We start from the raw sequence: 72,089 nt of genomic DNA, 5'->3' as shown, positions 1-72,089 counted from the left end.
AGAAGGCTAGGTGGCTTACCCTTTCACCATAGTAGTTGCAGTTTTGCTCATTTGTTTATTGCCTTTTGGTTTATGCATTTGATTGCTGCTTATATTTGTTGGGCCGTTATACTTTGATAATTTTATTTATCTATAGCAGTTAATGCTCTTTTCTTTCCGGACTGTTCTATCATGACTTTCTCGCTTTTGGTATTCGTGTTATCATATTGTTTTCGATATGCTTGGCCCTATCTGACCTTTTGTCTTGTTTTCCTCTTGTCTTCCTCTGTCTTCCTCTCTTGCCGAGGTCTTACGGAAGCTTGACCGCCTTACCTTTCAAGGTGGGGGTTAGGTCTGCGTACTCCCTCCCTCGGTTACCCCACATGGTGGGATTATACTGGGCTTGTTATTGTTGTTGTTGTGTATTTCAACCTTATAAAATTGAGATAATATAATAACATAATGTTTTGAAAGAATTAAATTCAAGATTTACTCAATTTTTTTTACTTACATTAGCAATTTATTCTTATCCTTACGTTTTCTTCAATGAAGTGTGGATATCTCAAGAGTCGAGAGTAGGTTGTACCTTACGCGTCTTACGCGGATTATTTCTTCAAAATAATACGTTTTTTCTTTCATCGTCTTTCTTTGTTTCTCTTTAAAAACCTTTTTACAAGTAAGGTAAACTCAGAAATTTATGAAATGCATGCTTCTAAGTTTATAAGTTTTTAAAATATTTTTTGTTCGTTGTTCAATGTATCACATATGGATCGAGATCTTGTATATTATTTTATCAGGATCAAATCATGGTTTTACATATTTTTAATGTTTTTTATTCATTGTTAATATTATCAAGATTAGATCTAACCTTGCCAAACGTAGCAGTAAAGGTGGGGTTTAACACTTAAATTAATATAGAGTTACTGTTAACAAGTAATCTCGGGAGTGATATTAGATAAACCTGTTAAAAATTGAAATGCCTCGATTGACAATGTACGGGGTTTTACGGTTTATTGACGCGAATGCGTATAATTAAATAAGATGACATATTTTATGTAATTAACTTAACTACATAATAGACGAATAAAGACACGATGAAAACAATTTTCAAAATTTGAACTAAAAGTGTCTAATTGGAATACTTTATTAGGAGTGGAAGTGTTCAATTGGAACCGGACTTTGTTCAAGTGTCTAAATTGAGTATTCTAACAAATTTAAATGGCTACCTCAGTATTAAGTCTTAATAGTCGAACGCTCCCCTTAAGGCGTAAATTATATTATTTTTCTTTAAAAAAAGTCTTAATAGTCGGTAGAATAATTGTTAGCGGGTACATCAATTAAATGAACCCTTACAATAAGGACCCTCATCATAGATTTCTTCTAGCAACTAATTAATAAGTACTTATAGCTCTGGAACTAAGAAAATTCTAAGAACTAATTTCATCATTAAATGGTATTTGCCTCCTAAAATCAAAATAAGATCATAACTAAATGTATTTTCATGATTGGGTTCAGGATTCGTTAATTATACTTTCTTAATAGTGGTCTTTATATATTTGCCTTCTTTTGACTGAATTCAATATTGGGAAAAATAAATACTACAAGAACAAATGATATTTGACAAGTATATTGATAGAAATTAAGAGTCCACCAAAAAACAGATAAGGGACCAGGTCTCTCAAGCAAAAAATAGAAAGTAAATGAGATAATATTTATGTGAAAAACTCCTTGCGTTAAAAACCAAAACCTACACCAGTAGGATTTTCAACTTCACTAATTGAGTAACGTTTTCAGATTACAAGCCTTTTGCAACCAAGGAATTAGCCCACAAATCCCTCCCCTTACAATAACTCTATTGCAAGCACTCTTTTAACTAACTCTAGCCAAGAACTAACTGATTCAACTAACTCTAGCTGAACTTCAACTCTCCATAACTAACTATAGTTAGGCATTTACACAAAAAGCTTAATAAACCAAACACCTACAAAAGCCCTTCTTAAAAGAAGTGTCGGCTTACAATATTTAGACCAAAAAGACAAAGACTAAACAACCTAGGACGTAAGGCATCTTCAGTCTTGGGATCTGGTCCTTGGAGTTATTTAGTCTTGATCTTGAAAGCTTAGAGAAAATAGTGGCGGCTGCTCTTTTCAACAATGAGAAGAATATAATTTCAAGTGCTAGGTCAAACAAATGTCAACATGTTGTTTATATAGGGAACTAATGAGAGCATGTGAGGATCATTTGAGTGGCATGTGATATAGATAGAGATGTTGCAATGATACTTGTCTTTTACCCGACATGCAGCTACTGTTCCGCTGTGGCTCTACAAGTCGGAACAGTGCCACAGCTTTACAGCTGTCACGTTCGTACAGTGCCCAGGGGACCTGATCAAGGACCTAGTCCTTGGTGTATATGTCGATCATCAAAACTATGAAATGTCATAACTCATCAATTTCCCCCTTTTTGATGATGACAAACTCGTAAGTAATGTTCCCTCTGAGAACCAGGTTCCCCCTGCATATGTGACCTCAACAACATGTAGCATATAGTATTGTCATTTTCATTCAAGAGAACCGGGTTCCTCTTGCGAATCTTGAAAGAACATGCTAACATTTTCATTCTTACACACACAACAACTTGTTAAAAAAAAAAAAACACACACTACACAAACTTCCCCCTTTTGGCATCATTGAAAAGAGACATTAGTTGGCACAAGCTTTAAGAAGTTCAGAAACATTAACTCAAGCCACTTGGGCAGCTCAGCACAAGTACCAATAGAAACAACAAAGCAACATGAAGTAAAACATATGCAGAAATCAGAGAAATTGCCAATCATAACAATATTTTAGTACAAAAACATAGTAATCAATCCAACACAAACATACAAAATTAATTGTCAAAATGCCAATATCACCAATACAGAGAACAATAAAGAAAAGAACTAAGGATAGGTTTCAAGAATTTGGCTAAAAGGAAGGTCAGGGTTTGGCAGGATTGGATGGGTTGACAGGGTTAAAAGCTTTGAACATCATGTCCAGTCTAGCGTATGCAACTTTGTGATTAGCCAAGATTTGCTCGTGGAGCTCTGCAATTTTCTGTGTGAGACTAGAATTCTCCTCTCTCAACTCTACAATTTCTTTCGCTGTATCACCACTGGGACCAGGTCCCTCCGCTTTCAGTCTAGTGATTTTAGACTCAGCAAGGTGTTCTCAACCTGCAACCTCTCAACATCAGCTAAGATTTTCTCATTTGCCTCAATCAGACCCGAGATAGTGGATGTGGTTCCTGCTCCTCCCTTCTTTGGAACAAATTCACACTCTTCCAGTGTGGACATAGAGAACATTTGCTTCTTGGTCCCTTTGGAGGCTTTTCCAGTAGGTACTTTGAAATGCTCAAACACTTTGGTAAGGAGAAAGCCATAGGGAAGACCATGCTTACCATCCTTGACATCCACCACCTTTATTGTGTGTTGCAACATTATCCCAGGCAGACTGATCAAGTGGCCACCATCCAGAATTTCCATAAGGACCACGTACATCTTGGAAATACACCTTTTCTCAATCCGAGGAAGCATGACTTTGTTCACAAACTCAAAGAGCAACTGGTACTGAGACTTCATTTGTTTCTTACAGATAGTTTCAGTGATCACTTGCTCTCCCCTTTTGACTATGTGAAGCTTGAAGTCCGCAGTAGCCTTGTCTCCTTCCTCTAGTCTATTTGCTTCATCAGTTGGAACACCAAAAATTTTTCCCAGTTGCTCTTCATCGAAGTTGAACTCCATTGTACCAACATTGAAAACTAATGAGTAATCATCAGTGTACCTAAGGTTGACAAAGAAGTCTGCTATTTCTTTTTCATAAGCCATTGCAGGACCTTCTATCAAGTACTCCCATTTTTTAGATTTGAGCACTTCCATTAATTCTTCTAACGTTTTGCGCCCAACAATCTTTAGGTCAATCACTCTACCCAATAAAACTTTCTGCCCTTTTAGATTGTTTTGTCTTTCCTCCTCCAATTCTTGCTTTCCTTTCTTTGAGGAACCAGGTCCCTCTGTACTAACTCTTCTTCTCTTGAAGGAACCTGCCTCCTCACTAATAGCAATTTTTCTTTTCTTAGGGGATTTTGACACCTTCTTCCCCTTTTCCACTGCTTCTTCCTTTTCACTCTCTTCATCATTTTCACCATCACCTCCTTCATTCACAATTCTCTCCTCAAAAACCACAGATTTTCTTCTTTTTTTGGAATTTTTCCTGACCAAGGTGGCTTGCTCCTCCTCTTCTTCTTTATCAGACACAACAATCACCTCTTTCTCTTCATCTCTCAACTTACTCAAATTTGCCAAATTTACTTGCCTCCGCATCTTACCAGTAGTCTTTTCTTTGTTAATATGTAAGGCAGAGTCTAATCTTTCCTGAGACTCTGCCTAGTGGTAGGAGGTCTCTTTCTTTGTTTATGAGCAGGTTTCCTATTTGTAAAATGTTTTCTCCTGCTTTCCTCCTTTTTCATCTTATTAGCACCCCCAGACCTCTGCCTATATATAGTTCTCAATATAACATCATCATCGGAGTTTATCTCATTACCTTCAGAGTTAACCATCTCAGAGTGGCTAGAGGAACTAGGTTCCTCCTCTGAAGAGGCTTTCCTTTCAGGTGAAGGTTCTTTCCAAGGAACTGCGATTGTAGACACTGATTTTGAGGCAGACGCTAGCTCAGAGGGACCAGGTCTCTCTGTCACCACAGTATGACCTAAACTACCTTGTCCCCCCTGAGTTGGAGCACCCACTTCCTCAGTCTCCATCTCCCCATTGTTACCAGGAATAGTATCAACAACATCATCTACCCTATCCTTATCAGTTTCATCACCCGTTACCACACCTTTACCCAAATCACCAAAAACATCCATATTTGCAAGAGAAGTTGGGTTACCTGAGCTTTGAGGAACTTCCCTTAAGTTTCACCTTTCGTTACTGCATAGTCTCGTTTTCACTCCTTGACTTATCACTTCTATACCGTCATCCTTTTCAGAAATTTTCGCAGACTTAAGATATTGAGAAGTTGTCATAGTATGAGTGCTTCCTTCCGAATTGGGTTTCTCAGAGAAAGTGGAAGTAGGCACGAACTTCTTTAAGATTTGGCTTTTACGAGTTCTAGAGGAACTAACAGGTTTTGTTGAGGACATTTTAGGGTTTTGGTCTTTTGGAAAGGAAACTGTTGGAGATGATGAACTTGTTTGTGGGTTGGTTGAAAAAAATCTTTTGGGAGAGGAATGAGAGGGATTGGCTTCTGAGGCACTAGGGGATGAAGCTTCTTTGTTTGACATGATCGATTTTGGAGTGAGAAGATATGAACGATGAAGGCTTGACTGTTGAGAGTAAAGTAAGAGAGAGAGAATTTTATGTTGAGTTTTTAAAAGTGGGTGAGAGAGATAACAAAACGTTTCATTTAAGTTTTGGGTTTTAAAAATTGTAATGATTCGACTTTGGATTTTGAAGGAACAAATGATGACATGGCACTTTGACAATTCAAAAGTATATAAGTACTGAATTAACTACTAACCTGAGTCAGAGGGACCAGGTCCCTTGACTATTTTTTTTTATAAAGCTTAGGCAATAGCTCTGAAATATGCAATGTCTTCAGTGCTTGTGTTGTCCTGAGAGTGCCATGTGTGCATACCTGTAACAATAAAAGAGTGAGTTAGATGTCTCCAAAAAATACTTTAAGCATTGTACCTTTTCTCTTGACATAGCCAATCATTGAGGGACAATTAGTTGAGCTTGATCAAGCCCAACTCCAGACAATTCCTTTCAAAATGCTCTCTGCTCAGTGCCTTGGTGAAGATATCTACAATCTGATCTTCTGTGTTGCAGAACTTCATGCAGATCAAACCCTTCTCCACATTATCCCTTAGGAAATGATGTCTCACATCAATGTGCTTAGTTCTTTTGTGGTGCACTGGATTTTTTGCCATATTAAGTGCACTGGTATTGTCACACATTAGAGGCACACAATCAGTGAAGACACCAAAATCCTCAAGTTGTTGTTTGATCCACAATAATTGAGCACAACAAGAGGCAGCAACCACATACTCAACATCAGCAGTAGAGAGAGCCACAGAGTTCTGTTTCCTTGTACCCCATGAGATCAAGCATGAGCCCAGAAAATGTGCCATACTATAGGTACTCTTTCTATCCACCAAGTAACCAGCATAATCAGTATCAGCATAACCAACCAAGTTAAAATTGTCTCCAGGGGGATAGAAGAGGACCAGGTCTTGTGAACCTTTAAAATACCTCAATATTCTTTTAGCAGCTTTCAAGTGAGACTCTTTTGGACTTAATTGGAACCTAGCACAAGCTAATCTACATTAACGAACACAATATCGGGCACTGCTAGCGATTAGGTATAGAAGTGACCCAATGATACCTCTATACATGGTTTCATTCACAGAAGGATCGGGTTCATCCATATCCATCTTAGTAGCAGTTCCTATAGAGGTATTAATAGACTTTGCATTTTCCATTTCAAATCTTTTACGCAGCTCCTTGATGTACTTTTGTTGACTAATCATGGTGCCCTTTTCAGATTGCTTGACTTGCAGTCCCAAGAAGAAGTTTAGCTCACCCATTATGCTCATTTCAAATTCACTTCTCATGAGCTTAGCAAACTCTTCACATAGGGAATCAAGAGTAGCACCAAAGATGATGTCATCAACATATACTTGCACAATCAGCAGATTCTTCCCTCTTTTCTTTAGAAACAGAGTGTTGTCAATTCTACCTCTTGTAAACCCATTTTCCAGAAGAAACTTTGACAATCTTTCATACCATGCTCGAGGAGCCTGCTTTAAGCCATAGAGAGCTTTGTCAAGCTTGAAAACATGCTCAGGATGATCATGACTTTCAAAGCCAGGAGGTTGCTTGACAAAGACCTCTTCTTTCAAGTATCCATTGAGAAATGCACTTTTGACATCCATTTGGAACAATTTGAATTCCATATGGGATGCAAAAGCAATTAGAATCCTGATTGCCTCTGTCTTTGCCACTAGTGTAAAAGTCTCGTCATAGTCAATACCCTCTTCTTGATTATACCCTTGAACTCCCAGTCTTGCCTTATTTCTTGTAGTGTTTCCAAACTCATCAAGTTTATTACAAAACACCTACCTAGTCCCAATCACTATTATGTCTGCTGGTCTAGGGACCAGGTGCCACACCTTGTTCCTTTCAAATTGATGAAGCTCTTCTTGCATAGTACTAATCCAGTGAACATCTTTCGATGCCTCCTTGGTATTCTTGGGCTCAATTTGAGAAATGAACGTAGGGTAGGCAAACATGTTTCTTACCTTAGACTTGGTTTGGATGCCAGAGTCTAAGGGAGTGATTACATTTTCAAGAGGGTGAGACCTTTTGTGCTTCCAGTTGGATACTTGAACTTCAGTGCTTGAGGGACCAGGTGCCTCCGTGTTTGATCCATCATTCGCATCTACAGATGCATGATCTCCACTTTTTTTAATCAGCACTAGGAGTTCCTGACACAGCATCAACTACTCTATCTTCAGCTTCAAGTGGAGTGATCAAGGGACTACGTACCTCGGCATCATCTGGATATTTTGTTGCATCTTCTTCATTTCTTGCCTCAACTTGATTCATCATTTTAGCTTTTCCATTTGTGATTTCTAGGACCTCATTAGGAATTGAGAGGTCTCCATTGTCTGCTTCACCACTTTGTGTCCCTTTGCTTCCCAACTCATCTGTCTTATCAAAGATCACATGCACACTTTCTTCCACAATTTGAGTTCTCTTGTTGAAGACTTTACATGCCTTGCAATGAGAAGAGTACCCATGAAAGATTCCTTCATCACTTTTAGCATCAAATTTTCCTCAGGCCTCCTTACTATTTTTTAGAATAAAGCATTTGTATCCAAAAGCCTTAAGGTAAGTTAGCTTGGGTTTCTTTCCATTTAGCAGCTCATAGGTTATCTTCTCAAGGAAGGATTTGATCATACACATGTTGATCAAATGATAAGCAGTGTTAACAGCCTCTGCCCAGAAGCTTTTGGCCACATCACTTGCAATCACCATTGTTCTTGCCATGTCTTCAAGTGTCCTGTTTTTTCTTTTCACAACACCGTTTTGCTGAGGTATTCTAGGAGCAGAGAAGTTGTGACTAATCTTATTTTCGGCACAGAATTCATTAAAGTTTGCATTGTCAAATTCAGTGCCATGATCAAATCTTATATTTGCAGCTTGGTGTCCCAACTTTACTTGAATCTGTTTCACAAAGGCTACAAACACAGGGAATGTTTCATCCTTGGTTCTTAGAATAGAGTCCAAGTAAATCTTGAAAAGTCATCAACAGTCACAAAGATGTACTTTCTTTCCCCCTCTACTTTGAATCCTCATAAGCCCACAAAGATCCATATGAAGAAGCTCAAGTGGCCTAGAGGTGCTTACTTCCTTCTTTGGTTTAAAAGAGGTCCTGGCTTGCTTCCCCTTTATGTATGCATCACGCACCTTGTGATCTTTGAACTTGACATTTGGTAGCCCACGGACCAGGTCCTTTGCCACCAGTTTGTTCAGTAGAGTGAAGCTTGCATGTTCGAGTCTCTTGTGCCACAGCTTAGCATTATCATCCACAGCACTGAGACAAGTCAAGTCACTATCATCAGATGAGCCAAAATCTGCTGCATAGATGTTCTAGTATCTTTTTGCAGTTAGTACCATTTTTCCAGTCTTGATATTGGTGATAGTGCACACATGAGACAAGAACTCCACTTTATTCCCTTTGTCGTAGATTTGTGACATACTTAGCAGACTGTAACTTAAACCTTTCACATAGTAAACATTTTCAATAGCATGGGAGAGTGTCTTGCCAATTTTGCCAATATGAAGAATATATCCTTTCTTCCCATTACCAAAGGACACACTCCCACCTTTCAAGGCCTTGAGTGAGAGAAATTTTTTCATCCTTCTAGTCATGTGCTTTGAGCAGCCACTATCCACAAACCATTTTTGACTGCTCCCTCTCACTCTAGCCTGCAAACAAAGTTATTTGTTAGACTTAGGAACCTAAGACAACTTGGGTCCCTTGTAATCATAGAATAGGTGAATAAGAGATCTATTCGCCCGTGCAAGTAACAAAGATTTCATCTTTTGGGGACCAGGTCCCCATTCTTGGGTTTATTTTCAACATAAGCTCTGTTTCTATGCATTCGAAATCTTGCTTTGCAGGAGTCTTTGTAATGACTAGTGTTGCCACAGTGGGTGCAAAGCCAATTATCAATCACAGAAACATACTTGTTGTAAGGATTGAACGGGATCTTAGCCTTCTTATAACCAATGCCCTGTCTACCATCATTGCCCTTGCACATAGCAGCAACCTTATCAGAGGAACAGGTCCAACGAAGAGACTTATCAAGCTCAGTTTTCACACGTCTTAGATCCTTTTGAAGTTGCTTATTTTTTTCTAGCTCAGCAGAGAGATTCATTTTAGCCTTTTTGAGTTCACTTTCAAGCTCAAAATGAGTCTCACTACCCACTTGTTTTCCTTTAGAGGGGGTGTTCACCCATTTGTTCATCTGACTAATCAACAGAGCATTATCCTTAGTTAACTCTTCAACTTGTTCGTTCAGATCAACAATATTAACTACCATATCATCCCTTACTTGTTCTAACCCTTCAATCTCTTCATTTAAAACATTTTTCTTATTAATAAGGCTATGATAGGTATCAATCAGCACATTTGCAAGAGATATTAATTTCTTTTGAGAATAGTATTTCAAATTTTTCTGAACGTCAAAAAAATTTACCTCTTGATTCTCATTGTCACCTTCATCTTCCGACTTGGCCATAAGTGTAAAGATGGACTTATACTTCGCAGGTTCATCTTCAACGACCATCATGGAGGTGTCCCCTGTTTCTTCATCTCCAGACTCACTAGAGGAGTATCCCCAAGCAACTAGTGCCTGCTTTACCAAGTTATCTGCCACATCTCTTCTTTTGAACTTCTTATCTGGGACTTGGTTCCTCTTCACTCCCTTGTCAGCATTTTTGTAGTGATCTTTCTTGTGAAAAGGACATTCCTTAATGTAGTGACCAGGCTTCCCACATTTGTGACATAAGTCATTCTGTTTGAAGTTCTTGCTGGAGCTTCCTATCTTGGAGAACCCACCATTTTTACGAATCATCTTATGGAACCTTTTTGTAATGTAGGCCATATCAGATTCATCACCACTTGAGTCACTTTTAGCTGCTTTAAGGACCAGGTTCTTGTCTTTCCTTGGCTCCCATCTTTCAAGCTCCTTCTTTTTCTTCACCTCATAGGTTTTGAGATTTCCAATCAAATCATCAAATGCCAACTTGTTATTTATATAGGGAACCAATGAGAGCATGTGAGGATCATGTGAGTGGCATGTGATATAGATAGAGACATTGCAATGATCCTTGTCTTTTACCCAACATGCAACTCTTTGTTCCACCGTGGCTCTGCAAGTCGGAACAGTGCCACAACTCTACAACTGTCACGTTCGTCCAGTACCCAGGGAACCTGATCAAGGACCTGGTCCTTGGTGTATATGTCGATCATCAAAACTATGAAATGTCATAACTCATCATATATCTACCAACAAGAGTATGGCAAAGCAAAAAATAAACGTCCGCAAGAGATACCGAGGTTTACACGCGGAACACCGAACCCACAAAGCTCCACTAAATCAATCAACAAAAGTTATTAAAGTTCTCTAAAAATTGGCCTCAAAACAAGTGTCAATTCAACAGTATCGATGGAAATAAAGATTGCACAAAAATTAGAGAAGAAATGAGAGAAATCATCATTTACACGAGCTACTGTTCACGTCCAGAGATTAAAAAATGAGGTTGAGAACATGATGTTGAGAATCCGTAAATCAAATTCGAGCACAATCCAACGGTTAATCCCTTGTAGTTTGTAAAAATTGAAGACCACATAATACAATCTTCACTATTCAAATTCAGAACATGATATTGAGAATTCGTAACTCAAATTCAACCGCAATCCAACGGTTAACAGGTTGAAGAGGAGTATTTGAACAATATTTTCCCGGAGCAAAATAAAACATTTTCTTTCACTAAGGCCCCGTTTTTCCATAGATACCAAAAAAATTCATTTTTTTTTTTTTTTTGGAATTTTGCAGTTGGAGTTGTGTTTGGCCATAGGTTTTGAAATTGTAGTTTTTGGTGAAGTGTAGTTGTAAAAAAGTGAATTTTTTTTGAAAAACAAGTTTTTTGAGTTTTGGGGATTCCGGAATACAACTTCAAGTTGTATTCGGAATTTTCATGGCCAAACGCTGATTCCGAAAAAAAGTGAAAAAAAATTCCAAAATAAAGTGAATAATTTTTATGGCCAAACGGGGGCTAAAACCCTCAATACGGCTACAACTATTTTCTTTCTCTTTTGTACGTTTTCAAACCTACGCTAATTACAAGGTCATATTTAACTTTTTTATATTAGTGGATTTTAGCGCATAAGTGGACTAGTTCCAAAGAAGACACCTTTTATCCTTAAAAAAAAAAAATGAAAACCCCAAGATATTTGTACAGTGGGTTAAGAGGATCATTTTGAAGGAATAATTTTGTAAGGATTGCTTCAGATCTAAAATATTAGTATCTGCAACCTATGTTAGGTTAAGGATCATTTTAAAACCTATGTACAGTAACGGATTCAGAATTCAGTGTTCATCTTAAAATCAACAAAAAATAAATTGCTTTTAGTAGGATTTCTAACTCCACTCTTTCATGACTTAGCCTAGAGACTACCACCTTTTAACTAAAGCATCTAAATCTGTTATTACTTCCTGGGTGCTACTTAATTTTTTTAATCAAAATTTTAATATTTTCTATATGTCTACGTAAAGCATTCACCGCGGTTAATGAGTGCTCGAGGACCAAATATTAGTACATGATTCTGCCCCTGCCTATGTATATCAATTTCAAATATTGTATATAATTAAACTTTAAATTAGATACTCGGGATTATTTCGGAGACCCATTCTCTAATTTGATTTCATTAACATTTATCTTTTTTGTGGATATATTACTCTTAAAGGCTAGAGGTAAAAAAAAAATGAGAAACACTTAAAAAGTAAACCAACAATATATTTTTTTTTGCTAACAGTAAACCAACAATTAATATTCATATGGATACATATGAATATTACAAATTCCATACATCTCTTTTCTTACTACTAATTCCAGTCATGCATTTTCTTTAGTTGATTGAGTTGAGAGCCATAATAAAAGCCATCTTCTTGTACTTTCCAAATACATAAGAAAATAGGAGGGTCACGTGAGCAGCTATATATCAAGTCATAATTAAAAATTTCAAATGCTGCTTCTTTTCTACCCCACCAAAAATGACAGAAGAACATGGTTTTTTTAATAATACTACTGTGGAAACTAAAATGGAAATCATCGCCTACTTTAGGATATTGCCATCCAAGATCGTTGTCTTTAGATGCACAATGAAACTTTAATGGTATATCATTATTTGGGAGCGAATCAAGAATATGAACCTGGAAACGACCATACTCAGTAGCTATGACTTGATAAACGTTGATAATATACCAAGTAATGAGTAAAATGAAAAAGCTTCTATTCATGATGTTGGAACTTATTGTTGATTTTTTGCAATTGTAGCAAATTCTCTTCTTTAGCTAGTTTTTATAGCTCAATTGTTCAAGTTAAGTGACTTAAAAGGGAACAATTAATTAAATGGTTTTTGCCTTTGTAAGGTTGAGATAAGACCATAATTTAATGTTTTGAAAGAACTGAATTCAGCATTAACTCATTTTACTTGTATTAACAATTGTTCATATCTTAACATACTTCTCAACGAAATGTGGATATTTGAAGAGTGAGCTATGAATGATGCAACTAATTCTTTTTCTTGATCCTTTATTTTCTTTATTTTGTTTTTTTGTATTTTTCTGTTTTATAATTTGAGTGAGGTAAATTAAAGCGGGCCACGTTCATTCACTTCGAAACAACTTCAAATATATGGTTTAGGTTGCATATGACTGAAGTTCAATAATTTTGGCTTGAACTTTCTTATGTGCCTAAACTTGAGGAAAAATGACTGAGCTTCAGTCATATGTGTCTGAAATTCAGTCATAATTCAGACACCGCATGTCTGAAGTTATTTCGAAGTGGGTAGACTTATAACTTTTTATGTATTGCGAATATGACTTAAATGGTAATCCCAAAATGTAGTATATGTGTATTTCGACCTTATAAAATTGAGATTATATAAAACGTAATGTTTTGAAAGAATTAAATTCAAGATTTACTCAATTTTTTTACTTACATTAGCAATTTATTCTTATCCTTACATTTTCTTTAATGAAGTGTGGATATCTCGAGAGTCGAGAGTCGAGAGTCGTTGTACCTTATGCGTCTTATGCTTTATGTTTTTCTTTCACGTTTGGGATAAGGCACTATTACCCCCTTGAATTATACCCCAAGTTGCTACGACACACCTTACCTTTTCCTGGGTCCTATTACCCCCCTAAACTTATTTAAAACGGAATAATTACCCCCTAAACGCTGACGTGGCAAGGAGAGTGTGTTTCACTCTCTTTGAGAGAGTGAGAAACATAAAAAACGGAAAAACTTAATTTTTTTCTTAAAAATCTGTATTTTCTTAAAATATGAAAATAAATCTAGTTTTCCAAATTTAGTTTTAAAAAACGGGTTTTCCACATTTTAAAAAAATAATTAATTTTTCCAAAATTTTATAAAAATTCAGTTTTTTCACATTTTGACAAGAAAAACACTTTTTCAGGATTTTATTTGAAAAATAAAAGTGTCCTAAGAAAATGAAATCATGAAAATCAAGATTTTTTAAGACATTTTAAAAAAAATAATCAAGTTTTCCATATTTTTAACAAATCCATTTTTTCATATTTTAAAAAAATTCATGTTTTTAGTTTTGTTTTGAAAAAAAAACAGGTTTTCAAAAAAAATCAAATTTTCAAATTTTCATTTTTTTTTTTTTAAAGGGTTTTAAAAATCTTTTTTTTTAAAGAAAATTTAGTTTTTTAATCCATGTTTTCAGTTTTTTTTTTTAAATGGGTTTTAAAAAAAATGTCAATTTTTGTTAAAAAACTGCTTTTAAAAATCATTTTTTAAAAAAAAAATCAATTTTTTATCTTTTTTAAAACAAATTGACATGTAAGCTGAAAAAAAACTCTAAAACAAATAAATACATATGTGGCAAGGAGAGTGTATGTCACTCTCCCATATGAGAGTGGGCATCAGTGTTTAGGGGGGTAATTATTCCGTTTTAAATAAGTTTAGGGGGTTAATAGGACCCAAGGAAAGGTAAGGTGTATCGTAGCAACTTGAGCGTAATAATGCCTTATCCCTTCATCTTTCTTTATTTCTCTTTAAAAACCTTTATACGAGTAAGGTGAACTCAGAAAGTAAGATTTTTTTTGTAAAATAAAAGTAAGATTAATTTCACGATGATCATTTTATTTTATTTTTTAATACCAAAACAACACAATAATATTCAAATTTTAACTAAATATCACGATAATTATTTTTTTTAAAATTGTGATAAAAAGGAAATTCACTCAACTTTTATTTAACTGCGAGTATTTTTTTTCATACCACATATGTAAGGATCGATTTGATTTAACATAATGGTTAAGGATTGTTTAAGATGTAAAATAAAGTAAGCATCGGGGGAGAGAGTTATATCATATTAACTTTTCGCTCAATAATTGCGTAGGTCAAAGTCAATCTTTTTTAATTATTTCAATCATCTCTTTTGTTTATCAATTCAATCGATTAATTTTCTATACAAGATATTAAATAATACTATTACACAATTTTCATTTGTTACATAGAAATATCAAACTTCTATATAACATTAAAAAACATAAACAGTAAATCTCCAACAATCTTCTTGTTTATTTTCTTTAATTACTTCATTTATTGTTCAAGCTACCAATGAACTGATGCAAAATATAGATATATTATATTTTTTTACTATTAAAAAATCATCAGAAACAACATACTTTATTCTCAGAGCCTCCATAGTCGGTTAGGTGAGGTCTAACCATAGTCTTTTGACTTTTTTCTCAATTAAAAAGCAATACTCTTGATAATAGATATTTAAAATAATTACTCTCTGTAAAATAATCTTGATAGTAAACGTTCATTGATAATTGTCTTTTCCCGTAGTTTAACACTCAAAAACATTTTTTTATAGTACTTACTTTTTACAAATAAAAATCATTCAATACATAAGCAAAACAAGAGTTTCATCCAACACTTTAATCATAGAATATTTTCATAAACAAGATTCAAGTGAAGAAAATAAATACTACACAATTAGATATTCATTACAAAGCAAGGAATCAAAGAATGAAGAAAAGTTTAAGAAAGTTCCCAACTCAATCTTCAAATCTTAAACCCCAAAGTGTGGTGCAAAAACTCTAAGCTCTCCAAGACTTGTATGAAATGGCCAAAGATGAGTTTTACAAAACCCTAAAAGAGTATTTATAACATTCCAAAACAGGAACAAATTGTGGACAAAAATACCCTGCGTGCACAACATGCTACTCGCATCTGGTGTCGCATGTGCAACATGCCAGTCGCATGTTGCACCAAACTATAGCATGTTGTGCAAACATCTCTGTCAGCACATGTTGCAGCAAGTGCTGCTCGCATGCACAACATGCTACTCGCATGTCTTTGCTAGCATGTGGCGCATTTCAACTATTTTTGCTCCATTGCTCCGTTATGTTCTCCGGACATCTTATCCTACAAAACGACATAAATACACGAAAAATAACACCAAAAGTGCTTGAAGAGTCACAAAAGCTTAAGGAATTAGCATCGAATATCCCGTAATTTCACGGCACATCATACGTCACGAGGAAACTGAACTGAGGTCGTGGGTTCTCCTGAAAGATCACCTCCTTCATTAATCTCTTCAGTAGAAGCTTTTATTGTATCCCCACTCTCGTTGCCATTAAGGACTCCAATACCTGGCACATCACCCTCTTCCAACTCAACTCCCTTAAAAATATTTAAATTAAAAAAAATAGTAAAATACATGAATTAGTTACTTAAAATAAACCAAAATACAAATAAATCAATAAAACAGTAACATTATAATTGAAATCTACCCAAATACATCAAATATATTAAACCCAGTTATATACCCAAAAATACACGAACCCAATTCATCCAAAAATACATATAAATACATGACCCCAGAGATTTGAAAATAAAGAAATACATATTATTTGTGACTCAGATAGACACCCAACATACATGATACTTACCAAATGTTAAATACAGAAAAATACAGAAAAATACATGATACAGTAAATTTTATGAGTAAAAGTGTAAAAATCAGTAAGTAAAAGAAATATACCTCTGTTGAATCTACATGACTTGTATCAAGTATCCCATTTGAATGCTGTATATGTATTGATTTTTTTTTTTAATCTTTTCAAAAGTTTGACCATGGTCCATGTAGTCGTCCGATTGCGAAGATCCTTGATGTATGTCACCGTCATAAAATGCTTATTAAGATGAATCGGAGCCTAACAAATCGCACCCTAAAAACAAATTGTATTTGTTAAATACAAGTATGCATTGTGTGCATACACTGAAAAATATTTGTATATGTATTGATTTTTTTTTTAATCTTTTCAAAAGTTTGATTCCCTTTGATAAGGTCAAAAACATTTGCGAAGTTGTCATCAATGACTTTGCGAAGATCCTTGAATTCAGCAAAAACCTAAAATTACAACCAAGAAATTCATAAAATGCATTCCTTATTAAAACTTAAATAAATAACATAAGTAACAAATCAGACTTACATTCTTCTTAAACTCATTAAGTTCCTGCCTCAAAGTTTTGATGTCATACGATTTAGTTTTGGTAGATGGGACGTCAAAAATAGAACACGGGAGGGGGGGCTTGGACATGATTTTTCCTTTTCCTTTGTTGGAACATACTTATTTGATACCAAAGCAGGACGTTTGGTCAATTGTCCACCCCTAGGATGAGTAACAAAACTTGGAATTGGAGTTGTTGTCTTCTCCACGGGCGATGGTACCGTTAGCATCTGTCTCAGGCTCTCAGCTTCTTGTGCAGTGGAGATTTTGATGCATCCTTTTTTTTAGATTGTTTAACCACAGCTAAATGGGGTGGTGTGAAACTAAAATCAGCATATTCTCCTCCAATCTGTTGTATGTGAAGTGGTGATGCAAGTCTACTGATGAGATATGGACGCAATCCAAGAGTCTCAACCTCGGTGATGGTCGGCACAATATTTTTATAAGTAAGACGATCCTGCAAAAGGAAAATATGTGACTTGACCGTTACATATATTTGTTTAAATACATTTTTAAGTTCAAATATATATATATATATGTGTGTGTGTGTGTGTGTGTGTGTGTGTGTGTGTGTGTGTGTGTGTGTGAAAACATGTATTTGAATGTATGTGTAGTTGAAGACAATTCTATAATAGAATCAAATACATGCATAAATACAAGTATATTTAAGCATAAATACAAATACATGATTAATCAATGGTTCAAACACATGTATTTATCGTAAAAATGAGCATCTATGCTAATACCATTCAAATACATGTACACCTATGTCATATATCACCTAAAAATACATGCGCAATACCTGTATTTATTTTATGATAGAAAATTACCTGAGAGACGTCATCCTTGAACATGCCAGTCATCAGGTAGTTAATGGTGGCATTGGTTCTACTGTCTTTCAGTTGAAAATCCTAGGAATTCGGTTTCCATTTTTTACAGCTAAATTTGAGTCCACATTGGAGCAGCACTCGTATAGTCATGCTTGCATAGCAAAAGCAAAACCCCGAAGACAGTACTACTGTTTCGGCTTGTCCATCTTATGGTAAATACTTTTCATCAAATCATCAAAGGCTTCCTTGCCCCATGTATAGTCTTTGTACCATCCACTCTCTACCAAGTCAAAATGAAGTCTTGGAATGACAACGTTTCTCTTTTCAGATGTAGTTATGAATGAAATACCAGAACTCAATCTTTAAAGAATCTTCATTTGCATCATCATCGACACCCAAATTCTGATTAATGAAGCACTCATTTAAAGCCATCTTTTTCACACTTTTATTGGAACCACCAAAATATTTTTCAAAAGTCTATTTTTACCCTCATTAAAAATAATTTCTTCACCATAACATTTTAACCCAGACATTAATGCAAAATCAAAAAGAGTGAATGTCAATTCTGTTCCATTAATGTCAATAACAAAAGCATCGGTAGTACCTTTTTTCAACTCTCTGAACATTTGTCCTTGAACTTCACAATGTTGCATCTGGAGGTATTTTGCAAATATAGTTTCAGAAAATAGTTGTGATTGTCTATCGGTATACTAGTCCTCCAAATCTTCTTTAATTTTATGGTTCATGTAAGAAGCATAGCGTATTGGATGAGTGGGAGGAAATTTAACAAGGAATTTGGAAACCTGAAGAAAGGAATATAATGCCAAAAATGAGAATCAAATATATAATTATTCAAAATATATATGTATTTGCTTCTCAGGTCATCAGTTGTTCAATACACAATTTTCTTCAAATATTTTCACATATGTGTTCAAATACATGATTCAGTAATGAATCAAACAATTAAAATACATATAACTCAGACATTCAAATATATGACTCTCAGTTCATAATTTTTTCAAATACACAATTAGCTGCAACATACACATACAAATGTGTTCAAATAGATGATTCAATAGTGTTTCAAACAATTAAAATCCATATAACTCAAATATTCAAATACATGATTATCAGTTCATCACTTGTTCAAATACATGATTCATTGAAGGTTCAAACTCCCAGAAATTGAACATCAACAATAACATATATATAACTCAAACAAATGCATGAGATTAGAAATACACATACATAGAAATACATGATTTTCAGTTAATGAACTGTTCAAATCAACAAATACATTCAAATATACTTATACATGTGTTCAAACACATGATCCATCAATGGTTCAAACTACCATATATTTAACAGAAACTGAGCAACATTTTAAATACACGTAAATTTAAATACATGTATACATATATTCAAAATACCTGCTTCATCGCTAGTAATTGCTCTTCTTTTGCCTCTACGACTTATTTCCCCTTGCTAACCAAAGCAACATCAGTAGTTTTTCTCCTCTTCATGACTTTAGCAGCATTTATTTTCTTTGAAGATTTTGCAATTGCCGGATTTTGAAGCCTTTGAGGATCATGAATATTCTTTGAACGTCTTTCAGTAGCCATTCTTTCGGTAGAAGTTGCAACAACATCATGTTGTTGTTGAGAAATCCCCAAATCAAAAGAAGGAAAATTCATATTTTGAACAGTAAAAAGTATACCTCGAGTAACCCTATTTGATGTTGTTCCGTCTGCCGTTAATGGATTTTTTTAGATTATTCTTCAAAACACTAACAATTGAAAGTTGAATTCGCTTGAAAATAGTTGAAAAGATGAAGTTATTACGAACAAAATACACTAATAGAAGAAAAACTTACCCAAATACAATTTTCCCAAAAATTTCGCCACAATGATGTGCAGATGTGGAATTGTGAAGGGATGTAATGGAGAAAAAAACTGTAAGGATTAATGAATAAGTATAGAGAATTTGTGTTGATTAATGAAGTAACCGCTAAAAGTGGGATATAGGGATATGAAGCGTATATTACGTGTGTATTTGTACCAGTAACTGTAAGTTACTGGTATAGCTATGTATGGTAAATTAGAAAAGTAATTTAGCTACTAACTATTATTAATAATAGGTCCTAAAAGAAGCTACAACCAAGAAAATTCCAAATTTTTAGGACCTAATTATTAATAATAACTACCCTTTATTTTAATTATAATTAGTAGCTAAATTACTTTTCTAATTTACCATACATAGCTATACCAGTAACTTACAATTACTGGTACAAATACACAAGTAATATACACCCCATATCCCACTTTTAATGGTTACTTCATTAATCAACTCAAATTCTCTCTCCTTATTTATTAATCCTTACCCTTTTTTTCTCCATTACATTCCTTCACGATTCCACATTTGCAAATCATCGTGGCGAAATTTTTGGAAAAATTGTATTTGGGTAAGTTTTTCCTTCTATTAGTATATTTTGTTCATAATAACTTCGTCTTTTCAACTATTTTCAAGCGAATTCAACTTTCAATTGTTAAGTTTTTGAAGAATAATCTAAAAAACATCCATTAATGGCAGACGGAACAACATCAAATAGGGTTACTCGAGGTATACTCTTTACTGTTCAAAATATGAATTTTCCTTTTTTTGATTTGGGGATTTCTCAACAACAACATGATGTTGTTGCAGCTTTTGCCGAAAGAATGGCTGCTGAAAGGCGTTCAAAGAATATTCATGATCCTCAAAGACTTCAAAATCCGGCAATTGCAAAATCGTCAAAGAAAATAAATGTTGCTACAGTCATGAAGAGGATAAAAACTACTAATGTTGCTTCGGTTAACAAGGGGAAACAAGTCGTAGAGGCAGAAGCAGAAGAAGAGCAATTACTAGCGATGAAGCAGGTATTTCGAATATATGTATACATGTATTTAAATATATGTGTGTTTAAAATGTTGTTCAATTTCTGTTAAATATATGGTAGTTTGAACTATTGATGGATCATGTATTTGAACACATGTATAAGTATATTTGAATGTATTTGTTGATTTGGACAATTCATTAACTGAAAATCATGTATTTCTATGTATGTTTATTTTTAATCTTATATATTTGTTTGAGTTATAGATATTGTTATTGTTGATGTTCAATTTCTGGAGTTTGAATTCAACGAATCATCTATTTGAACACATATATAAATCTATATTTGAACAAGTGATGAACTGATAATCATGTATTTGAATATCTGAGTTATGTGGATTTTAATTGTTTGAAAATACTATTGAATCATCTATTTGAACACATTTATATGTGTATGTTGCAGCTAACTGTGTATTTGAACAAATTATGAACTGAGAATCATATATTTAAATGTTTGAGTTATATGTATTTTAATTGTTTGATCCATTACTGAATCATGTATTTGAACACATATGTGGGAGTATTTGAAGAAAATTGTGTATTGAACAACTGATGAACTAAGAAGCAAATACACATACATTCAAGTGCATATACATTACATATATATTTTGAATAATTATATATTTGATTCTCATTTTTGGCATTATATTCCTTTCTTCAGGCCTCCAAATTCCTTGTTAAATTTCCTCCACTCTTCCAATACACTATGCTTCGTACATTAATCATAAAATTAAAGAAGATTTGGAGGACAAGCTTACCGATAGACAGCAACAACTATTTTCTGAAACTATATTTGCAAAATACCTCTAGATGCAAAATTGGGAAGTTCAAGGACAGATGTTCAAGTGTTTCATGGTCAGAGAGTTGAAGAAAAGTACTACCGATGCTTTTGTTATTGACATTAATGGAACCGAATTGACATTCACTCTTTTTGATTTTGCATTAATGTCTGGGTTAAAGTGTTACGGTGAAGAAATTATTTTTAATGAGGGTAAAAACAGATTTTTGGAAAAATATTTTGGTGGTTCCAATAAAAGTGTGAAAAAGATGGCTTTAAATGAGTGCTTCATTGATCAGAATTTGAGTGTCGATGATGATGCAGATGAAGATACTTTAAAGATTGTGTTGCTGTATTTCATTCATAACTACATCCTTTCCAGTGAAAAGAGAAACGTCGTCATTTCAAGACTTCATTTTGACTTGGTAAAGAGTGGACGGTACAAAGACTATACATGGGGCAAGGAAGCCTTTGATGATTTGAGTAAAAATATTCACCATAAGATGGACAAGCCGAAACAGTATTACTGTCTTCCGGGTTTTCCTTTTGCTATGCAAGCATGGCCATACGAGTGCTGCTCCAATGTGGACTCAGATATAGTTGTGAAAAATGAAAACCGAATTCCCAGGATTTTCAACTGAAAGACAGTAGACCCAACGCCACTGTATAACTACCTGATGACTGGCATGTTCAAGGATGACATCTCTCAGGTAATTTTCTATCATAAAATATGGTTGTCAAATGATGTATCCTTTACATTGATGTTGAAGTGTGACCTTTGTATTAACTGATCTTATAATAGCAATAACCACCACCAAATTAATACTGTGTGGTTGACAAATAATACATTTTCTATATCTATGTCATTATTGTAGAGTTGGCAAATTATTTTCCAACTCTTAAAGGAATTGAAGCAACTGAGAGCGTCTAACTTCCAAAACTTGTAATTGCGGACTGTTGCATACGGTCTTTAACATCCCCTCCCCAAAAGAATAAAAAGAAAACATTCTGTGATAGAATAAAGCATGAAATGTACATGATCTTACAACACAAGCAAGGGATATAGAATACAAAAAGATCACACAACCTAATGCAGAAAATATGTTTCAGTAAGTAGACTGTTTCAGTCGCAAAGGTACCACCCTGTTCACCAAACCTTTGTCCACTCACTTTCAATTTTTTGTGTGCCCAAAAGCCTCCCCAAAGATTTAGACCGTTTTTGATACCTCACCCAATATCATGAAAAGCAAGTTCGGCAGGCCCTCCCTTAACCCATTCTCAGACGGGCAGCCCTCCCCATAGCTTCATGTTAACTATAAATGTAGTAATCTCATGCAGAAAAAAACACAATGGATCCACCCAGCTCTGCTTATTCTGTCCAGATTTGAGTATATAGACAATTTAATTTTGTGGTACCAACAAAGAATGGGAAAATGCATGCTGCCTGAATTGAGGGTATAAAGAGGCATAAACCAGTGGACACAAGAAAAATATAATACCCCAAGTAAAAACAGAAATTCAAAAGAGCTTTCCCTAACAATATAAGTATATAACGACTTTGAGTAACATCAATTGAACAGAAGCTCCAATCATGCAGTAGGAGTAAGCCAATGAAAGGAAATCAGGAAAAGCAAAAATACAGCTCTGGAACACAGAAAAGGAAAGAAAAAGACAGTAAGTATTATTCCGTGTATACTATATTATTTTTCATCAACTGCATCCTCATCTAACATGCTATTCTTTTTTCCTCTCCTTATCTCATAACTATTCATTATTAAAACACATCACCCTAGAATATGTTATTAGTTCCGTTCAGACATAATCAGTAGAAACCAACACTATTCAACTAGCATGTTCCCCATGGTGCAAAGGACAAAAGCATAATTTGCGGAGGTTGAAAGTTGCAATTTGTGAGGGTTTTAGCCTCCGCTAATTGCTTGAGGAGGCTTGATGAGGCTTGTGGTGTATGGCTGTGGCTATTGATAAAGCTAATGAAATCTAGCATTTGATTCATATTATTTACATTCTTATATTTGCACACAAAAAAAAAATATCAAGGAGAGATTTACTACTTTCAAAGCATCGTCTATTCTCTCCCATCACAAATGAAAGTTACAACTTGATATTGATAGTTGAAAAACAGTAAAATTTAAAAAATTAGAGTAAATTATTAATTCATCTAGAGTGGCAACAATGTGAAGTAAATGAGAAGAGTAAACATGTTGCTAGGACATATACCATTAAAAGAAGTGTTTTTAAGGTAGATATGCAGCACACTCCATGTACCTTTTGTGTTATTGTTTTTTGGACTCTACAGATGGCCTGTAATATAGGTTAAGAAATGAAAGGACACAGGTATCTTACATACAATTGTTGTACAACATGAAGAGGAGCAAAATCGAATTGTGACTTCTAACAATAAGACGCACACTTATAACAGAATGCTTTGAAAACAATTTAGAGGCATCATGAGGTAAGTAACTATAATTTAGTGGATTAAGTTATCTTCGTCTTGGAATCAGCTAAATTATAGTATCTTTTAAACTATACAATTCAAGAAAGTAATTAGCATAGAGAGCAAAGAATGATTCAATTCAATAACCAACCTGATTATAAAACGTGATATGGCTGTCAGCTGCACAAGAGCGGTCGTCAATCACAAGTTTCATCCTGGAAGGAATAGATGGATCCTCCACAGCCGTTCTCCTATAGAAGTTAAATTTGTGCTTTAGCATAGAGGGAAAATAGTTATAATTCACAAATTAAGGAGATGTCATGCTTGAGAAATATTACCGGATTAAATTTGCAAGCCGCCTCTGTATTAAAGCGCCAGATGCTTCTAAAAGCTGCAGAGCTTAGCTCCATAGCATACTTTCCAAGGCTAAGACATTCTTCAATAACTTCACCCTCATTTATCAAATTTCTCCCTGAAACTGCATCACTTTTCAGTGTGCAGCGCATGAATTGGAAGAATTGAGCAAAGACGCATACGACCTGCAATGATACACGGTGCCATATTAAGCATGAATTCTCAACATGTGAACGTGTAGAATGAAACTTTTCTTGATGCATAAGCCTTTCTCCCTGGTAGGAGTTTGACTTCCATAATTAAATGAAAAAAACATCATAATCATGCATGAACAATCTCTTTAGGGCCTGAGTTGATTTACACATAACAGTGTCTAAACAAAAGACTCAATGCATGACTTTCAAGATTGCTTCATCAAGAAGCTGGGATTCCATAGGTTATTTAAATTCTTATTGATTATACTATCCCATTAATGACTTTTAGCATGAATTGAGAAACGTCAAGAGTAGAATTTGTATTAATCTCCCTTTGAATTCAGTTTTTACCTTTCCCTTCTTTTTTATGTGCAAAAGTATTACTATAGTACTTGTACTTATAATTATATGTAAGAAACTATAACTATCTTTGTGCTGTTTTTTCCAGTCCATGTTATTATGTCGCAGAAAAATGTCGCGAATAGACTCTTATAGTTACGAAAACAGATTCACATATACGTTATCGTTATGCATCACAAGTTTATCAATCAATGCATTTTTTTCAATAGAGGACGATTCCAGTAAAAGGCTAAAAAGTTAACAAGCACATAGCATTGACGTCAAAAATAAATAATATAGCTATATTCTAAGTTAAATATTATACCAAACATAAAATGATTTTATTATACGTTTTCAAACGTTAAGGCAAAAAATTAAGCAAAAGAGGTAGTATTTGAATCTAGATGATATTGTCATCTTCCCAGCTAAATAAAAGTGAAATATATAAAGCATTGGAGTAAATTGTTAAAGTTTCAGGTGACGATATAAGCTAGCATGCAATAAGCTATCTCCCCAAGGCAAAAGAAAATTTGAACCCCAAGATGAAGAACAAGGAAAAACTTATAGTAGCATCATACCAACAGAGAATTAAATCCAAGTAGGAAAAGTTAACCACAACATTGAAATCAAGGAATTGAAACGCTTACAGGCTACAGCAAATCGATAACACCAACATATCTCCTCTTGTTCCCACGCTCTCTTTGTTCTGGCATTGGAACCTCTTCTCTCCTTTCAGAACCCTAGTTCCTACAAACTCTGTGTTTTATCTACAAGGGTCTATTAATTTGGTCTAGCAGTCTTACTTGCAAGGGCCCATTGATTTAATCTAGCATTCTTATCTATAAGGGCCCATTGATTTGGTTCAACAGTCTTATTTGCGAGGGCTCACTGATTCAATCTAGCAATCTTATCTGCAAGGGTTCGCCGTTTAGATCTAGTGGTCTTGTCCACAAGGGCTCGTATTATACTTATGGTATTGATTGTTTTATTTTTTTCTACTCCTGATTTGGATTATCCCAGCTTCTATGCTACACCATTGTTGCTCATGCATATATTTTCGAGCCTTGTCTTGTGGAGTAAGATGAAGGAGGGGTCGATGATCTTATTGATCTTATTGCGTGTTGCTTTGTTATTCCACTGTTCTAGAATACTTTCACTTATGAGATGTCTATCTTTTAAGTAAGTGTCGTTTTGAAAATAATAAATCTTCTGCATGGTTCACCTAAGAGTTAGTAACTCGTTAGCTAGGTGCCATGTTGCGACACATAAAAATGGTTCGTGATTGTCTTAACAACTTCTCACCTTATATTTTATAAATTTTATCAAATATTTCACACCATTGGGTGACTTAGGGATTTAAATCATAAATTCGGAAGTTATCATTTTGAATTTCTTTTTGAAATTTACTACTTCCTTAAAGTAAATTTAGTGATATTAACAAGTAGGGACTGTATATTGACGGCAATTACTGCAGAAGCTTAGCTTTATTATCCATTGATATAGGTATCTAGCTTTGTCAGGGCTGCTTAGATCATGCTTGTTTTAATTGTATCCTTTATTATTAGTACTCCTCTTTAGCTATTACTTACCATATAAAAGCAAAGAACTATTAAGCATAGTATTTATTTAAGGGAGGGTGAAATCATTTTGGTCCTTTCTCAAATATTTATTTAAACACGGTAGGAATTGTATCTGGTAGCCTATGTAGTATCAAGTATGCATTATTTAAGTTACATTCAATTTTTTAAAAGTATTTAATTTGTAGCCAACGTTGACAAACTTCATACAAAAGCGTTGTTGTTCCTCCATTCATTCTTCGTCTTCTTCCTCCTCATCTTCATCCTTCTCCTCCTAAACTACGTGTCAAATTAGGCATTGGGCCTAACTCACATTCCAAAAGCTAGCTCAAAGGGAGGAGGATTAATGCCCAAGCCTTATAAGAAGCATAGGGTTCTTGTCCGTCACCGATGTGGTATTATATTCTCTTCACCCCCTCATGCCCAGATCCAGACATTCCTTTATCCGGGGTCAACTACTCAGTCTAGAGCGTGTACATTCACGGACCGAGGACATCTTCACCCCCCGTCGGTCCGGGACCGGTCAATTGTGCCCCTATATTTTTCGGGGCCCACATCAAATCGGGCCAGGGCCGGGCTCTGATACCATCTCGATTTAGGCATTGGGCCTAACTCACACCCTAAAAGCTAGCTCAAAGGGAACAGGATTGCCCAAGCCTTATATGGAGTCTATGATTCTTGTCTGTCACCGATGTGGTATTATAACATGGTATCAAAGTCACATTAGAAAGAACACAAAAACCATAAAACAACGGCAGGTGACGGTAATGAAACCGGTGATGACTGCAAAGAAATCACCGGTGAAGAAAACAAAACCCAAAGAAAAACAATCTCTCCCTGCGACATTACGTCGAATGATAGCCCGAAATAGTAGTGACACAAGTCCAATTGAGGGGTGAGAATTCTGAAGAATGGGCTGAATCTATGAGGACAACCCTAAGAGCAAGAAAAAAGTTCGGCTTCGTTGACGGTACAATCAAGAAGTCTGATGAAGAGTCGCCGGACTTGGAAGATTGGTGGACTATAAACTCACTGTTGGTATCGTGGATTCACAACACCACATAATCAATGCTTATCTCAACGATTTCACATAAAGAGGAAGCGGAAGAATTATGGATGAGCATCCGAGAGCGATTCGCCATTATTAACGGCCCTCGAATGCAACAATTAAAGGAGGAACTTGTGGAGTGCAAGCATAAGGGAAGGACCATAGTGGATTACTATGGAAAACTCACTATGTTATGGGAGGAATTGGCGAATTATGAATAGATTTCAACTTGTACGTGCGGAAAGTGCACGTGTAATCTAGGAACGGCCTTAGAATCCAAAAGAGAAGAAGAAAAAGTCCATCTTTTCCTCATGGGGCTAGATAAGACAATGTATGGTACGGTGAGGCCGAACATACTGGCCCAGGAACCATTGTCATCATTGAACAAGGTCTATTCAAAGCTGGTGCAAGAAGAACGTGTGAGAGGAATCGCGCGAAAAATGGAGTACCGTAGTGAAGCCATGACTTTTGCCGTACAAGGAAGAAACCGTGACCAAGGTAAAGAAAAAAATGATGGTGCACTCCGCACACATTGCAAGAGATCCGGACACGTTATGGACGGATATTTTCGACTCATTGGTTATCCGGATTAGTGGCCAAGAATAAAACATGAGACAAGAAAATCGAAGGAAGAAGACGAGGACAACAACAACAACAATAGAGGGGTGAACTAGGATCCGGTCGTGGAGGAGGCAACTACCGGGTTAACACCGTGGTTATCAAAGAAGGAACTCAGGCGGTGAACATAGACGGGACATGATCTCACAAATTGATCGACGATATCCGGAAGACTGTGATTCACATGTTGAATTCCCAAGGAATAAACTTGGATGGCAAGCTGGATAGTAAGACCGAAAACTCATGCTGGATTATTGACTTTGGAGCTACCAATCATGTGACAGGTAATTCAGAGCAACTGAGCGATCAGCGAGACATTCCTAAGTGTCCGGATGGAAGTATCTCTGTGGCCACGAGAGAAGGAACAACCAGGCAAAATAATAGGATATGGTTGAAGGATGTCCTTTACATTCCGGATTTAATGCAATTTAATTTCTGTGTCACAACTTGTTGATCATTTAGGTTGTGAAGTAAAATTTAACAAAATTATGCATACTATACCTGACCCCACTATAAGGAAGCTACTTGGGATGGGTGAGCGTCGAGGTGTACTTTACTACTTTCGGAATGTGTCGTGGATACGAGCTATGAAGGCAGAGGCAATCGATTGGTTCGATATTAGGCACAAACGGTTAGGTCATCCTTCAACACAAGTAACAAAGTCATTTACGACACTAGGCCTAAAAGAGAGTAGTATTGGATCAGATAAAGAATGTGATATATGCCAAAGGGCAAAGCAAACAAGAAGTGTTTTTCCCTTAAGTGATAATATAGCTTCGGATATCTTTAAAATGATTCATTGTGATTTATAGGGATCGTATAGAACCCCTTCTTCTTGCGGTGTTTCGTATTTTTTGACTGTTGTTGATGATCGCTAGCGAGCCGTGTGGATTTTTCTGTTAGTCAACAAGAAAGAAGTGTCCCAAACCCTGAAGAATTTCTTCGCCTTGGTGGATAGGCAGTTTGGTAAGAAGGTGAAAATTGTTAAAAGTGATAACAGAACTGATTTCACATGTATGAAGACTTACTTCTTCGTACATGGAATTTTTTTCCAAATATCTTACACAGGGACACCACAGTAGGATGGAATAATCGAAAGAAAACACGGTCACATTCTCAATGTGGTGCGAGCATTGAAATTGTGGTCATCTTCCAATCAAATTCTGAGGAGAATGTGTTTTAACTGCAGGATCCTTGATTAATAAAACACTATCTTCATGTTTGAATAAGAAAACCCCCTATGAAATTTTATACGGGGAGGAGCATAGTATGATCATTTAAGGGTGATAGGGTCACTATATTATGCACACACAAAGGGAAGAACGAGGGACAAGTTTGAGAGTCAGAGTTGTAGGTGTGTCTTCTCGGGATATCCCTACGGAAAGAAGGGTTAGAGATTGTATGACTTAGAGAACGATGAATATTTAGTCTCAAGAGAAGTGGACTTCTACGAGACTTTGCTGTAGGATCAAGTAACTTGATCGACAACATAGAAGTGATTCTGGACGAAACTGAGGGAGAAAGAAACCAACACAACTTCAAAAGAAGACCAAACTGATAGTGTAGGTACGAACGAAACTTGAATGGTCGAGTTTAATGGCATATGGATACTGGGAACCTACAGACAGGTAATTAGACCGAGATACCAACCTAGATAGATAAAACGTGAAGGAAGTACAGACGAAAAGTGTTCGGGCCCACGAAGTGCCATCGGAAGAACAATTGAGTCGGGGTAAACGTCAGAAGCATGAATCGTTTTGGCTGGGCTACTACGTCACTGAAACATTCTGGAAAGAAAGTCTATCAGCCCGTTCGCCTAATCCTCAACAACTCTCTGGTGCGCCTTATCTTTTTGCTCACTATATATCTTGTGATAATTTTTTCTCACAACCCCAAAGCTTCCTTACAACAATAACCACAGGAACCTAGCCAAAAATCTTCTCGGAGGCAATGAAAAAGGAGCATTAGAGAAAATCCATGCAATAAGAGATCCAAGCATTCGAGGACCATGGAACGTGGATATTAGAAATATTGTCACCGGACAAGAAAGCGCTCGGATGTATATAGGTGTACAAAATCAAGTATAATTCTGACGGCACAATCTAGCGTTATAAAGCTTGGTTGGTCATTTTCGGGAATAAACAGGAGGTTGGAGTTGACTATAATGAAACGTTTGCTCTAGCATAAGGCAAGAACTGTTCGGACCTTCCCCGGCAGCCGTTGCGAAATTTGAGTTGCATCAGATGGATGTTCATAATGCCTTCTTGTATGGTGAACTTACGGAGGAAGTTTATATGAAATTGCCATGGGGTTTTTGTGTTCCTGGTCCAGGCTAAGTATGTCGACTCCGAAATTTTTTGTATGGTTTGAAACAAGCCCCACGGTGTTGGTTTGCGAAATTATCAAATGTTTTGATGAACTACGGGTTCAAACAGCCATACTCGGATTATTCTCTCTTCACGATGCACCAAAGAGGTATGCAACTTAACATTTTAATCTATGTGGATGACTTGATTATCTCCGAAAACGATCATAGTGTATCTTCGAAAACGACCATAGTGCCATTAAACGATTTACAGACTATCTCCGAGCATGTTTTCACAGGTAGGATTTGGGCCCTCTGAAGTATTTTCTGGAAGTTGAAGTTGCACGTGGACCAACTGAGTTATTTCTCTGTCAACAAATCTTAAACATAATCTTTGAGTCCGGATTATTAGGAACTAAACCAATCAATACTCCCATGGAATAGAATCACAATTTGGTGTTAACCGAAGCAGCCAATTTGGGTGATCTAAAACCATACCGACGTCTGGTTGGTAGATTGATATACCTCAGTTTTACGCAATCCGAGTTGTCTTATTGCGTGCATGTTCTATCCCAAGTTGTGCATCAATCAAAGGAAGCATACTGGAACGCAGCTCTCCTTGTGGTACGCTACTTAAAGAATAACCCAGGACAAGGTATTGTGATGAGAAAAGATTGTGATCTCCAATTGTACGGATGGTGTGATTCGGACTGGGCCGGATGTCCGTTGACTCGAAACTCACTTACCTGTTGGTTTATCTCCCTCGGGAATTCACCCGTATCATGGAAAATCAAGAGCAACACAATGTCTCTCGCTCGTCAATGGAGGCAGAATACTGATCAATGTCAATGACAGTCTGTGAATTGAAATGGTTAAAGGGAATTTTACATAATTTGGGCGTTGAAAATATATCCCCGGTGAAAATGTATTGTGATAGTCAAGCAGCATTGTATATTGCACGAAATTCGGTATTTCATGAACGAACTAAACACAGTGAAGTCGACTGTCACTATGTCCAGACACACTTCAATCCGATATAATGCTTCTCAGTCATATGTCAACCAGTGAGTAATTGACCGATGTGTTTACAAAGGATTTGGCAAATCGCAGCATCAATATTTGATTGGTAAGTTGGGCATTCGGGACCCTCATGCCCCAACTTCAAAAATGGAACCCTATTCTAGTCTAATTGTAATAGTTTTATTTATGGTAAATTATAATTATGGTAATATAGGATGTGTAGTCCTATTAGAATAGGGTTATTGATAAGTTATGATACCTTATGTTTTGATGATTTGACAAACTCTAAGAAACCCTACGGAATGTGCTGCTATGTTGACATGCTCCTTGAATAAACAGATGCAATCGGTCTCACTACACAAACTGCAGGATATGTTTATATATGATGGACCAGATATGTTTTCAGAGGGACCAAATGAGATCAGGTTCCCAGTAGGATATGTTCATATATGAAGGACTAAATACAAATTCAGAGGGACCAGATGAGATCAGGTCCTTAGCTATTGCTTGGTCAACTGTATAATCAGAAAGAGACCGACATTGCGAATAGGTAGCAAAGAAGTTGTTACAGCCCGTTCAAGAATGTATTTAGTGGGACCGATTCCTCCGTACGAGAGACCAAGACCCTGGAGCTTTGAAAAGTCAACTCTACAGATGTAAAGTTGTCGATACTGTAGCAGCACAGTAGTGTAGCAACAGAGTTGTTACAGCCCGTTTAAGAACAGATGAGGGACCAGATTCCTCCAGATGAGAGACCAGGACCCTGGAGCTTTGAAAAGTCAACTCTACAGCGGTAAAGTTGTCGACATCGTAGCAAAGAAGAAAGCCGCAGCAACAATACAACAACAGAGGACCAGTATGGGCTGTCACCTTCTCACCCCTTCCCTCTACATATATAACACATGCTCAAATGAATAAGCATTCTTACAAAAATCAAATTGCTCCATCCTAAGTGTAAGTTTCCGCCTCTCAAGGTGTTCTCCTAGAACAAAGCCTCAACAAGCCAAAGGACCAAATCAAGAACTGAAGGTGCTTTAGGTCCTTAGGTTATTGAGTCTTTATTCCTTTGTGCTAAATTGTAAACCTACTCTTCTCTAAACATAAGCTAGTTGTAGGTGTTCTATATTCTCAAGGTTGCTTTCACAAGCTCTTGAGTGGTACACTAGGCTAGAGTTAGTCTAGGTGTATTAGTATGTGAGTGGCTAGAGTTAGTCACGGTGTTGAATTCTCAAAGGGTGCCTTTGAGTGGTACACTAGGCTAGAGTTAGTCTAGGTGTATTAGTTTGCTTGGCTAGGGGCAGTCAAGTGTGAAGGTTACGATTGGGCTATTGTAAAGGTGAGGGATTATGGGAGTTAATTATTGCTAACTTACAATCGGTTGTAATCTGAAGTTGCTCGGTTAGTGGAGTTGAAATTCTACTAGGGTAGGTCGTGATTTTTAATCCCTTGAGCAAGGAATATTTCATGTAAAAAATCTTGTATTATTCTCTTACGTATTGCACTGTCTGAGAGAACTGATAGCAACCAAGTCTCTCTATATACTTTGGTTGGTGGACGCGTAGCCTCTAACAGTATATAAGAGGTCATTATGATGAATACAAAGCGTAAAAGAATTATCCCATTATTATTGTCTCTCTAAATTCTCGTCTCTGTCTTGATTTTAACACTATGATGTACTATTCTATTTTAATGTTAGTTTACAATGTACTTATGCATGAGCTTAGCATTATCCACGGAGTTCATATAATGTATGTATTCCATCGATAAAATATTTAATAATCTGAAATGTTATATTATTGGTGTCAACTTCACACATCAGTGTGAAGTTTAGCTCGGCAGTCACGCAAAATGTCTGAAGTTTGTCTGCCCATATGTAATATGATTTATTGAACTTCAATCTCGTAAATCTGAAGTTAATTTTGGAGTGACCAAACTTACGATAATTTATAAACTTAAACTATGTTTTAAATAGGAATACTAAAATGGGTATATGTACACTTGCGCTATATACGATGGAGCAAAATAATTTACACCATTTATGAATACAACCAAATGTAGCCAACTTTTTCTACTCCTCCAAGCAAAAAAATCAACTCTTTCAGAGGAATTTCACTTAGATGGAGAAATATAATTGTAAATCTGTTTTGATACATAATTCCCAGAAGTTTTCTAAATGAGGTATAGAGAGCGTACGATAAGAATTAAAAGCATTCCCTTCTCGAAATCATTTTTTTCTATTTAATTGCCTTATTTATTGGCAATCTTCACCTAATTAAGGCATTTTTAACCAACATGTACATGCACATTGCCACATTCCATTATTATAAGTTAATAATTAGTTTTCGACAAATTTAAACAATTTTTATGTGTATCTTAATGCACAACAAAGTAATCTACAAAAGCGCAAAATAATATATTCATCATACCAACCCCACTCTATATCAAATTATAAAAGATGAACTTGTAAGTATCATACACAAAAGCTATTTCCAAGAAATAAATATTAGTTAGTTCTTGTTGGAACACATAAATCTATATAAAATAAACAACGCGTAAATCATAAAAACAGGAATTTACAAGGGTTTTCACGTAGCGGAAACGACCCTAGTTTAAGCCTGTCAATTGGGCCGGGTCGGCCCTGGATTGGCCCACCTAACCCGGCCCATAACCGGCCCGGCCCCCCAACCCGATAAGAGGGTGGTGGGCTAGGCTAGTGGAAAAAATTAGGGGGCTGGGCCGGACATGCCATTTAGCCCGGTAGCCCGGCCCACCAACAGCCCGAGGTCTGGCCCACCAGGGGCCCGGCCCTGCCCGGCCCACTTCGAATTAATTTTTTTTTAAAAAAAAAAAGAATATTTAAGTGGTATATTTGTGTATATCTTGTATATGTTAGTGATATATTTGTGTATATCTTGAATATGTTGTTGGAATGAAGACTCCCAACGGCTATTTAAGTGCTAAAAATTATAAAAAGTTGAGAATGTGATACAAGACTACATAAGTAATTTAAAATAAAACTTCAAACTTAAATTGATAACATTGCAAATTCAAAACATACAAACTCGAACGGTTAACTTATTACAAATGAAAAGTTCAAAACGCTAGCATCGATGGAGAAATTTAAAGAAGAGATAAACTTCAAAGTTCAATTTTGTGCCCTTTGTCCAAGTGCCTATGTAACGGACCGGTACCCCCAAAAACCGGTTTGGACTTATGGAGATATATTTGACCACAATGTTGACATTTAACATGTTCCTCGTCTACTCGCTCAAAATGCAACCACACCAGACTTAAAATTGATCTTCGGACTGGAGGAGGATGTGGAAGATTATCATTATCCATTAAATTTAAATTTTGAAATTTGAACTTGGAAGTTGGAAGAGAGAGAGATAGAGAGATTTAGATGAGTAGGAAATTTAGGGAAAGAGGAGAATAGGGAATTGTGAGACAATATGGAGAAGAATGAATGGTATTTATAGATTGAAAATAAATAAAGTATAATTTAAGGAGCTTGATGGTTAAAATAAAGTTGACAACAACTAACTTTTAAAGTATCAAACTTAATAAATTTTAGTATTAGAATTTTTTTTTAAATAATTAAAATCCGGTCGAGCTCACTAACTAAAACCCGGCCTGGCCCACTTAGCCCACTATGTACCCCTACCCGGATAGGGGGCTGGGCCGGACACCCCCAACCCGGCCCCCAATCCGGCTCACTAACCATGGCCCGGCCCGGCCCCATGTGACCCGCATTTATATGGCCCGGCTCGGCCCACTTGACAGGCTTACCCTAGTTTGATTAGACAAAAAAGAGATTGTGGAAAAGTATATCTTAACTGTACATTATATATAGGTGCAGTTTGGTACACGGGATAATGTGAGATATCTTACGATTAAGTTTGGGATTAAATTTTTACTATGTTTCTACCATTAACCAAACACAATATAAATTTAATTTCAAATTTAATACTGGATATCGCACGTGATCCTATCAAACTTAGAATTATAAATTAGTCCAAGAATTATAATCACAAAAAAATAATCATGAAATAATTTAGTCCGAGAACCAAACAACCCCTGTTATATTTCTAGGTAAACTCTCTGGCCATCCGTTCTCTACAAAGTAATAGGTAAAAAAATAATACTCGGGTTTAGAAATTTTTTCCTCCTTATTCTCCAACAGTCCCTTCTTCTTTTTGTATTTCTTTTTTCAAGCCCCAATTATTCAATTCAAATTATTATTCCCTCCATTCTAATTTATATGAATCTATTTTCTTATTAATTCGTATAAAAAGAATGACTGTTTTTTTATATTTGGAAACAATTTACTATTTATGCTATGATATATAACCACACAAAATATACGTGACTCATTGAACACCGCAAGTTTAAAAGTCTTTTTTTTTTTTTTTAACTTCATATCCAGTTAAATAGGTTCACATAAATTGCATAAATTAAAAAGCAAGATAATAGAAATTTAAAAGTTTTTCATTTTTAATTAATTGAATTGAATGATAAATGTTAAAACCCTAAAAACCCTAGTAGGTGTTTACTTCTAGACCCTTCTTTTCTTCTCTAAAAATATAAGCCCAACAGCAACCATTCAACACGTTTCTGCTCTCTTCTTCAGTCTTCTTTCTCCTCCTTTCTTTTTCTCAGCTGCAATTTTCCAAGTACAATGTATCGTTTTGCAGCAAAACTGGCTTCTAAATCCAGGTATCTCATCAAATCTGTTTATGCATTATGCAAATTTGCACTAGAGTTTTGTAAATCCTTATTTTAAAAAAATATCCATTTTTTCTTGTTTGTACAGGGTTGCAAGAAGCAGCACCCAACAGGTAATTTTTACTTGTATCTAGTACTTTTAGTAGATCAAAAGCAGTGGGGATCCAGGATTTTGATTCAGGGGTTGAAAAAAATAATAAAGCTAAATATAAAAAATAATGTTGTCGATTAATCGAACCTAGGACGCTAGAGACAATTTTGAACATTCTGGACTGCTTGAGCTAACCTTTTGCATTTGTTCGGGTATTCAAAAGTTAATATATGTACATAAACATAGAAATTTACCCTATATATACACTGTAATTTGTTCAGGCAACCCCTAAATCCGCCCCTGGTCAAAATAGTTCCATTTGGGTGTATTTAGTAAGGCATATAATGTTTTACAGTGTTTGGCTACGAAAGCATTTTCCACTATGGAATTTGCAATAAGCAGCACCCAACATGTAATTTTTGCTTGTAACTGAAGGAAAATGAATGTGATAAGATGGAACAAAATTTAATGTATCTTTCAAGTTTTAATAGATTTTTTTTTTGTTGACGAGCTACATCAGTTGCACTGTTAAAGCAACTAAAAGGATCAGTGAAATAGGATTTTTGTTCTATTTGAGTGTATTTGGTAAAGCAGATAATGTTTTCCAATGTGGCATACATTTTCTGCAGGAAATCTTTCATGTGGAAAGCATTTTCTTGCTTACCTGATGCAACCCGAATATCTCTTAATATTTGGGATTGGATTGGTATTTGAGATAGGTTTGATTGATGCAGGTTGGTAGTAGGTTGAATTGGAGCAGAAACTATGCAGCTAAGGATATTAAATTTGGAGTTGAAGCTCGGGGTTTGATGCTTCAAGGAGTTGAACAGCTTGCTGATGCAGTTAAAGTCACCATGGGTCCAAAGGTGGGTTCTTTTACCTCCATTTATGAGTAATCGAAGTTACTATGGCAGTAGTACTCATGCTTATAACATCTGAACATTGATCTCAAGTTTTTGTTGTTAGTGAATTAGATTTTATATTTTCTACGTGTGTACATTAGTACATTTTACTGTTCCAGTTTATATTGTGATGGATGCGCTTGAAAAATTTACTAACGAGATCCGACGATCTGTCTATATTAAGGGTTCTAACAGCTTGAAATGATATAATTTTCATCCTTATTAGAGTGCAACGGAAAGTGGCTTAGAGTGAGTTGCCTCCAAGAACATAAGCTTAGTGTGATTGTCTCAACTAAAAATCTTATCGTATTCTGTTAGTTCTTGTTGGTTCTGACTCTTCTTCCCCGGGTATTTTAAAATCAAGATGTTGGAAAGCTTAGCTATCTGATGATAGGGGTAACTGGATGTTTGTTTTCCAGCTTGTTCCCTTTCAATTAAAATTGGAATGTGTTACTAGTTCTCTCTTTCCTTGTTCCTACTATCGGCAAGCAAGATTTCTTTACCCTGACATACTCAAAGGGGACAAAACATAAAGTGGACCACTACAAATATAGTATTTTTTTTGGCTGGGAGTAAAATTCATTAGGTGACGACTAATGTTATATGTTTATTTATGAAGGGTCGTAATGTGGTGATTGAACAAAGTTGGGGTGCACCCAAGGTGACAAAAGATGGTGTCACTGTTGCAAAAAACATCGAATTCAAGGACAAAATTAAAAATGTTGGTGCAAGCCTTGTAAAACAGGTTGCCAATGCCACTAATGATGTTGCTGGTGATGGTAAGATTTCAGATATATTGTTTCTTCCCATGTGTGTCTTCATTTGTACCTAGTTTGCATGCTAAAGTTTAAAAATCTATTACATGTCCGCTTGAGTTTAACTCTAGCTCTGTATTTCAGGTACCACGTGTGCAACAGTCCTCACTCGAGCAATATTTGCTGAAGGGTGCAAGTCTGTAGCTGCTGGTATGAATGCAATGGATCTTAGACGGGGTATCACAATGGCTGTTGATGCTGTTGTAACAAACCTGAAAAGCAGAGCACGGATGATAAGCACATCCGAGGAGATTGCCCAGGTATCTTTGCTAGCTTTAAACTTTTGTGAGTCACAGTCACGAAGGATATGTCTTTTCGTTGTACTTGAACATTAAAAACATCGGCATTATGAGCAGAAAGTCCCTCTGGCCTCGAACCCCTCCCCACAGTGCGGGGGGGGGGGGGGGGGCGTTTCATTTAAGAAAGGGTTAATGACCGCAATGTGTTAGCTGGTCAGTGCTGCATTATTTCCACGAGGATTCTAATAGTGCAAGAATCAAATTGAGGGGAGGAAAAGCAGAATCTAACTTGCTTTTTTGGTGCTAGAATAATTTCAAAACACTAAAGACATCAATCTCTGCTCTTGAATATCCGTGCTGAACAATTTCCAATAAGGTTATGATAGTATGACCCTTTGATAGGTTGGGACAATCTCTGCAAATGGAGAAAGGGAAATTGGTGAGCTAATTGCAAAGGCTATGGAGAAAGTTGGCAAGGAAGGTGTCATCACTATTCAAGTAAGTAATTTCTTGATACTGTTTAGGTGCATAACGCATGGTCGTTTTTGCCACAATGGTCTGAATTTTAAAAAAATTCTGGTCCTGTAAAATCTTAATTTCTTTTAATGCCTTGTCGGATGTGCTCTCAAAGAGGAGAAGATGTTGAGTTACAACCAAACTTATTGTGATTTGATGACCCATTTGAGTTGGTAATAGCAAAAAAAAATTGTTTTTAAGAATCTGACATTTGGAGCTTTGGCACGGTTTTTACTAGTCAGATAAGAACATTGTATAATCCTTAACTTTGTGATAACTGAGTTAGAAACATATGGAATTTTGTCGTAAAGATGTGACACTAAGTCATTTCCTTCATAAAAAAGATGTGATACTAACTCATATGTCATGCAGGATGGAAAGACATTGTATAATGAGTTGGAAGTTGTTGAAGGGATGAAGCTGGACAGAGGCTACATATCCCCATACTTTATCACGAATGAGAAGAATCAAAAATGTGTATGTCTTTGGTTTGTCTATATTAATTCGGCCGCATGACTGATGTGGCAGTCTTGTGTATTTTACAGACAGCCTCTTTTTCATTTGAACTCACAACTATTCTGATACCTCACAGGAGCTGGATGACCCACTTATTCTTATTCATGAGAAAAAAATCTCAAGCATAAATGCTATTGTGAAAGTGCTAGAGTTGGCTTTGAAGGTAGTCTTTCTTCTTCTGAGATTCTTGGAGTTTCAACTATGACGTTCTTCTTCTGAGATTCTTGGAGTTTCAACTATATGACCTTTGGAGTTGTATCTTACTCTTGCTTTATATATTCAGAGACAAAGGCCACTCTTAATTGTGTCCGAAGATGTGGAGAGTGAAGCACTTGCTACACTTATTCTGAACAAGCTTCGTGCTGGAATCAAGGTAATTTGCTGCTGAGGAAAAAAACATGTTTGCTTTATTGATGGTCGGTGCAACACTTTGTTCAGCTAATTATACTGGAAAATAATTCAGGTTTGCGCCATCAAAGCTCCAGGATTTGGTGAAAACAGGAAGGCTAATTTGCAAGATCTTGCTGCTTTAACTGGAGGCCAGGTAAGCAGCTGTTCTGGTGCGCTCCTGTATAAGATGTTAGCTATTTGTTCTTACATCACCAACATTTCTTACCCGTGGCTGATAGGTCATCACGGAAGAACTTGGATTGAACATTGAAAATGTGGAGTTGGACATGCTGGGAAAATGTAAAAAGGTATATTTGATGTTGTCACTGTAGTATAGATTTGATCATTATTTAATGGTGCAAGAAAAGTACTTCTACATTGCATTTCTTGTTTCGTTTTTCTATTTTTTGCTGTTGAACATTTCTGTCTTCTGTAATCTCATGGCATTTCGTTTTCTAGGTCACTATCTCCAAGGATGACACTGTTGTTCTTGATGGTGCGGGTGAGAAGAAGGCCATAGAGGAGAGATGTGAACAGGTATATTTTGCGTCCATCTGCACTTATCCTATCAATAAATATAAGCGCTATATTATCCAAAAGTGGGGTTGAACATATGTTCTCTTTTTGTATTGACAGATTAGATCAGCAATTGAATTGAGCACATCTGATTACGACAAGGAGAAATTGCAGGAAAGACTAGCTAAGCTTTCAGGGGGTGTTGCCGTGTTGAAGGTATGCAATTTGTATTCTCTGAGAACCTAACTATGCCGAAAAAAGGATCCCAGCTTTTAGTCTAAGCTCGCAAATAATCAAGACAATTGTAGAAGGTATATTAATTCGGATTAGTACGGGGCTGCCAGGTAGGAGGAGCTAGTGAACTTGAGGTTGGTGAGAAGAAAGACAGAGTTACCGATGCTTTGAATGCCACAAAAGCTGCTGTAGAGGAAGGAATTGTTCCAGGTTATAACATGTTTCATGTCTCTTTATGCCTGATCAAACTCACCTAAGAGCCTATAGTGGGAGACTAATCCGGTTCTTGTCATGCAGGCGGTGGGGTTGCACTTCTTTATGCGTCAAAAGAATTGGAGACGTTGCCAACAGCCAACTTTGACCAGAAGATCGGTGTGCAAATTATTCAGAATGCTCTCAAGGTCTACAACTTTTACATTTTTAGCTATCACATCTTCAGATTAGGTTCCTTAGTATTTGCTTTCTCAGGAATAGAGTAGATATCAAATTATAATTAGCAGAGATGTGATGATTTGGAATGAATTTGTAACTGCAGACACCAGTACATACAATTGCCTCTAATGCTGGGGTAGAGGGATCAGTAGTGGTTGGCAAACTGTTGGAGCAGGATAACCTGGATCTTGGATATGATGCTGCAAAAGGTTCGGATGCTCATCTCTTGTTCCTTCTGAATTTCCACGTGATAAAGATTCCATTTCCTAAAAATAAAATTAACATAGGTGGCATGTTAATGCATAATATACAAATCGATTAATCTCTCTGTCTGTTCCTCTCTGCAACAGGTGAATATGTTGATATGGTAAAATCAGGGATCATTGACCCATTGAAAGTAATTAGGACGGCCTTGGTTGATGCTGCTAGGTGAGCACTCTCTTTTATCTTTTATTCTTGCAATGTATTTGTTTCCCCGGCGTTCTTGTTAATGTGCTTTCGATTTTACTCATATCGGCAGACAATTTAATGAGGTTTTTACACTATTCTGTGTAATGTGTAATTTGACCTGCTATAGAATGTTACTCGTCTTACTTTTATTAAGTTACTAATTCGACTATATAGAAGTCGAGCTTATGTTTTTACGTCTTTTGCGTGCAGTGTGTCATCTCTATTGACTACAACTGAAGCTGTTATTGTTGAGCTTCCCAAGGATGAGAAGGCATCTCCAGCTATGCCTGGTGGTGGGATGGACTACTAATCGCACTAGCAAAGAGCAGTGATTCAAGGTGCCTGACATAAGATTTAGCACACGAAATAAGAAACTTAAAGTTGTTGCTCATCTTGATGAATCCTTAATGTAAGCAATGGTACCACCTCAATTGTAACAATAGCAAGAGATGAATGTGAATTCATGTTTTTTGTAGGTTGAGAACTTGTAATATTGCAAGACAGTGCGGCATCCTCATTACGAAAAAAAATTCTTATTCTCGGTGACATCTGAATTCCAAAAAAATTTCTATGCTGTGTATAAAAAAATTCCAGAGGAACTGCTATTCTTAGAGAATTTGTTATACAGGTACCAATTGGACGAATAATCGGCATAAAATGGCCGTATCAATGTAATAGTCGTATACCTTCCTATAAATGGGGATGCACATTTTATTGCCATGAAATTGTCAACCCGTGAAATTAAATATTTGGTGAATGTGCATTTTGTTTTGAGGAATTTCGATTTGGGAAGGGACAAGCGTGAAATTAGTAGTTGAATATAGAATATTCACTTTTTTTGATGCTTTTAGTTTGTTTGGTAGGATTTGGCTATTCGTTATCAATTTTTTTGATCTATAGTTGCTAAACATAATTTTCAGCTAAAATCCTAGTACTAGTTATTGGTCCACTACTATATAATAGTAAATCAGACAGCAGCAAAAAAATTAAAATATTTGTTTAAGCCAAAAAAAAAAAATCAATTGTGGGCTATTCCATTCTCTAAAGTGAATTGAATATAGAATATTCACTTTTTTTATATTTTAGTTATGATTTTTGTTCTTGTTTATCCTTTTTGTTTGATTTGATTTTGATTTTATTCGTTAGTTTTATGTTTTGTTGCTTTTGAGAATATGCATTAATGTAAATTTTTATGATCAAAAAATATAGTAGCTAAACATAATTTTCAGCTAAAATCCTAGTACTAGTTATTGGTCCACTACTATATAATAGTAAATCAGACAGCAGCTATTTGAAAATAACAAGTGGGCTATTCCATTCTCTAAAGTGAAAAATTGATACTGAGAAGTCATAATAGGAAAGTGAAAAGTGAGATCTAAGATGGATTAGAAATAACAAGTGGCTAGTCCAGCATTCTCTGATCTTTTATTGGACCTCTCCATGCATAATTTATAATTTCCCTTTCCATTAATGATGTGCAGAACCAAAAGCAAGTTGATAGGGGTTACAAGTCAAGACAAAGCCCCCACCTCAACCAAAAGCCTTTCTTAATTATAATGAATAAACCAAAAAGAAAAAAAAAAAAGACCTGTAAAAATTTACTAATACTGCAAACAAAAGATTCCATTAAGAACTCTATATACAAAGGAGCATGCACAATTTTGTAAGATTATTTGTACCTACAACACTCAAAAGGAAACTCCAACAACCTAACAACATTTAAATCCCGTGTCAACTCCATTTTTCTTCCATTTGTGATCACTTCTCTTTATAAAGTGCATCCCATTGTCAACTCAAAAAAACATCTTCATACAATAACCCACAACCACAAAGAAGAAAAATCCCCATGTTCAGGCAACCATCACGACAGTTCTATTTGCAGCCATCAACCTTGCAGTCTTTGTGACTGCAGTTGATCCTGAAACACTTGAAGAATCAATCCTGGAATTATAAATGCATGATATTCTCGGAGGCAACAACCCAACAGCCAGGCCAATCACGAGACCTCTTCGTTTCGTACCTCCATAGGATGGTGTAGCCATTCCCAATGGAGCTACTCCAACAGACGATAGGAACGCTGTTCTACTAGGAACATTAGCAGGCACATCATTTGCTGGAGGAGACAGGAATACCCAAACTGTGACTACTCCATTAGGCCCCTGATGGCCTAGGACTTGGCTTGGAACAATCAGTGTATTTTTTTTTTTATTTTTTTATTTTATGAATGTGGTGTCCGGGCCAGCTTGCGCCACCTCGACTAATTCCACGGGATACCTACGACTTCCCACCAACAACAGGTACTAGGTAACTTTGTCCACCTAAGCTTAAACAGATGGGAAGAAATCACCTAGTGTTTTTGTCTCCGCTATTATTGATGATATCTTGACCTCTTCCCCGGAGTTGGGCGCTCAAAACATTGGCAAATCTTAAGCGGTCTACATTGCAAGCTCTGCAGATGGGAGTATTCAGATGATGGCGTTCACAGCCATGATGGAAGGAGGGGAATTCGGTGAGAGCCTCAACTTATTTGGGGTGTTTAGGATAGGAAGCACCATGGTGCGGCTTTCAGTCACTGGAGACACTGGCAAGTTTAAGAATGTGTGCGGCTTTGCAGATATTCGTAACCTCATACTGGCTGGTCAGCATGTCACAAATGGTGCAGAGACGCTGCTTAGGATCACTGTTTATTTTTCTTACTGAAGTTTTTCTGTGTATCTTTAAGAAAATCAAGAAATTGTAGATTGACTTTGTGTTAAATTTAAATTAACTTGATTGATTTTCAAGTTTCTCTCATTCTGGCAGTGAATATAGCCAGATATTTATGTCTTCAGAAGCAATCTTTATGAATCTGAAGTTATGGTTTTTTTTTTTTCTGTCTTTTCATTGCTTCTTCTTGTAACAGAGACTTATCTTTTGTGCTCTTCTCCACTCAGGTCTTTCTTTTTGCTCCCACCAACACATAGGACACTAAACCTAATTTTGTTCCCCAAACCCAAAAATTGGCACACAATAGCTCACAAGTTTGAGAAGGTTCCATCATACCCTAATTCTATGGGCCAAGTAGTGCTGTGCCTAGGTTTCGTACTTTGGAGTTTTTTTGTGACAACCGTGGTGTCGAAGCCAGCTTGTGCCCACCTCGACTAATTCCACAGATTACCTGCATAAGGGTGAATCTCAACAAAATTTTCTGCTTATGAGACAGATATGACACCAATGATGATGCTTGGTCACAATTTTTGACCTCCAAAATTAAGGCAAACAGAGCTACCAAACTCTAGAAATCTCCTTATACCGTATAATTCCCCCTCGACAAATGCCTCTTTTGTCTTTTATGAAATCTACAGCATACAAGTGGGAGAAGCAGGATACTGAGCTAAAAATGTTACGTCTGATTAAGAGTTTAAAGCCACAGTGGTAATCCATAATCTAAAACAAGTTTCTAGAGGAATGAAAAAATGATTATCAGTCAAATACTTAAAAATTACGGGTTAAAGTATGTAAAAAATCTAACAAGTAAAAACATGAAGTGACTATTCGACATATACTTGATGCTACAAAACTTCACATTTGGTCTAATAGACAATGACACCTTAATTTCTCCTCTAAGCATTAGAAGTGGCTGATTCTTACTCGACCAAGTGCAGTAGCTTCATCAAGTCCATATAATGAATCAATCAATTGTGTCCGCAGTGAAGCTGGACCTTTAGCCATGTCCATCCCTATCTCACTGGCGACACCAAAGATAGCCAATGCAGAAGCTGTCGCTTCAACTGCATGAGACGGATCAACTGCGACAAAGGCAGTAATGAGAGCAGTGACGGAACATCCAGATGCAGTAATTTTTTGCAACATAGGCACCCCATTATGCACACAGACGACCCTATCACCATCGGTGACAAAATCAACAGCTCCAGAAACAGCAACTACACTACCAAGTTGTTGAGCAAGGTATTTTGCGGCTTCAACAGCATCGCTTGAACCGTGTACACTATCCACACCCTTAAATCAGTCAAATGGAAACAGATGAGACATTATGTGCACAATAATTAAATTTAGTCGCTTAATAAGAAACAGAATAGGAATGCGAAAATTGTAACACAGTAACGACTCGGTTCTCAAAAACAAAACTTGGCTTATAAGAAAATTTTATTCTCCCATTCGACTTCTCTAAAGTTTAACTTGGAGCACACAATTCTAAATAAGATACAAAGAGGTTAAAGGGTAAAGAACAACAGAATCACGTGTATATCACTTTGATGCTTATGGCCACTGGTAGCAGAATTTGTCCTGAAAGTAGACAAATAGATCAAATCACATGAATATTTCATCAGATTACTTGCTCTTTCATTTAGCGATCTCATTCTCTGTACATTACCGTCCATAATTAGTCATATAAGTATATGTTAAAATCATTAAACCATCTACAAATTAACCTTCTTTTTTTTTTTTTTTGTTCCTTTCCTAACCCATATGTTGAACTTAGGTTCTTTAACCAGTTTTAGGAATTTTTGCTGCTACCAATCCGCCTATACCATTATTAGGTAGAAATGCCCCACTTCACAAATTTTCTGATTATAGCATAAGAAATACTATAAGGAATATGAAGAGGAGTTAACTTTGCAAAAATAAGAGAAGATCCTTCTCTTCCTCCCATTCTTACATTAGCATGTTAAAGACAGGGTATATTGTAGGTCTTACGTAAAGGAGAGATCAAGACTCAGGAGACCTGATATTACCAAAACTTGCATAAAAATGCAGCGTTTTGGTAAAAACTAAGGATTCCCCCCCCCGCCCCCCACGCAAAAAAAAAAAAAAAAAAAAAAAGACTGCCAGATAAAGGATCCATTTTGGCTTGATTGTCATCTAAGAGAGAAAATCATTAGGAAATTCAAATAAAAATATACAAGTACTATATCTCAGTCCCAATCCTTTAGTGTTCAGCTATATAAATCTTACAAGAGTACTATCTATTTCGCTCCATTTGGCTAGTTTCACAATAGTTCAGTCTTCTCTACATTTTCTACTCACATCCAAGTCTCAGATTGAAGAAACTCCTAGTAAACACTGGACATAATGTAAGCATACCAACAAAGATAAAATTGACTCTAAAAACTTACATGCATCATGTAGTTTTATTAATAAAGTACCAAAATGGTACAAAGCAGTACATGATTAAGCATCCCCAAACCAGACAAATTCTACATATTCCCACCAAACAGATTCAAGAAATCCAAGTATTGATCCATATTCTCTATTGTGTTACTATTACACCAGAAATATAAATTATGCAAACATTTGTTCTTCACTACATATATGTGACATTTCTTCCCTTCAAAACAGGCACACTTTCTTTCCAACCATATAGTCCAGAATATGCAAATGGGAATGGTCTTCCATAGTTGTTTCATCTTACAATATTTTTTAGTTTGTTTCAAAAAGAATGTTTCTTTCCTAATTTGACAACTCTTTAATTTCAACATCCCACTTGGCATGTTTGAGACCACAAGATTAAAGGGCATTTTAATCCATTATACATCATATTTATTTTAAGACCACAAGATTTAAAAAACTTCTTTACCTTATTAAACCTCTGCCCAGTCAAACTAACACAAACAAATTGAAATAGATGGAGCATATATTATACCAAAACAGCTTTGCACAAACTAATGCACATATATTTTCTTACCTTAGAATTTGAGTCAACAGAACCCTTAAAAAGAGCAAGAATCTCAGACCCATTGCCTCTAACAACACTAGGCCTTAAAGCAAGTAGGTCCAAACACGCGTTTAACCGGAAACTTGATCCACCAGCAGCAACAGGATCAAGCACCCAAGGAATCTTAAACTGGTTAGCAACCTGCACAGACACGGAGTCAGGATTTCAGCTTTATAGATTCTGTATTTTAGAACGACAACTTCAAGTATTAATAACTGAGTTCTAAACTTAATATTTGTATATAAGGGGTCCTTCGGGATGCTGGACGGGATATCCCATGGGTTTATTTTATCCCCAGCTTCTATATGGGATAGTAATCCAACCATTTTAGTACAAATGGCGGGATAAAATAATCTCGGGACTAATTAAACTCCCTCCTCCCAATTTAAGTGTCTTACTTTCCTTTTTGGTCTGTCCCAAAAAGAGTGCCTCTTTCTATATTTAGTAAGTTGATAATTCAAACATCAAGATTATAACCACGAGATTCAAAGAACATTTTAGTACATTAAACACATCTTTAATTTAGAACCACAAGATTCAAAAGTCTCTCTTTATTTCTTAAAGAGTCAAACTAAGACACTTAAATTGGGATGCATGGAGTACTCATTACCAAATGTGGGATAAAATAATCCCGCATCCTTCCCAATTTATGTGATATAGTTTGACTAGGCACGAAGTTTAAAAAAGAAAACAAGAGTTTTAAAATTTGTGGTTTAAAACAAGTCGTGACTTGAATTATTTTTAAATATAGGAATGTATCATTCTTTTTGGGACAAACTAAAAAGCAAAGTGTATCAGATAAATTGGGACAGATGGGGTACCCATTACCAAACATAATATAATCCTTCATCTTATCTGGAAATTATTATCCTTATCCCACCAACCAAACGACCCCAAATAAAATTCTGAGAGTAAAAGCTTCTAGGTTCGGCCAAACCCGTATCCGGGCTTCTGCTTCTTGTTCCACTTACACCCTCCGTCCCATATTAGTTGTCCACTTTCCTTTTTTAAAAGTCAAACTCTATAAACTTTGACTGACATTTTGAGATATATTTTTTCACCATATTAATTTGAGAAGAATTGCAATGTATTACTAGTTTTGAATATCTAAATTAAAATTTTAAAATATTAAATTAATATAATTCAATTTAGCTCCTGAGATTAGTCAACTTGCCTCTGAAAAAGCGAAACAGGACAACTAATATGGAACAGATGAACAGAAGAAGTATTTACCTGTGCAGCCAACATCATACCACGTAACCAGTCAGGTGTGAGTGTTCCAGCATTTATACAAACTCCAAGGGTTTTTGGTGTAAATTCAGGGATTTCATCAATGGAGTGTATCATTGCTGGTGATGCACCTGCTGATAAAAGAGTGTTTGCCATAAAATCCATTGAAACAAAGTTTGTTATGCATTGAATTAATGGTGAGTTTTGACGAACTAATTGTAAATTAGTCCATGCTTGTTGAGGCCACTCTAATAAAGGAGTTTCTTTAATGATGTTGGTAATTTTGTTTTCTTCCATGGATGTTTTTGCTCTATTTTTTCTGAAAGAGTTTTGAAGTTTTGAGTGCTGATAATTGCCTTTAGATTTTAGACTTTTTAGTCACGGAAATTCCACGCTATTTTTAATTGCAGAAAACTTTGCGAACTTTTACTGGAAAATGGGAAAACAGGCAATTTCAACAAAATTAATTTTCAAAGTTTTACTAAAAAAGAAAAAGAATAGAGTATTTTTTAAAGGGAAAAGGGTCAAAAATACCCCTCTAAAAATATCCTCCGAACTAATTTTGGATCAAAAATACTTCTCCCGCCATTAAAGTTTTCAAATATACCCTTCTCTTAACAGAAATTCCCAAACTACCCAAAATAACCTGATTTTATTTTAAAATTCGCTCCATTATTTAACCCGATTCAACTAAATAATAACCCATACTATCCCCTTATTCCCCTTCAATTCTCTCAAAGAAATGAAATCGGGTTATTTTTGACCCTTTTCCCAAAGTAAAGGGTATTTTTGATCCTTTTCCCTTTTTTAAAACTGTTACTAGTATTGAGGATATGTAGTCCATATTTTAGAAATTTTGAGTTACTTGGCCAAGTTCTTAGAAAACAATAAGTGATTTTGAGCATGTCAATAGAAGTTATTTTTCAGAAGTTGGGAAAAGTAGCCTTCCGGATAAGTATTTTTGGATCATTTGCCAAGTACAAATTATTTAATTAGTCAAACACAAACTTCTGCTCGTCAAACAATAATCTTGACAATAAAATACTTTTAATAAACAAATTTTAAAAATTTGACTAGACATGCAAATGGCTATCTTTGTAATTATCCTAGTTATGATAGACCCTTATTCACTTCGTCTTAATTTATGAGACACTATTTGATTACATATAAAGTTTAAAAGAAATGCAAAATTTTTGAAATAGTCTAAAATAAATCTTAAGCTTTTGTAAAAGAAAAAAATTAAAGTTAAATTAATTTTAGTTATAAAATGTGACATATTTTTTTGGAACAAACTAAAACAAAAAGTGTGCAACATAAATTGGAAAGGAGAAAGTATTATTCAATAGAGGACTGTTATATCTTTTTATATTTTATTACTAATAAAAAAAATATAAAATATTGTACATAATTCTTTTTACAAGATCATTGTTATATCCCGTATTTTGTGCGTTGGAATATTTTAAGTTGGTTGCGACGAGTTAAGAACAAGGCTATTTTTTTTTCCGACTTTGTTAGAATGCATAAGTTGCATATTCATCTTTTATTGGTATGGAGTGTTAAGGGTAAATTTGGAATAAGGAAAATTTGGGGTTAAAAGTGAATTATGGGAAGTTAAGCATTTCATGAAAATTAAGGGCTAGAAGTGAAATTTTGAAAAGTTAATATTTCATGAAAAATTGGCCAAGTGGCCGTGTGATGTAGGTGGGGCATGGCCCACATGGATTAATAAATATGTGGATGAAGATGACAAATTGTATTCATCTTCCACCCCTTAGAATTTTGTAGAACTTTGGAGAACAACAAAGGGGTCATTCGGCCATGGCAAGAAAAATGGATGACCATGAGTTGATCAAGAAAAATTGGTTTCTTCTAGTTTTTCCACTAATTGGAGGGTTCTCTACAACGTGGAGTAGTTGTTGGAGCAGAAAATCGTCCTTGTTGTTCTATGCCATGTATAACTTTAGCCGAGTAGTGAAGTTTAGTGGAAAAGATAAGATTCAATCTTTTAATATATGTCTTTTGGATGATTGTATATGTTGTGGAGTGTGGAAATGAATGAAATTCATGAAATTATGGTGTGTTGTGTGTGGCCGTGTATATGTTGTATGGTGTAGGGGTGAAGAGTTAATTTTACTTAGTATTTGGTTGTGAATTGTTTAAAGAGTTCTTGAATATTGTTTGAATGGTTTCGGATTAGTAATTGAACGTGTGAGCACTAGTGTTAGTTTGATTATATATTGGTTTGTGTGTATGTAGTTGTATCTCTGGACATATTGGAATGTTGTCGAAAAATGTGGAGGAGAATTATTAATGTTCGAATGCGTTTCGAATTGATTGTTGATGTTGTTGGAATGGTTGTTGGTATTGTTGTTGAAGATTTAGTTATAAAGTTGAATTTCGGGGTTGTTGCATTTATAGGGGAAATGCTGCCCAAATTTCTGTAGATAAAATGATGGCTTGGAATTGAATCCTTCAGTGCTTATGACTAATGTTTGATGTCCATCGACATTATTGTAGATCTTGAGAAGCTGAGACTTAAGTTCGGAATAGCTTAGGAAGCGGACGAGGTATGTAAAGCTTACCTTTCCTTCTTTTGGCATGTCTTAGATATGACTAAGCTATGATACGTTACGAGTCTTGGGGCAATTCCATTCCTGTGATCCGAGCATACATATGAGTCTTATTCATTTCTTGATGTTCGCGTTTTAATAAAGTCGGATTATGATCCTTATGTCTTCCGTATGATTGGATTTCAAAAGCTGCATAAAGAGATTTTGTTGAAAAAGATTCTGTAACTACGAACGTCCGTAACTTTCATAAAAGACGAATCGGATTGCTTTGATATGCTCGTAAATGATTCTCTAACGTATGATGACTTTAATTTTCATAGGCGGGCCCGGTGGGATTGACGCTCGTCCGTGGGTCCGCGACTTTCCTTTGTATACTTAACGACTTTTTGAAAGAACTTAATATGACTACCTTTCCGAAAAGAAGTATGATTATATATTTATTTGTTGAGTCCGAAATGATGATTCGTATGCTTATGATTCCGATACGTAACTATGGTTTCGAAGTTCGGTTTGATATGTTTCAGTGATATTCGGAAGAAAAATCGATTTGACTATTTGTTTTGGCTTATAAATGATGGTTCGTTTTGATTAACCTATTGAGTCTTTGAAAATGTTTTGAACCGTATTTAGTTACTTACGATTCTACTCGTGCGTTATCGTTGTTACATTTTTCGCCAAGTCCGGTAGGTTATGTTATCGCGCGCACTATGCTTTATAAAATTATGATATGTCTCTCGCCGAGCCCTTTTGGCTAGAACCGTGTATATATTATGGTGTTATGATGTGTAATAGCACGCCGAGTTTTATTAATAATAATCGTGTATATATCTTTGTGATGAGTTATGAAATATGACGTGATATGAAGTATGATATGATAATCTCTCATGATATATGATATGATATGTGATGACTTGATGATATGATAACTATTTAATTTACCGAGTCCTTTATATAGGGCGGGACACGTTATATGTTATATATATGTATTACGGAATATGATCGGTTGGTTTCGGACGGGTGGTGGGGCAAACCCGATGGTGGGGCAAACCCGGTGGTGGGAAAAAATGATGAGGCAAATTCCACATTGGTTTAGGACGATCTCGCATTGGTTTAGGCGATCCCAGAGAAAGGTTTAGGACAATCCCATTGGTTTAGGCAAATCCCACGTCGGTTAATGTTTCATATGATAAGTTATGATGTTATGATGTGTTACTTAAGCGATTGCGTATGATGGTTATTCGCTTATGTCACTCGGTCCCGATTATGGGCGGATATGATACATGACATTGATATGCATGATTCGTATTTCAAAGAAGTAAGCATTTTGGCATTCGATTATTAAATTTGTCTTATATACCTCGATGTACGATTTGTGTTTGAGTGCCTTTCATATTGGTTATTATGCTCACTTTTTGTACTCCTTACTTCGGTTATGACCTCGTTTTTATGCCATGCTTTACGTACTCGTGATTTATCCCGAATCGACCCCGCTTTCTTCAAAATCAAATTGCGTTTCATGCCGCGAGTATATTATGAGTAGAAGATGTCCATTTGGATTGGCGAGCTCCACTTCACTCCCGAGTCTTTAGCCGAGTCGAGTTGTTTATGTTATGATATCCGGAGTTATGTTAGAGAATGTTAATACCATTGTCGAGTGTATGATATGTCGATTTGTTTTGCAAGCGGCTATATAAGCCGATGTATTGTTGTGCATTATATTACAGATTTCATACGATTGCCGACTTTATTTGATTTGAAAAAGATGAAAAGCATGTTTGTTTTTCGAAAATTTTTCATTATGTACTTATGTCATTTTTAAAACATATGGCCCGGATGATTATGAGTATTACGAAAGTCACGGGTTCGCTCGGATTAAAAGTAAGGGTCGGGTGCCCATCATGCCCTATTAGAAATTGGGGTGTGACAAATTGATATCGATTGATTCGTCAGGGTTTAAGGAACAGTCGTGTGTAGATTTTTATTTTATGGTGTGAGCGCGCCACTTATTTTTTATAAAAAAGGAGGCTACGGGCATCTAGGATGGTTACTCTTAACACATACGAGATCGTGCCATTAAGCCAAGTCATAGGAAATGAGATTTCTTGCGCTAACCTTTGGTTTCGAGCACAGAATGGCATCGATTAGGAAGTGACTAATACATTGGAAGTTACAAAGCACGCGGGTAAGCAAAGGTATGAAAGACATATGTTGGGTAAGGACCAAGTATGATCGAAATGTAAAGTTGAAGATTAAAAGGGAAAGTGAACAAGAAAGTGTAATAGGTGCGGTTTCATCGGGCAAGAGGTATGTTCATTATTTTTAAATCTTGTTGATGTTGGGAGCCAATTATGAAGACATATGTTTGATATGATATGATATGTATATATGTATGTTCAAAGACTTGAGAAATTGTTGGTATTTCTGCGTGCGGGTTTTGAGATAGTAATAAATATATTATTTATTGGCTGCCGAAATTTTCCCGAGAAGATAAAAAGAGAATGAGATATGGGTTTGTAAAACGACTTGAAAGGTCGTGCCGATAAGTAATAGTGAGATTAAGATAAGATACAGATTAAAAGAATTGTGATGTATATGAACGCATTGATAAGACAATACTTGTGAGTTATTAAGGATAAAGTTGATTAAGGGTAAAAAGGTTAAGAAGTGTTGGTTTTGAGATCGAATACGAACGGGACAAGGTGAATATAATGAAGATTGTTGTGAAAATAAGTAAAGCCCGATGAGAAAGTGGCCAAAGCTATGATGTGATCTATAGTTAGAATATAAAGGCAAGTGTGAAACGGAAAAACAAGTTATGGAACGAATAAGGAAGGGTTTGAGTTAAAGATTAAGAGACGACCGAGGTAATGTGCCAGAATGTTACAAGTTGAGTAAAGGGAATTACAAGAAGGAAAAGTTTAAGAGATATATTGGACCTTATTATGTTGTTCGTAAGGTGAGAAGGTTATGTACTAAAGACAAGGCTTTTGTTAGGGTATTGTGGCGGAATAGTAACAGGAAGGAGGTGACTTGAGAAGTTTAAGAGGAAACAAAGAAGAAATATGATTGGTAGGTGAAACGACATCCTATAGTAATAAAGGAACCCCTCGAGATCCTTATAAGACCTTATGCGATTAGTTGAACATTCGAGGACGAATGTTAAAAGAAAGGATGTTATATCCGTATTTTGTGCGTTGGAATATTTTAAGTTGGTTGCGCGAGTTAAGAACAATAAGTTTTTTTTTTCCGACTTTGTTAGAATGCATAAGTTGCATATTAAGAATCTTTTATTGGTATGGAGTGTTAAGGGTAAATTTGGAATAAGAAAATTTGGGGTTAAAAAAGTGAATTATGGGAAGTTAAGCATGTTCATGAAAATTAATATTAATAGAAGTGAAATTTTGGAAAGTTAATATTTTGAAAAATTGGCCAAGTATAATGTGATGTAGGTGGGGCATAGAATATGGATTAATAAATATGTGGATGAAGATGACAAATTGTATTAAAGAACCCCTTAGAATTTTGTAGAACTTTGGAGAGCAAAAGATTATTCGGCCCCGTGTTAAAAAAATGGATGACCGTAGGTTGATCGAAAATTGGTTTTCTTAGTTTTCCCACTAATTGGAGGGTTAACGTGGGTAGTTGTTGGAGCAAGAAAATCGTCCTTTAGAAAAATAGTACAACTTTATATAAGGTAGTGAAGTTTGGTGGAAAAGGTCAGATTCTAAGGATCGCTTTTTTGCGTGTCTGATGGATGAAGAGTATATGTTGTGGAGTGTGGAAATGAATGAAATTCATGGGTTCTGAAATTATGGTGTGTTGTGTGTGAGAATTGTATATGTTGTATGGTGTAGGGGTGAAGAGTTAATTTTACTTAATATTTGGTTGTGAATTGTTTAAAGAGTTCTTGAATATTGTTTGAATGGTTTCGGATTAGTAATTGAACGTGTGAAATTAGTGTTAGTTTGATTATATATTGGTTTGTGTGTATGTAGTTGTATTGGACATAATTGGAATGTTGTCGAAAAATGTGGAGGATAATTATTAATGTTCGAATGCGTTTCGAATTGATTGTTGATGTTGTTGGAATGGTTGTTGGTATTGTTGTTGAAGATTTGGCCGAGTTGAATTCTCGGGGTTGTTGCATTTATAGGGGAAATGCATTAAATTATTTAGATAAAATGATGGTTTTTTGGAATTGAATCCTTCGAGTGCTTATGACTAATGTTTGATGTCCACGAACTTGTTACACAAGGATTTTGACAAGAGACTTAAGTTGAATAGCTTAGGAAGGTTTTATGGATGTAATAACGTTACATTATCCTTACTTGGCGTAGGAGTCTTAGATCGCATTTGATGCGATGTGGTTAATACGTTACGAGTCTTGGGGCAATTCCATTCACTGTGATCCGAGCATACATTTATGGTCTTATTCATTTCTTGATGTTCAAAGTTTTAATAAAGTCGGATTATGATCCTTATGTCTTCGTATGATTGGATTTATGGCGTAAAGAGATTTTGTTGAAAAAGATTAGTGAATACGAACGTCGTAACTTTCATAAACGAGCCGGATTGCTTTGATATGCTCGTAAATGATTCTCTAACGTATGATGACTTTAATTTTCATAGGCGGGCCGGGTGGGGTTGACGCTCGTCCGTGGGTCCGCGACTTTTCTTTGTATAGTGCTTAACGACTTTTTGAAAAGAACTTAATATGACTAAATGATTATATATTTATTTGTTGAGTACGACAATGATGATTCGTATGCTTATGATTAGATACGTAACTATGGTTTACGGAGAAAGTTCGGTTTGATATGTTCCCAGTGATATTCGGAAGAAAATCGAGTTGTTCGATCTTTATTTTGGCTTATAAATGATTCGTTTTGATTAACCTAAAAGTCTTTGAAAATGTTTTGACCTACAATCTTATTTGGTTACTCACGATTCTTCGTGCAATTTGTTGTTACGTTTTCGCGAGTCCAAGGGCGGTTATGTTATCGTGCGCACTATGCTTTATTCGGAGTATGATGTGTCGGTTCCGACCCATTTTCCGGGAACGGTGTATATATTATGGTGTTATGATGTGTACGATACGCTTATTTTTATGATAATATGGTACTTTGTTGTATATATGCTGTGATGAGTTATGAAATATGACGTGATATGAAGTATGATATGATCTCGTGATATATGATATGATATGTGATGACTTGATGATATGGCGATTAGTTCTGGCGAGTCCCTCGGCTTGGAGGGCGGGACACGTTATATGTTATATATATGTATTATCGGAATATGATCGGTTGGTTTTAGACCGGTGGTGGGGCAAACCCGGTGGTGGGGCAAACCGATGGTACAAACCCGATGATGAGGCAAATTGACATTATTTAGGCTCGATCTTATTTGAAGATAATGCAACGTTTGGTTTAGCGAGGATTCATGGTTTAGGCAAAGCACATTGGTTTAGGCAAATGTTCGGTTAATGTCGGCTCCAAAATGATAAGTTATGATGTTATGATGTGTTACGGATAATATGATGGTTATTCGCTTATGTCACTCGTCAATTCTCTTATAAATAGTGCAGAGATATGATACTGACATTGATATCATGATTCGTATTTCTTAGTAAGTTAATTTGGCATTCTATATTTTTTAAGGTTTTGTACACCTACGATGTTTTTTTTGTGTTAAAATAAAGGCAAAAGTCATAGGTATTCCCAGGATTATGCTCACTTTTTTTCCTCACCAGAATTTTTTTACTTCGGTTTTTGACCTCGTTTTACGTATGCCATATTTACGTACTCTAATATTCCCGTACATTTGTACCCCCTTTCTTGATTATTTACTATCGCGCGGTATATACGTGATGAGTAGAAGATGTTCTTTTGGATTGGCGACTTTTCCTAGAGAGATTTCTTTTTCATTTCATGTTATGATATACGGAGTTATGTTAGAGACTTTGCTCGATGTCGAGTGTATGATATGTCAAACACACCATTTGTTTTGCGAGCGGCTATATAAGCGTTGTATTGTTGTGCGTTATATTACGATTTCAAACGATTGGACTTTATTTGATTTGAAAAAGTTGAAAAGCTGTTTGTTTTCGAAAATTTGTACCTATTAATACTTATGTCGTATGTAATGTTATGAGTATTACGAAAGTCGGCGGGTTTTAATATACATATTTTTTTTTCATCTTCGGAAATTAGGGTGTGACAATCATTTTCTTTTTTTTCTTCCTTTCTTTCATACTAGTAATCGCAGTATTATTTTTGTAGTGTCTTGTCTTTCGATTTCTGTTACTAGATGTTATTTCTTATATTTCGATTGTCGTATTATTTTGTGATAGCTACAGCTCCTTTTTTTAGATTGTTTTATCATACTTTTTGTATTATTTAGCCATGACTTTTCATAAGGTTCGCGTATCCTCTATCCTTTCTAGATTTCACTCGATTGTTGTAAGATCATTTTCTTCAATTAAATTATAAAGAGCTATAATCGCTAGTTTCCTTGCAAAAGTTATACCTTGTTTGACCAAGTTTATTTTTCCTCAAAAGTATTTATTTTTTCAATAAGTGCTTATTTAAATTGAAGTGTTTGACCAAGCTTTTGAGAGAAAATAAGTGTTTTCGGGAATGGAAAGAAGTAGGGGTTTTTCAAAAGCCTAAAAAAAACGGTATTTTGCACAAAAGTATTTTTGAAAAAAATACACATAGAAATACTTTTTAAAAGCTTAGTCAAACACTAAACGCCATTTGCTGCTCAAAAGTATTGTTTAAATTAATTGGTCAAATACAAACTGCTTTTTGTCAAAAATACTTTTAAAAAAAATACTTATTAAAATAAACGCAAAAATCTTAGATAAATTTACTAAAACATACACATACAAAAATTTTTCATTTTTTTGATACCTATGCCACTTCGAATTTGTACCTATTGAATACTTTTTACTGATGTGGCAATGTGTGTGTAATATACATGAAAGATTTTTTTTTTTTTTGGCTCATCTTCTTCATTTTTTCACCCAGCCATCATCCATCACCAATGGCTGCCATTGCCGCCGCTGCTCGTTGCTGTAAAACACACCAATCACACTTTTTAACTCAGTCTAATGCCGTTGATGTCTCCCACTAAATTCAAATAAGAAACTTTGGATTCGGGTGTCAAAAATATTTCCGATGAAACTGCATTTTTATGCCCAAATTGGTTCTGTCCGAATATGTTAATATATCTATGTAATCTAATAATAATAGATCACCAAAGTTGAAAGGATCAAAACAAAACAAAAGAACTGCGGGGACGGCACTTCTGCGGCGGGGGAAGGGTTTGGTTTGTGTGTAGGGGCTTTTTTCAAGAATATGTTTTTTATTTTTTGTATTAAATTATATTTTTTAATTAGTTAAATATATTTTAAATAGTTTTTTCTCTTCTTATAATTAATTTTTTAATAATATTTTTGACCCAAATGCCACACGTCATTATTTAATTCGTCACATTGCCATGTTATCCGCGAGTGTAGCACACACATTTTATACTTTTGGATGATTATCAAAAAAGTATTCAATAGGTACAAATTTAAAGTGGCTTAAGTATCAATATAAACAAAGCCAATTTAAATGGACAAGTTTATGCGAAAATTTAGAGAGCTATATATGACTTTTGCCTAAAATAAACTAATTTTAAAATTTTGGCCAACCACCCTATTAGTATTTTTCCCTTACCTTTTCTTTGGGTAGCACCGTTCTAAAGATTCTTGTATACGTGCCATCATTAACTAAAAACTGAAATACCAACATGGATCAGCCTGTACTGACTACTGAGAAACAGGGGGAAAAGCTCAAAAATACCCCTCTATTTTGAGAAAAGAGTTAAAAATATCTCCCATTATAAATTTGAATAAAAAATATCCAACCGTCATTAAAGTTTTTAAAAGCACTCCTATCTTAACAAAATTTTCAAAATAACTCGATTTTATTTTTAAACTCGCTCCATTCAAATCCGATTCAACCAAATAAAAAAATCATATGGGTCCGCTCCTTGCCTGGTTACTCCAAATGTAGGACTTGGAACAAGTTGGTCTTATATGTGTTTTTTTTGTAGTTGAATCGAGTTTAAATATGAAATTAGGTTATTTTAGGGGATTTGTAAATTTCTATTAAGATTCCATTTAAAAAATTTAACGAAGAAAAAAATATTTTTTATTTAAATTTATAACGAAATATATTTTTAGGTCTTTTCATTTTTCAAAATAGAGTGCCAGTTTTGACCCCTTTCCCAACAAACAAACAAACAAACAAACCAATGAAACAAAGAATCTAAAGTACACAAACAAAAAACACTTGCCACATTTCCACCATCACCAGGCAACAAAATGCACTTTCAACCACCAACAACCACCACTTCCGCCACCACAACTACCAACAACAACAACACTTGCCGCATCACTTTTTCAACACCATTTATCCTCCTTACAACCATCATATTCTCACTTCTCCTTATACTTTCCCTTTCCTTTTCCTCCCCCACCCCTCCCCCACCCCACCCCCACCCTTCCCTTTTCCCCACTTTCCACAACTACCCAAATGACCAAAATACCCCTTCCATCGCTTACCTCATTTCTGGATCCTCAAAGGACTCTTCAAGAATACTCCGTTTACTCTTCTCCATTTACCATCCAAGAAATCAGTATTTAATTCATCTTGATAGAAAAGCTACTCCAAGAGAACGTGATGATCTGGCGCGTGCTGTACAATCTGTGCCTGTTTTTAAGGCTGCCCAAAATGTTAATGTTGTCGGAAAAGCGGATTTCAGGTAGATTTTTTGTTGTTTTTACTCCTTCCGTTTCAAAATGTTTGTCTGGTTTTTGACTTACACGAAGTTTAAGAAAGTAAAAGAAAGACTTTTGAATATTGTTGTCTTTAAATTAAAGATGTGTGGAATGTTAATGTTGTCTGGAAAAGTGGATTTCAGGTATTCAATTGGGAGTTCTGGATTGTCTGCCACACTACATGGTGCTTCTATTCTTTTGAGGATTTCGAGTTCTTGGGATTGGTTTGTTAATCTATCGGCTGATGATTATCCACTTGTTACCCAAGATGGTAAGAAAATGAAAATATTAATCTTTCTGTTTTAATTTGTCTGTTTTAGTTTGACTGTGCACGGAGTATAGGAAAGTAAAGATATTTATAATTTATTGTAATGCCCTTTAATCTTGTGGTGTATGGTAGAGCTAAAGAGTTGTTAAATTAGGAAAGAGACATTCTTTTTGGAATAGATTAAAAAGGAAATTAAAGACAAACAAATTGAAATGAAGGGAGTAGTTTTTATTTGTGTTTTCGAATTTCGCTTTTTGAGTGTCAAAATCCATGTTTTGTAAGTTTAGGATCTCAATTAAGATCTTAGTAAGATTGGTTACGCGAGAAGTCCAAAAACTATGTGAAGGTGAGGTATCTTTAAAATGACTTTGGTGGACATAATTATTCGGTACTCGTGCCTGTGCTGGTGTGAGAGAGCAAGTTAACTTGTGGAATTAGTCGAGGTGTCCGCAAACCGGCCCGAACATTGCGGTTATCACAAAGAGTTATCTTTAAAATGATACTAGGTGGACATAGTTACTCGGTACTTGTGCTAGTGAGAGGTAGCAGTTACCTCGTGGAGGTGGAGCTAGTCGAGGTGTTCTCAAACTGGCTCGAATATCGCAGTTATCAAAAAAAGTTATCTTTAAAATGACTAGGTGGACATAGTTACCCGAGATTGGCCGTGAGAGGTAGCGATTGTGTGTGTGTCTGAGAGAGAGAGAGAGAGAGAGAGAGAGAGAGAGAGAGAGAGAGAGAGAGAGAGTTGTTGTCCGCAAGCCGGTCGAACACCATGGTTATCAAAAGAAAAAGTTATCTTTAAAATGACCATTGATCACCTTTATTGAAGGGATTATTATCAAAGTGCACTTGATGCAAGTTGTTTCTTGGAGAAGCTTGTTAAAAATTGTAGAAGAAGTTCATTTGATATTGGTAATTTTTTTTTTTTTTTTTAAATAACTGTGGTGTCCAGGCAAACTTGCCCGCACCTCGACTAATTCCATGAGGTACTTGCCACCTCCCACCAGCAACAGGTACCAAGTAACTCTGACTTCCAACAACAGGTACCAGGTAACTCTGACTTCCAAGGTTAGGACAGATGGGAAGAAATCATGTAGTGTTTTTATCTTCCAATGGGATTGAACCTGACACCTCATGGTTCTTAATCCACTTCATTGACCACTAGGCCACACCCTTGGGTGCATTGGTAACTTCTTTATAAATAGAAATGTCTTGGCTGAAAATGTTCATTGGCATTTGGGTTGGCTTATGTTAGATTTTAGATCAACGAAGTCGTGTAGTTGAAATGATATCTCCTTATACCAAGCTATCTCTTTGGCGATGAGTGATAACTGATATTTGCAAATTCTTGTCATTCAACTGTGCCATTGGTATGTTTGGATTGAGTGCGACTCGCACTACATAATCAATAAATCATTTCATTGAACTCATTTCTCCATATACCTCGCTTTCTCTTTGGTGATGAGTCACGTGGTGCAAATTCTTCTTGATTTTCAGATCTTCTACACATTTTATCATATCTACCCAAGGATCTTAATTTTGTCAACCACTCGAGCTACATTGGTTGGAGAGAGTATGATCATATCCTTCTCATGTTATATGTTTCCTTATGTACTACTAAAGTATATGAAAACATGGATAGTATGTGCTTCTAGAGTTTAATAATATTGCTATTTTGTATTGGTGTAGGTCAAAGAAATTGAAACCAATAGTTGTGGATCCAGGGCTCTATCTTGCAGAGGAAAGTGAAGTATATTATGCCACTCAAAAACGGGAACTGCCAGATGCTTATCGATTATTCACAGGTGAGGATGCTGGCTATCGTTTTATCTGCATTAATAGGTATTGCATGTGTGAATAATGCTTGTGCTCTTTTGGACTTGGAAAAGGCTTATGATCATGTCAGCTGAGAACAAGTAACCTTTTTTAAAGAGAAGAGGTTACTTGATTCCATTCCTTTATCAGTCTTATAACATTCTAACGTAAGGAAAGCTAGCTGTCTTTCTCCGGAATGTTTGCTGTCATGTATCAGGCAGTGAACACTTCTGCGTTTCTCTCCATCCAAAATCACCAAGTCTTCTCCAATGAAATGAACAGGTAGATAGCAGAATCCTCATAGAGCTATAACTTTAGAACTATTTGAGCAAAAGAAAAGGGCATAAAATAGGGCTTTTTCATTTTTCAACCATCGGCCGAAATTAATTACGGGCGATAGCCAAAATATTCAAAACCTATACACTGCTTATGTATATTATATGTATATTTATACTTAATATACAAACCTATACACTGCTTATGTATATTATATGTATATTTATACTTAATTTACAAACCTATACATATGCTGGCTATTATTTTTTAAGCGGTCCAAAAATGTTATTATCCCCATAAAATATCCCTAAACCTCCAGGAACTTTCTCCATAACTTCATGCAGAAATGCAATGCAAAAGTAGGAGGATTTGACTCTGCCACTTTTCCTATAATATCGAAATTAGGTTTAACTTTGGATTCAGCAACTTCTGTACTCTATGGATCTGCAAAAATCATTCATGTTAAATAGCACGGGTCTATCATTTAAGTCTTTACAGTTTTTAGTGGAGCCGTAGTTTTCTGGATAGGAGAATAAGGGAAAGGGCGTAGGAACTGTTTAGAATTGCTATTTTACTTTGGAACAATTTCTTGGAAGTTCTGGAGGTATTATTGATACTTTAAAACAAGGAAACATGTGTGGGTGGTGTGTTTTACATAGACAACTCCCTTAACTTGTCTGAATTTTTCACCTGGACACCTTATCTAAGGGTTTAACCTATTGAACACCTGATGTTAGCTAAAAAGAACGTATTAGACACAAGCTGCTGACATGGGCCGTGTGCGTGTTTCACACCTCCTTTGAGAGCATGAAAAGACATGTTTTCGTTTTTTACCCTTTTTTAGCCACCACCTCTATTAGGGGGTGGACGTCGTTCGGTTTTATAAAAGTTTGGTTTTTTTGATATTTTGGTTTGTCATTTTAGAAACCAAAACTGAAACATAGTATTAACTTCAGTTTGGTTCGATGTTTTTCATGTTCAGTTAGTTTTTTTTTGGGTTTTGGGCCTGTCAGATTGGGCTTCTTTTGCAGGCCAAAAAAGAGTGTAAATTATTTGTTCGCAAAATTTGGTTGTTTATTTTGCTCTTTTTAGCACCTCTACCAGATTTCCATAATCTTTTCTAGATATTCACATGTTTAGAGTTGATTTTTTTATGAAGAATATTTACTTGCATTTAACTTTAAGGTGCCGTTTGGCCATAAAAATTATTCACTTTTTTCCGGAAATTTTTTTCACTTTTTTTACTTTTGGGCGTTTGGCCATAAATATTCAGAATACAACTTGAAGTTGTATTCCGGAATACAAAACAAGAAAAACTTGGCTTTCAAATTTTTTTCACTTTTTATAACTACATTTCACTAAAAACTACAATTTCAAAAACTATGGGGGCGTTTGACCATAAATATTCGGAATACAACTTGAAGTTGTATTCCGGAATACCAAAAACAAGAAAAACTTGTTTTTCAATTTTTTTTCACTTTTTACAACTACATTTCACCAAAAACTACAATTTCAAAAACTATGGCCAAACACAACTCCAACTCCAACTTCAAAAATTCCAAAAAAAAAAGTGAATATGTTTTTGGTATTTATGGCCAAACACCTACTAAAATGATGTCCCATTAAAATTGAAGGTGCTTTTTGATTCAACTTGGACTAATTGACCTGCTTAAGCCTGATATTGTTGCAGAACTTTCTGTGAATTCTTAAAAATATAAGAGCATTAAAATTATATCCACTATGTAGCTTTGTATCATGACCATCTTCCTCTCTGAATGTTACCTTCCAATTCTTTATAGGAATTTTCACCCTGTTAAACCTGGTGAACAAAAGATCTGCTATTTTAATTATATTACGAAATTTAATTATAAATCTTCACCCTGTTACAATGATATTGATGTACGCGAAAACCATGCAGAGAGAACTTACAGTTTCTATGTTAAGGTATGGATATATAATATAAGCTCAATACTCAATGACGGAAGAAGACAATCAGATTTGAACGAATTAGTTTGAAAATGGAAGAAAAACGAGGACAACCTGAACTCTTTTTTAATTTTAGTTTTAGAGGATGGAAGAAAAACACGAGAAATAAGCAAAAAGAAAACAAGAGAAAATGATAGAAAAAGGAGACAAGAAATACCTATAAAAAAAAGGGAGACAAAAAACACTGGAAGTCCATATAACTTACTAATCGGAACTGAACGGGTTAGAAAGATAAGAAGGCAATTAGTTTGAAGCAAGGAGAACGATCTGCACTAGGTTTTCAGATCCATAATCCATTCATTTATCAATCTTATAACATTAAGAAGCAAGGAGAACCATCTTTCTCCATATGATTTCCCCTTACATATCAGTCTCTAAATGCTTTTTAGTTTCTCTCCGGCCAAAATCGCCTAAAGGTCTCTAATGAAGCAAATGCAGTTTAGAATCCTCATAGAGCCATAACCATAGTTGAAGTATTTGATTAGATGAAGCAGGCATAAAAATCCCTAAACCTCTAGGAAGCATCTCCACAACCTGATGCAGAAATGCAATGCATATTTAGGTGACCTTGATTCTTTCCTCTTTACCTACGTATATAGAAGACTAGTTTTACTTTGAATTTATTAACTTATTCATTCTACGGATTTTGAGATTACTGGGTTCTGGATAAATTACTTATACATATTAAATGAATTTTTAAACACAAATATAGGGTCTAGGCCAAAGCTAATGTGTTCAACCGAATCCTCAAGCGGAACTGCAGTTCCACTCCTGTTCATGTTAAGTGTTCCAAGAGTCTGTGACTAAAGTCTTTACCATGTAAAACTGATGATTTTCAGTTGAACCCTATTTTTGGGATGACTGAATGAGGGAAAGGGTGTATAGGGATCGGCTTGAAATGCATTTTGTTTTATATCTACTTTGAAACATTTTCTTCGAAACATGCATGCATCGTGTGATAATAAAATGATTACTAGGGGGAGTAATTTAGTAAAAACGCTCGTGGCCTGATCTTTCAGTGAAATAGTGAAAACTTACATAATAAGTTAGCACAACTTAGTTTATCAAGTATCAGAACTATAGCGATTTTGCATTTTAAAGGAGGAACAAGCTACTCTTACCTTGTCAATTTTTTTTTTTATAGGAATCTAAATACTTATTCCAATTGTAATTGCATTAATTTGTTTGACCAGCTGATGTAATGACCAAATGATGAATATAGAGACTAATTAGAAAATGATACTGCATATGACAGACCACAGTTCCTCTAATTTCTCTTTTCTAGTTTTTTTCTTGCTCAGGAAAAAATACAAATATTATCAATAGATCCAAACCATTAATCTATTTCCTTGCTCCATCGCTTCACTTCATCGCACATTCAACCCTTCATCCTTTTCTCCCATTCCAGTTGGCATTTTTTTTTTTGGGGGGGTCATTTGAAATCCAAAGCTATTTCAACAATCACACCATCCTCACTAATTTCAATTGGGAAGTTTTTTTTTTTTTAAAATAAAAAAAATAAAAAAATTACAACTAGCAAGTTAGCATCATCCGTTACTATCAGTTGAAAGATAATGAAATCAATCTTGAAGAAATATCTAACTCCCTACAGCTGTAAACTTGAAGCTTGTGCCTCAACTTCTTTCTCTACCATTTCAATTTGTCCAGCCTTCCCATCTCTGCAGTTTATTGTCCGGGAGGAGGGCGGATAAGTGAAATCTTTTTCTTTCCAGAGCTAATGGGTTTTTAACTTCCATGAATATTGAATATGAAGTCTTGCTTTTCATCTCTACGATGAGGTTGAACATAATTGACGTGATCGATATGCTTTGAAATGTTTTGATGACTGTGTTCATGGTTTCGACTAGTGGAGATTCATTCTCGTACTTTATTACTAAACGCCATCGCTTAAAATGATGACGATGCAAAGAAAGGGGTTATCACTTCAGGTTTGAAACCATGAGCTTTGGAAAAGTGTGCGCTTCAAAAAGTGACGTGCAAAGTAATCCCAAATAGAAGCGGTTGGGGTCTTTGAATCTAAAACTTGAGCAGTTGGATTAATTATTGTTTATTTGATGCTGAAATTAGTTATTCGGATTGCAATTTGCTTATTATAGTACTAATTTCATATATTTTTGGTAATTTTCAAGTTTTCTTAAATTGAGCGCTTCACTTCACGTTTTTCATTTCAAGCGCTGCGGACCTTGTATACTTTTTTGCATTTTTCCTTTTTTGGAAACATTTTCGAGAGAGAGGTGGTAGGTGTGCCCGGTTATTTGGTATTAGCTACCTTTGTTTAAAAACTTGTATCAGCATCTCTAAGTGAGATGTTCATCTTTGGGGGCGGGAGGGGGGGGTGTATGTCTGTGTGGCAGGGGGTTTAAGCGTGCATTCTTATGAAAATAATTCTTTTTGTTTTTGAAGGCTTAATTTTGTTAGAAAACAGAAGCATCATCATCAATTTGTTTTTGACTGCCCCCTTTTGAGCAATGGGTTTCCCAAACATCCTGATACTTCTTTTATAGTCGTTTTTGCATTGCCAAGACTCTCTCATAAATAATACTTTTTTTCTTTTTTTTTTTCTTTTCACGAGATCTTCTGTCTCTATCTTCCTATTTATGTCGTATTAATGTCTAAAAACCTTGTAAAACAGGACATTTATAACCAGCCAATCTGTTATAACATGTTCTGCATGAGTTTCATACTACTGCCGACTAACTTGTTCTTACTGCAGGGTCATCATCTGCTATTTTGAGTCGGAAGTTTACCGAGTTCTGCATCTTAGGCTCGGATAACCTCCCTAGAACTCTGCTAATGTACTTGTCAAACTCACCATCCTCGGAATCCGTTTATTTCCCGACCATTTTGTGCAATTCGCGAAAATTCAATGCGACGACAATCAACCACAACATGCAGTATGCTTCTTTTAACTCCAGATCACAAGCTCGCCGGCTCAACTCAAGTGACTTCAATGACCTGGTGATGAGTGGAGCAGCATTTGCCTCGCCATTTAAGGCAGACGATCCGGTTCTTGATAAGATCGACCATGAACTTCTCCACCGCAATCGTGACGAACCAGTGCCAGGTGGATGGTGTTTAGGTGACACCGAAACTAACAAATGTTCCGTTTGGGGAGACGCTGAAATCATAAGACCAGGTTCAGGAGCAAAGAGGCTTGAAAAACATTTTCTTGAGCTTTTCACTAATGGATCATATTTGTCTGATCAATGTCAATATGAGAAGAGCTCCTCCAGATGATAACATAGCAAAATAGACAGAAGATATGACACGATTGAGCTACTCGTCGAACCACTTGAAATCTGTAATTTTAATGTAAGCTAGTCAATTCTTTCATTGGAAGCCTATTGTTGTACGTCTTTTTGAGAGTAAAATTTATATATTGAATTGGGCAAGCCCTGTTGTGGAATCATCTCCCGCGAATCCTTACACCTTAATGAAATCGTTTACATTGCAATAGATGATCATTGTGATAATAAACTGTTAGAAGCCGCTAGAAATGCGGGGGTAAGTTACGCATAAAGACCCAGTGCAGGGGACGCGTATCGAGCTTAGCATTACTAAAAAAAAAAAAAGAGATTTTTTCTACCGGCATTTAGTGAGAAATTTGTCTTTATAAAATATGATTTCCCACCTCATTTTCACTGAACAAGCTCACTGAGAAAATGTACGGTGGAAAATAGGTCTTCATTGAAACGCTAGGAAATTTCATAAATTTTCGTGTGAAAACTCTACTATTTATGTTTTCCCACAGACATTCATTGAGAAATAGCCACTGATGATTTTTCAGTGGGAAAATAGTGATTTTTTAGTTCCGCCCCCTGTCCCCCCCCCCCTCCTTTTTTTTAGCATTTGATATTGTATATTAATTTTAAAAAAAATGTGAGATTCAAATATAATATTATTTAGATATTATATTCAAGAAATACTGGAGAAAATCTTAATTTACTTATGTTGTAATTGTTTATTAGATAAAACACACTCCAAAACCTTTGTGGTGGTATTAGATGGTGGCGTTATGTTGTTGGTCAGTATGATGGTTGGCGGTGGATGTGGTTGATGGAGGAGTAAGGTGGTTGACAATGTTTGTTTAATAATTCTCAATGTGATAGTCGTGTTGATGGTGATGGTTGGCAGTAGAGGTGATCGGTAGGGGAGGTGGCTGATATAATATGGAGGTTGTGTGACAAGAGATGGTCCTCGAGGTTTGTCTGGCAATAGTGGTTGGTGGTTACTCATGTTTTAATCTTCTGCTGGCATCTTTGATCTTTGATTTTGAAACTTGTGTGATTAATTAACTTTCTTTTGCTAGCATCTTGACCTTGGAGCTGTTTTAGGCATACCATCGGTTTAGAAGAATTATGTTAACTCATATAGATCTGCATTTAGTCTATATGAATGAAAAGATGTTTTTTGACAACCAGGTGACACCCATAAGTGGATATTTTGCTCCTAAGAATATATCACTGTTATATGATATCTGATTTAATTGCTATTTACAAGCATCATGAATTGCAATTTCATATCAAAGCAAAGTTAATCATAAAATAAAAGTTTCAAATTTCACAATATTGGGCCTGCTGGCATGGGCCACCAGCACCTAGTGTTTATTCTATAACACATTGTTGTATTGTTAAACCAAGGAAAATGGCAAACCAATGGATTAAGAGAGGAACTTGAGAAACAGGAAGTGCCACAAAAATTAATAAAGGAGGATAATAACGAAGGAGAAGTTCTGTGGGCTGAGTTTATATTTGCACAAATCTCTTAAATGGAGACAATATTGCATCAACACTCTTCAAATGGACATCAGTAAATTTTTTTGTGAATATATGAATAATGTCGCTTTTGGTTGGCCGCGCGCGCCGGGTGGAGGGTATGGTGTTTGGGGTGGTTAATTTTCATAAATCATAGTTCACGGATAATGAAAACACCTTGATAGTTTAAGTATGAAATTTGCAAAACAATAATAGTTCAAGGTCGTTTTCAGCCATTATAAAAACCACATGGATAACTTACTTTACTTTCATGCGCCTCTAAGTAAGTGTTAACAAAAAATTTGCTATCTATTAAGTCAAGGGAGCTTTAATCCTTGAAAGTTATAGTTTAGAGGGAAGAAAACATGACATAATTTAAGTATGAAACGTTAATAAAACGTAATAGTACTTTAGAGAGGTTTTTAGCAATTAACTCTAGTTATGGGATTCTTATAAATTAGAAATGATGTTGAATTTAGCTTTAAAAAATTAAACTGAAATTTATTGAAAATTATAGAAAGACTAAATTTTAACCAACCCCTAACTTTAATAAACCTTTTTGTGAGAAACAAGGAAGATCTCCTCCCTTGACTACATCATTGATTGAGTTAGATGTGTATTTTAATCATAATCACAAAGACAAAGCAACTTTTCTTCCACTTCAATTTAATTAAACAAATTTAGAACACACAACATGACTTTTTCTAGTTTGCATGTGAGTATCACATGCAACATGGGAGAGTAGTTGCAAGCATCTAACCACTACACTAATTAATCATAGAAGTTTGGAAACATGGGTGGGTCCTAGCTAAGGACAAATTAGCTACAATCAAACTAATTTTAAAAAGCACCGGCAAACAAAATGGGAAAATACAAATAATATGAAAATTGATTGAAGAAAAAAAAGAAGAAGAGGAAAGTCACAGGAATATAAAAACGTTCGACAATAAATTCTACAAGTATTTTAGATTTTCAAAGGCATCACACCCACTATGAAGTTCAATTTAAACATTACACAAATAACTAAGTCACACTAATCAGAAAAAAGTCAAGAGAATCTAGCTAGAAATGTCGTGTTAAAACAAATATCTACTTATCTCATCTTAAGTAACAAAATTTTAAGGACGAGAGTCAAAATATCTAACATATATATATATATATATATTTTTTTTTTAGTACTTTTAAAATAAACTTTACAATTTAAAAAGTAATATGGGGCTTCTTCTTTAGTTGTTAATAATCCATAATATTGAAAAACGTCTGGAATATGAAAAGAGAACATAGAGAATAAGATTGATATCAATTGCTAAACAACTATATTTCTTTTGTCATATTTTTGAAAATGTCGTATTATATATTTAAAAATTACGTCATATAATTTTCTTATTTTATTCTTAAGAGACACAAGTTTATAATTATAAAAAGTATGTCATATTTAAAAGTTTAAAATTACAAGTTAAATTTTTTTCCTTTCTTAAATTTTGCGTCTACTGATATGCCGTGATAAGTTGAGACAGAAGGGAGTATTTCTTTAGTATTATAAAATATCAAGAACCATGTAGTTTCAATTTGAATCATTCATCATTTCTTTAAATCTTGTGTTAAGCTTTTGATTACGACTTTTGAATGCTTCATTAAACACAAAAAAAGGAAAATTAAGTACGTGACATCTACTAAGAGACATTTGAAGAAATCACACAACACAACATTATCGCAGCCACATGCGTTGTCGGAATAGTCAAAGATTTTTTCAAGTAAATTAGTATTATATCGCTCCGTCTCAGTTTAGGTGACACTTTTAGAATTTTGAGATTTAAATATATCTTTATTTGACATAATGTTTTTTATATATCTATTAAGTATTTTGAATTATCAATTATTGTAACTTATAATATTTTTACGTAATTTTCAAATATATAAATCTTATTTTACAAAACTCAAAAATTTCATGCTCGAGTTCACGGTTAAAATTAAACTACTCGACTCTCAAATCCGAACTATGCCAGGTAAACAGAAAGTTGAGACAGTGGGAGTAATCAATAACAAACGTGGCACTTTCTTATTGGATGATCGACACATTAATTTGTCGAGTTGCTTAAGCGGCCTGCGCTGGCTAATAATGTAAGATACATGCGTTATGACAATAATGCCCATTAACCTTTTAATTACTATTTAGATTTGTATCCTACTTTAACTTTCCAAAATGGAAAACAACATGTGAATATTTATTCGATAAGAAAATATAGAGGCAAGTGTATAGTCCTTGTCAAGTTCACGAAATGTTGGGTGTCCTTTCACTAGTACTGTGTTTGGTCTTGTCGATTTGACACAGACAAATACCTAAATATAATTGCTGCCAAAGCGATACGTACCTACTTGTTGAAATAAACAAATGCAGATAATTAGATTTTTTTTTTTTTAAAAAGGAACGAATGTATTCTTAGCAAGATCTTTGTGGTAAAGAATAAATGTTAATAATCACTTTACATATTCAGATTTGAACTAATTAAACAGAAGTTTGGACATAAATTTGATCAGAACTTGAATTTTTTTGTTTGATATCAAAGTTGAAAAATAATACTCCCTCGGTCCCAAAAAGATTTTCTTTCCCTCCGTCCCAAAAAGATTTTCTTACTTTTCTTATAAGTTTGTCCCAAATATAATTTACAGTCACACAAATATTTAAGGCTTATTTTGGACCATCTACTTCAAAAGTTTTCCTTTATTTCTTAAACTCAGTGCTAGATCAAACTACAACAATCTTTTTGGGACGGAAGGAGTATTTGGAAGTTAAAATTATGTTTGAACATGTATTTTACTTGAAAAAAAATGAAACTTTTTGAGTGAAAAAAAGATTTTTAACTTGAAAAAATAGGTTTCAACTCATCTTCAAAAACTAACCGAAAAATCGCTAATATATAACCAAACCATGTTTTGAAAAAAAAAGAACAAAATTTCTATGTCTCCTGATATTTCGTTCTACTTTCACTTTCATAACAGGAACGTGATTTACGTTTTCTAACTTATAATACTTAACTTGGTAAATGATTCTTTTTGGCAATAGAGTCATTTTAATGCATGGCTTAATGGGAATTATGTTTTCACCACAAAGATCATTTTATTTGTTTTACGATTGATACATATATTCAAGATTGGACCTTTAATTTGATAAATGTTGATGCAAAAACAAATCACACCCAAAAGTATCAAACAACGTAGATTTATTTCAGCAAGTCAATATACACAATTATGAGGTAGTATTTATTATGAGATTATATATCATTATTGTTTATATTGACCGGCTGAAATAATTAATACTGAATCATATCAAGCCAAGCTCACCCAAATTCTTGATTCAAATTTATTTCTTGGTCTAAATTCTTAAATCAACACAATAAATGCAATTTTATTAATACCAATCTCCTCTTAAATATGGATAAGTAATTCTGCTCCATTAATCATGTAACAGATATGCATGGTTTTAT

At 35.3% G+C, this 72,089-nt stretch overlaps 4 protein-coding genes and 1 long non-coding RNA gene across 6 annotated transcripts; 2 read left to right on the top strand and 3 right to left on the bottom strand.

Moving 5' to 3' along the window:
• Nucleotides 1–3,154: 3,154 nt before the first annotated feature.
• LOC132066303 (uncharacterized) lies at nucleotides 3,155–4,339 on the bottom strand. The gene has a single exon (XM_059459636.1). It carries the CDS (start codon nucleotides 4,337–4,339, stop codon nucleotides 3,155–3,157), a length of 1,185 nt encoding a protein of 394 aa, XP_059315619.1.
• A 19,306-nt stretch (nucleotides 4,340–23,645) lies between these two features.
• On the bottom strand, nucleotides 23,646–25,856 carry LOC132066887 (uncharacterized). The gene is made up of 3 exons (XR_009416958.1): nucleotides 25,392–25,856; nucleotides 24,196–24,396; nucleotides 23,646–24,108 (listed from the first exon to the last, which is right to left on the bottom strand). It is a non-coding gene; the product is annotated as an uncharacterized LOC132066887 (long non-coding RNA).
• A 10,025-nt stretch (nucleotides 25,857–35,881) lies between these two features.
• Nucleotides 35,882–41,684, top strand: LOC132068277 (chaperonin CPN60-2, mitochondrial-like). Its single transcript, XM_059461816.1, has 18 exons — nucleotides 35,882–36,028; nucleotides 36,126–36,150; nucleotides 36,863–36,994; nucleotides 37,650–37,809; nucleotides 37,930–38,105; nucleotides 38,487–38,582; nucleotides 38,973–39,077; nucleotides 39,193–39,279; nucleotides 39,400–39,489; nucleotides 39,580–39,660; nucleotides 39,746–39,814; nucleotides 39,966–40,043; nucleotides 40,143–40,238; nucleotides 40,367–40,466; nucleotides 40,554–40,657; nucleotides 40,792–40,897; nucleotides 41,039–41,117; nucleotides 41,349–41,684. Exons 1-18 carry the CDS (start codon nucleotides 35,991–35,993, stop codon nucleotides 41,446–41,448), a joined length of 1,722 nt encoding a protein of 573 aa, XP_059317799.1. The 5' UTR covers nucleotides 35,882–35,990; the 3' UTR covers nucleotides 41,449–41,684.
• A 2,934-nt stretch (nucleotides 41,685–44,618) lies between these two features.
• On the bottom strand, nucleotides 44,619–48,520 carry LOC132068276 (hydroxyethylthiazole kinase). The gene is made up of 3 exons (XM_059461815.1): nucleotides 48,088–48,520; nucleotides 46,825–46,995; nucleotides 44,619–45,137 (listed from the first exon to the last, which is right to left on the bottom strand). Exons 1-3 carry the CDS (start codon nucleotides 48,379–48,381, stop codon nucleotides 44,748–44,750), a joined length of 855 nt encoding a protein of 284 aa, XP_059317798.1. The 5' UTR covers nucleotides 48,382–48,520; the 3' UTR covers nucleotides 44,619–44,747.
• Nucleotides 48,521–58,925: 10,405 nt separating this feature from the next.
• Nucleotides 58,926–67,304, top strand: LOC132068275 (beta-glucuronosyltransferase GlcAT14B-like). Of its 2 annotated transcripts, XM_059461813.1 has the most exons (5): nucleotides 58,927–59,468; nucleotides 59,628–59,755; nucleotides 61,250–61,325; nucleotides 61,442–61,557; nucleotides 66,564–67,304. In XM_059461813.1, exons 1-5 carry the CDS (start codon nucleotides 59,029–59,031, stop codon nucleotides 67,085–67,087), a joined length of 1,284 nt encoding a protein of 427 aa, XP_059317796.1. In that variant the 5' UTR covers nucleotides 58,927–59,028; the 3' UTR covers nucleotides 67,088–67,304. The 2 variants fall into 2 exon arrangements, with proteins under 2 accessions (XP_059317797.1, XP_059317796.1); XM_059461814.1 differs by lacking the exons at nucleotides 59,628–59,755; nucleotides 61,250–61,325 and having other exon boundaries at nucleotides 58,926–59,468.
• Nucleotides 67,305–72,089: the final 4,785 nt, after the last annotated feature.

This window comes from Lycium ferocissimum, chromosome 8, assembly GCF_029784015.1.
Source record: "Lycium ferocissimum isolate CSIRO_LF1 chromosome 8, AGI_CSIRO_Lferr_CH_V1, whole genome shotgun sequence".
In the NCBI taxonomy this organism is placed as follows: Eukaryota; Viridiplantae; Streptophyta; class Magnoliopsida; order Solanales; family Solanaceae; genus Lycium; species Lycium ferocissimum.
The sequence above is the reverse complement of the archived record's forward strand: the minus strand, read 5'-3'. Positions and strand labels throughout refer to the sequence as shown.

Coding starts and splice junctions, on each gene's coding strand:
- LOC132068276 (XM_059461815.1), bottom strand. CDS start 48,381: ATGGAAGAAAACAAAATTACCAACATCATTAAAGAAACTCCTTTATTA. Junction 46,996..48,087: donor GTATGATGTTGGCTGCACAG/GTAAATACTTCT, acceptor GTGTCTGTGCAG/GTTGCTAACCAGTTTAAGAT. Junction 45,138..46,824: donor CTGTTGACTCAAATTCTAAG/GTAAGAAAATAT, acceptor GACTGATTTAAG/GGTGTGGATAGTGTACACGG.
- LOC132068275 (XM_059461813.1), top strand. CDS start 59,029: ATGCACTTTCAACCACCAACAACCACCACTTCCGCCACCACAACTACC. Junction 59,469..59,627: donor GTCGGAAAAGCGGATTTCAG/GTAGATTTTTTG, acceptor AGTGGATTTCAG/GTATTCAATTGGGAGTTCTG. Junction 59,756..61,249: donor TCCACTTGTTACCCAAGATG/GTAAGAAAATGA, acceptor CTTGATTTTCAG/ATCTTCTACACATTTTATCA.
- LOC132066303 (XM_059459636.1), bottom strand. CDS start 4,339: ATGCGGAGGCAAGTAAATTTGGCAAATTTGAGTAAGTTGAGAGATGAA.
- LOC132068277 (XM_059461816.1), top strand. CDS start 35,991: ATGTATCGTTTTGCAGCAAAACTGGCTTCTAAATCCAG. Junction 38,106..38,486: donor CATCCGAGGAGATTGCCCAG/GTATCTTTGCTA, acceptor ACCCTTTGATAG/GTTGGGACAATCTCTGCAAA. Junction 40,239..40,366: donor GGGGTGTTGCCGTGTTGAAG/GTATGCAATTTG, acceptor CGGGGCTGCCAG/GTAGGAGGAGCTAGTGAACT.